At 33.6% G+C, this 60,948-nt stretch overlaps 1 protein-coding gene across 1 annotated transcript; it reads right to left on the bottom strand.

Annotated features, from left to right (window-relative positions):
* Positions 1-1,271: 1,271 nt before the first annotated feature.
* LOC128998971 (homeobox protein Hox-B3-like) lies at positions 1,272-44,284 on the bottom strand. The gene is made up of 6 exons (XM_054425328.1): positions 43,912-44,284; positions 42,723-43,118; positions 24,066-24,203; positions 22,022-22,248; positions 6,291-6,529; positions 1,272-1,329 (listed from the first exon to the last, which is right to left on the bottom strand). The coding sequence occupies exons 1-5, from the start codon at positions 44,282-44,284 to the stop codon at positions 6,317-6,319; spliced, it is 1,347 nt and encodes a 448-aa protein (XP_054281303.1). The 3' UTR covers positions 1,272-1,329; positions 6,291-6,316.
* Positions 44,285-60,948: the final 16,664 nt, after the last annotated feature.

Genomic DNA, 60,948 nt, shown 5'->3' with positions numbered 1-60,948 from the left:
AAAAAGGAAACCTACTACCCCATTTCATGCAAGGTAGACCCTGCTTTTGATATAGTTGCTACTAGGTTAAAAAAAAAGTTGCAAAATAAGTTTTTAGCTAGTTAAAAATATAATACATAGAAGTAAAATGTTAATCCATTTTTTATCGAATCTTTTTTTGTTTTCTGAAACAGTTGAGTAAAGATAAATTTTAAAACTACTTGCTGGCATGGTTGGGTTACATGATTAAGTACATTGTTATACGACTTCATGCAAGATTCTGCATTGATGAGTTTTAACATGAAATTGTTAAAGATATTATGACACAATAGGACCATTCCCAGTTAAGTTATATACCATAAGTACAAATGAGACACAAACTAATAATTATTTAGATTTAATTTTGAAATGAGTTTTATCTAAAAATACGTCTTGAGACCCATTAAAAAATGGCTTAATCATACTTCTGTAGTTAATCTATGTTTTGTTGAGGTTTGACTTTATGACTTAAGTTTGGGTTTCATAATTAAACAACTAAACAATGATATTACCAGTTGTATTAAGATTATCCTTTTAATATCCAGAAGTTACTTACTTTAATTATTTAAAAACATACAGTATAATATAAGTATAAGTAAGTTATGTGTAAATTGAGTTAAACATTCAAAATCTTAGACCATAAACCTAATTTGAAAAAGTCTTAAGATTTTGCAATCAAATTTAGAAGCGCCTGGACAGAATACAAGCTTTTCTAGAAGAAACTTTATCTAACTCTTTACAGCCTAACATGTTACCCAAACTTCAAACTTTCTTGGATGGCTGTAGAAAACACAAAAAACTATAACAGCCGTTATTAAACAACTTGGTAATATGCTAATTGTACTTTTGGCACTTCAATACCTCATACAACATGTATAGGTGATTGAGAAGGTCATCATCAAATTCACTCTGTGGAAAACTAGATGTGGCATTGCTGTATGGTCGAGTCAAAATGGTTAGATTTTAAATAAATTACATTTCTTACTTTGTTATACAGAATGTATGTCGGTTGGTAGGCTGGCAATATTACTGTCTTACACAAGAATCTGAATGATACAAAGCAAACACCATAGGAGTATATAAAATACTAATGTTTCCGACTGTCTTTTTGACAGTCTCTGACTTTTCAGACCTTTTAAATATTGCGATTTTTTTTCTATTTATCTTTGTATTAAACTTCAAACTACAATTTTTGTTGGTTTGATAACATGTGTTTATACTTTCATCAAATTACATGAAGAAACTTGTTAGGACCACTTCATCGCATCTGCTGGGATGGAGATTCAATCCAAAGAAAAGCTGATTTTAAATCTGAAACACAGGATTTTGTTAAACAATACAGTAATAAGCATAAATCACTATAATTTGATGGATGTCTTTCAGCCAGTAAACAAATGTAGGTACTAAATTGTCATGTCTATACAAAAACCAATAAATAGCCAATAAATCTCTTTTAGTTTATTATTTGTTGACTGCTGTGTAATAATACTATTGAATTGGATTTATGAATATGGATTTGTTCAACAGAGTTCAGTATGCTTGGTTAATGTTCTTCATATCTATCAAAGGATTTGTCCTAAAGAAAAAAAAGAAAAAAAAATGTTTAGTGTGCTTACAAATTGACAATGAGTTGAGCAAACTATGTTTCATACATACTTATCCTACGTAAGTTATTTAAATAATGTATATAATTAATTCATTAATTCATAATACACATTGTAATTTTAACACAGGAATAAATATTAACAGCTTAAACAAATAATTGTTCATTATTTTAAGTTTGGGAAAAAGTAAAATTTATGAGAACGTACGATGTTTTGTAACTTAAACTATAATATTTCGCTTACAAAGTAATTTGATGTCTGCCATTTGAAGCTTGTTTATTGGTTTGTCGTTCAACCAGACGATTTTCCGTCATTAATTTAAAGCGTAATGCACATAGTGTATAATTTAACAAACTGTTAATTATATATAAATATAAACATCACATATACAATATTTGATGTTGAGACATACTAATAGACATAGGGTAAGATTATATTTAAAAAATAAATATTTTTGAGGTATTGGCATTTTAATCTAATACTGGGATTGGTAGAATAGTTTAAAAGTATATTGCTACTTTACTGTTGCATCTCAACGCATTTATAATATAAAGCCACCCATAGAGCGATCAAGCGTGAAGAGAAATGGTTTTATTTTGCGAAGTAAAGCAAGAAAATTGAGCCCGCCAGATGGTTTTCTCATTAAATGAAGAATTAAACGCACAGCTCCCTTGTCTTCATAGCGGAGCAATAAAAGTGTCAAGCAAATCTACAGCATTTCTCGGCTGTGCGCGTCTGTCGTGGTGTCAGCAACCATGAGTACTCTTATTTACATAGTTTAACATAAGAGATGCTATTTTGATTTGATTTGATTATTTACACAGCTCCATAACAATAGATTTATAAAGAAATGGCTTCATCAAACTAACGATTAAGTCTTACCATTTGCATTAGCATAAAGAAGTTAGCATTAACCAGGTTAGCTGTATTCAGTTTTTGTAAAAAAAAAACATAGTTGTATAACCATTCACAGAGTAAATGATACTACCTAAAACTGTTTTTCTTCCTAGTTTTTGTTACTGTGATCGTTGATGTACTTTGTCCTTTTAGTTTAGTTTAATTTAAGACTAAGTATCGGCAGAAATCAGTAATGCATATCAGCAGCTCAATTCATCTAATTCATTCTTCTTTAAAACTGGCTATAACTTTAACGTGGAAATGGAATGTCTAGTTAAAGATAACGCTAAAACAAAATAAACATAAACACTGCATTGGTTGCCTTTAAGATTTGAGACATTTTCTGCAATTCTGGCGTATTTGCATATCGCATTTACAAGTCTTGTTTACAACCCCTTTAGTTATAGCTGAAAGCATATTGTTATGTTCAGCTACTTTCAAAACATGGACTTTTACGAATACAATTTTGTATTTTACCAAAATAGTTTTTTGTGAATTGATATTATTAGGAAGAATAGCAATTTAACAAATTTAATATAACACTGTTGATGATACCTTGAGGGGGCTATCATATTTACGAAGGAAATGGTATACAAACAAGTTCCTATCTTCACTACATTTTTTACGATGTAAACACGATACTGATACTGATACTGATGTTGATGATCGTTGGTTGACTTAGCAGTCTATGTTGACAAAATGTAGTTAATATTTTTGGCCATATCATCCTGGACCTGCCATATTAGAATGACATTATGTTCTAATGCTATGGGAGGGATGAGGCATTTAACTTCTTAAGGTTCCTCTCAAAAAATGCGATGCTGCTATCCGGTTTAGTTACCTTTCGTCGTAATGGAAATATCACATCCACATTACATGGATCCATTGTCTTAAAGTTCACGGGGAAAACTTTAGACTCATCTTCTTAAAAAGAGTTATGTTAAAACCGTAATTTATGGCCTCTTTATTCATATGCTGTAGTAGTAGTTTACGCAACGATCGCGTAAAGATAACTTATAAGGGAGGATATGTTTTCGTTTATAACCTTAACGCGACTGACAGCGATGCAACTAATCATTGTACCAAACACTAATCGCACCACTCATCAACAATTAAATTGGTATAAACAGAAGCTGATTAGTTGACTATCAGCTACACACTGATTGGTTGACAATTCTAAGAACTGCAACGGCTACTTTAAAAAAAATGGTCGTAGGTAAAATACTAAACTTAATGTAGTACAAACATGCTTTAAAACGATTTCGTTGTGCTACATTTTTGACAGGAAATAAGTTGAAAGCTAAAGCAAGTTTGCTAGTTTAGGTGTTTCCCATAATTACTTGTTCCCTCTATGTTGACATTTTGTATTTGGAATGATTTTAATAAACATCTGTTCTATTCATTGTTTTTCTAAATATACACAATTTTACAGTACACTCTTTACTTATTTTTTTTAGAAGTAATATTCTATTACAACGCAACGCAGTTATCTAACAGAATTGTTAATGGAACTTTTAAAATTAGCGTTGGAATGAAATGAAAATGCTTCTTTATTGAGGCGAACTTAGTACAGCATGTTCCATTTTTACAGTTAACCACTATTTGATTTTCAATTAAATCTTTTTAAATAACATAACGTTTAACAAGTACCTAGGTTTGCGGTTACGGGGAGGGTATTAAAGTGTTTTTTGGTAAAATATTAGTAGCTCAGTGTAAAATAAATAAATTTGACAAGTTTGGTCAAAATTCATCCATAAACAAGCAAACTATAACAGTTTACTTATTCTCCATAAGAATAACATAGGAATTTTAAATTTACAATTTATTGCATTTTATCCGTGACCAATAATGGTAAAATAACACTTCATTATACTAATTTTTTTGTTTTCCAAGCTCTTTGAAAATATTAAAACATTAATTGGAAAATTTTATGTTTTGAGGGTCAAACATGAGAAAAATCAATTTTACCTCATAAAACCCCCGGTAACACCCTGTTCCCATAGTCCATGCTGGTTCGCAAACTCATTCAGTTTATCCCATTCAACACCTCAAAGCAAAATTTCATCAAAATCGAAAAAAAATACTCAAGTTATCGCGTTCACGGGCGTATATATTTATATATAAATCATTGCTTGAAAACGTTTGTATTAAACGAAAATTTGCAATGTTTCATGTTTCATTCATCATAAACTCTATCAAGATCTCCTCAAGAATATATATAAATCTATATATACACTAGCAGAGCACCCGTCCTTCATATATGATATATACATATATAACAATTTGAACGAATAGTGTTTTTGGCCTCTAGGGACATCAAAATGAAAAAGTATATTGGTCCCGGGTCTAGGTTTTACCGTGCCACCTACGTTAATAACTACTTCCCTATAGGGAAATTCGCTATGAATAATAATACAACATGTAACGAACAAAAGTAAATTAGAAATTTCTTATCATAGGAAAAAAAGTTAATAAGAGGCTAATGTTGATCATTAAACGTATTTGACATTTTATTTTAATTAGGAATGTATATGAAGTTAAAGTATATCCAAATCCTGTTTACTCACGCCCATTGACTCGGTCTCTCCATCGCGATGCGTTTAACAGTGGCTAATCAACTCGTGATGGATCACATAAGCGAAGGGGAGTACATTCCAAAATCTCATGAATAAACATGCCATCGACTTAGATATCATGGAGTTACAGTCCAGTCTGGTTGGCATATTTATTCAGATTTGCTATTTTTAATCTTGTTTTCTCGAGTGTTAACTCACTGCACTATAACTGAATACTTAGAAATTCTAACAGGATACTTTCATGAGAATCGTTGATAGTTGCATTTCTTACAGGATGAAGCACTTGAGGATTTTAGTTGGAATATTACCAACAAATCACCAAATATATTAACAAAATGAAAGTATTTTAAATTTTGATTAATAACATATTTTCCTACAAACATTCCTATATTCGTTAAAAGTGCGCTCAATTCGACACTTTCTGAAAACTGAGGGAAAGTCCACCGATATGAAAATGTGGAGGATGAAATTACTTTCAAATAATGTCATGAATTTCCATATTGAGTCAGAGTTAATTAATATATAGACTCCTCTGTTCACGAATACAGCGTTATGTCTACTCACTCTCGCTCTTCTGCGCTTGTCCCAAGCATAGATAATTTTGTACATGAAAAGTATGTTAAACAATTTAGTGAGAGTATTTTAGGTGCTGAGTATACCTTAATTAATGTTAGTTGAAAAATAACCAACCAAAAGGTCCTAAAAGACTGCAAAAGGGCTTGAGGATTATCCAATTGATTTGATTTCTGTCGAATGTGTCAACTTTTAACAAAGTTAAACTGATAGGAAGACTTATTGTAAATTGTGGCGTCTTGCATATCACATCAACTATCGCCGTTACAAAACTAAGGGAGAAAATATAATTTTAGATAGAAGCTTACTTGTTGGTGGTTCATTCAACTATATTCCCCTTAAAAAGGAAAAGGCATATTTTCTCTTTATGAGGCAGCATTTTCTTTACACCGTAGTGATTCGAACCCTTTCGTGGTAAGCCATATCGGGATAGAGTCAGGAATACAGCTCATATTATTAGACTTCAAGGCCCCCTATAAGATGCCTATATTATTGGTATGGTATGCAGGGTTACACTAGATTGAGTAATCCATTTGAATTTAATTATTCAGTTAAGTGTAAGAAAGTGCTATACGTGTAAACAAATCATTTATAATTTTATTTAATTGTACTAGTAACCGACCTTTCTCTGAGGTGTGCCTACAGTCGTCACGTGACACTGATCTCTTCGTCGTCATCATTGTTGTCGTCATCAGCCCCTGGACGCCGGTGGACCCCTGGTTCGTTGCTGGCGTCGCTGAGGTCGGGATGGGGGTTGTTTCTGTTGGGAAGTGTCTGCTCCCTGCTGCCACCCGCCGCTAAAAGTTCCCGCTCCTTGCAATTGCGCCATTTCATTCGTCGGTTTTGGAACCAGATTTTAACCTGCATCAAATTGATAATGAGCATTGTTGAAGTTTGTGTCTCCGGGATGGATTTCAAAAACACAACAGAAAATTATTTGTTTACCTCCCATCACCACAACAATGACAAATTAACAGTAAAAATGAAAAGTTTTAGCTGGTCATATGGAGTAACAACACATACAAATCTAACAACACGTGCAAATCCAACATATTATAAACAATTAAAATGTTTGGAATTTAAAAGGTACTTTTGTAATTTTTTACACTCTATTATTATTTGCCTATTTAATAGCCATACACCTTAAATTTACGATCATCCAAAAGACGATCAATTTTTAAGTTAAACTTTGCCAAAGTAGCAGTTAATGTATTCCTTACCAACGATCTTAGTATGGAGTGCAAGAATTAAGTAGGGTAAACAATGCCATGTTGAATCACCATCGCTATAAAATCTATAACTAAATAAAATTTATTGTTTCAGTATATTGTTAGATTTCACTAAATGAAAAAAGTAAGACACTTCAGATTGGACGAGTCGGATAGTGGGAAGAGACTATATTAATTAACATTGTGAATATTCTATTGTACAGACGGATGCAAAATGAAATAGTAATTCGTAAAATATGTTTTAATGTTATAACAACTAAGAATCTACGGAAAAATATGATAAGTCATTATCTTTGCTTAGTACCTGACAGTTGCGAAGATAAATTTCTATTACCTACCAAACACTAGTCCTCTAAATAAATAAAAAATTCGGAGTTTGAGAAAAGATATTGCAGTTTCAGCTCTAACGTAGAATCGACCAAGGTATATATGTAGTTGACTAGTTGTAGAAACGGAAACATCTTCTACCCTCTAATCTAGTAGGCTCATAAGATAGGTAAAACTTATGCAATCCACGAATAACTCCACTCTTACCAATCAGACCAGTAAACTTCACTAGTTGTACACGTGCTAATAAACAGCTAACTAAAAATATTGAACACCATAAATCAGCAAATGGTGTTTCGATGCAACATATTCTATTCAAAAAGGCTCAAACGGCTGAAATGGGAGTGTAATTGAAGCTAATGGATGGTATAAAGGCGATAATGGTTTAATTACTTGGGTATTTAATCAGGGAGGGATAAGGTGGCTATGTTTACTATAGGTTAACAAGTGCGTCCGGTCAAATCGTTCAGTAATTCATGTATTCATGTCAGCCAGTGGTTCCCACAGACCGAGTAAACACTAGCTTTGCTCCCCTCGATCACTTAATGGACAGTCTGTACACACAAAAATATACCCTTACACGATCATGTTTTGATTTCCGGACCGGCGGGCATGTCGGACGGCGCTCACTGGCGAGTGTCGTTTGCATAAGCTCACTGCTCAGTCCGCATCTGCAAATCCAATCCTTCCACGCGTAGAGGATGTTCAGATCCACAAAACTGCTTTCTTTAGAATAAGTCTTTTATATTGCTTTTGATGTAACCTTCGGAAATCCTAGGAGATTGGAGATTCAAATCTGGTACTTATTTTATAAATTGCATTACTAAACAAACACCTAACAAATTATTAACCATACTATAGAGTTTATTTATTTATTTTGTAAATTATTATAATGCTGAAAGATATGGTAGACACACAAAATTAACATTTAATATAATTCGAAATGTTATATAACATGCATTCTAAATAATATAATAAAATTCATCATTCTGATGTAATAACCTAGTATTTTAACTCAAGACATTACAATAAATAATACTCCCAGCACAGAAAAACCTGCAGACTAAGCGAATTTCAATTTGTCTGATTGGATTTCAACTAACTATTTCCACAATCAAATCATATTTATTAGCTTATCGATAACACTAAAAAGTACTAAAGTTTGCTGCTACGGGGAAGGGAAGAGTGTTGTCGATAAAACGTTAATAGTATAGGATAAAATAAATAATCTTTTAAATTTTATAAAAATATATCTATAAACAAGCATACTACAGCCGATTTGTCAATAAGAATGATATTATAGGAATTTTAAATTTACAGTTTCGCTTTTATTTTCTCCGTAACATGTAATTGTTGGACAATGCTTCAAAGTACAAAATTGTTTGTGTTTTAAGCTCTACACGATGGTTGTAATAAAGACTGGACATTTCTATATTTTAAGGGAAATCTTTGAAAAACTTAAACCCCATTACACCCTGTTACCATCACCCGATCTTGCTGGTTCGCAAATTTGATGTGAGATTAGAAAGGTTCTTTTAGCGAATTTCCCTATAGGGAAGTAGCTATTACTGAAGGTGGCACGGTAAGACCTAGGCCCGGGACCGGTTTACTTTTTTCATTTTTAAGTCCCCAGAGGCCAAAAACACCATTCGTTCAAATTTATATATATATTGATAGTTAAATATGTGTCCATGAACGCGATAACTCGAGTAATTTTTGTCCAATTTTGATGAAATTTAGTTTAAAGGTGTACTGTAAGGCGGAATAAACTTGAATGAGCGAACCAATATGATTGGACCATGGGTACATGGTGTTACGGGGGGTTTTATGGGTAAAAATTGGGTTTTCTCATTTTTGACCCTTAAAACACAAAATTTCCCAATTTCTCTCTAGACAAAAAAACAAAATAAAAAACAAATAATTTAGTACCTATATCAAAGTGTTTTGGTACGGTAACGCAGAAAATTTAAATAAATTTCATGTTATTCTTATGGAGAATATTGTAAAGTGTCGTGGTATGCTTGTTTATGGGTATATTTTGGTCAAACTTGGCAAATTTATTGAGTTTATACTAAGCTAATGATACTAAAAACCACACTTTATTAGTTTTCTTTAGCATCAAACCTAGGTACTCGTTAAACCTAATGTTATTTAAATATATTTAATTTAAAATCTATTCAGACAAATAAAAATTTGCTTAGTCAGCAGGTTTGCAGCGACGGGGGTATTTAGTTTTAATTGTTCTCCAAGGGAGTCCATGGAAGCTAACAGCCATCTTGGATTTGCCCGCCACAAGAGCAATGTTAATTTCGTTAATTTAAAACAGTCACTGAAGAGTTATTTACCATCTCAAAATATTTTTTCAAACACCAGAGTAATTTAAATAATAATTGTAATTTAAATATCTAGTAAACTGTGGGATAAGAAAATTTCTTTGTAGTTGTTTAATTGCTTTAGCAGTTAAAACGTTTAGGCTCCAAGGACTCTTATGACTACGACCTAAATGTTCAAACTAGTTGTTGGTGAATAAAATTAATTTAAAAGGGTAGGCGTATTAAATCTTTTATTATGTGTTTACCTATTTTTACATATATAACATTTTGAACGAATAGTGTTTTTGGCCTCTGGGGGACGTCAAAATGAAAAAGTAAATCAGTCACGGGTCTAGGTATTTCTGAGCTGTCTACGGCAATAGCTTCTTCCCTATAGGGAAATTCGCTAAAAATAAACGACAAACAAAAAAGAAACATAGGTAGTGATTTATTTTACTTTACTCGGGTACTACTAGTTGAGCGCCTGCAGAATATGAATGCAATATAGGTGCTGCGTATATTTTGCCTATACACCAATGCGAGGCGGGCCCAAGTGAGATGGAAAATGTTTAAATAACAAATCTAACAAAATGTAAACATTAGCAATGATTTAAAGACATTTAACGACAATAACATATTAAATAACTACAACAAAACAAATAAATGTGGACAAAGCAATGTACTTATAATTATTATTGAGGCAGATTTAAATATCTCAAAACCAATATGTGGAACCAATTATGTGAGCTAAAAAATACATTTCCATGCCATCTCTAAAGCCTAATCATTGTGTTAAGCAGTTAACATATCCCTAGAGTTGGTATTTAAATCGTAAACGAACCTTAAATTCAAAAACTAAATCTAACGCTGTTATAGTGTTAATTAAATCAATCAATGTCCAAACAGGAATAAACTTCATGTTAAGGAGAAAATATGATAGTTCGCTGAGAGAGAACTATGTTAAATAATTTCATTTTCATTGATGATTTTGAGATTCTATTTATATGTTGTTGTAAAATATCTTGACTTAGAATTTTTCGACGGATGAACACATTAGCATCCCTTCCTTAAAAATATTACACCAAATTATTATTTATTATGTAACGCGTTACCCAACAATTAAAAAGTATTAGTAATCCTAATTAGTTTAATGAAAACTGCTATCGCGATATCTGGTGAAGATGAGGGTTAAAACTATGTTAAGGGATTTTTCGAATTTAATGATTTAGATTTTAGTTTTTAATATTTCTGGAGGACTATAATAGTTATTTGTGCAACTAGTGAGAAAAGTGAGCAATTGTACTTTGAACTCGAGTTGCACATTATACTTTTCCTACAGTTTAACAGTTACCATAAATAAATAAATTTGTGAAGAAACCTAACCTATTTTTACACAGAAGTGAACTTTTAATATAACATTTAATGTGAAGTGACAAATACAACAGTACAACAGCTGACCAGCTGATTTACAGCCAGTGCTGCCAACGTATTTCGCGCGCATACGACGTTGCCTGCATGTTACGCGCTCACTATTTCGTGCCTTCACGTTGCAAATCTGGAGTGAGACAAAGTAATTAGAGTGAGCTAATTAGACTGATGAACGAATTGGCCAATTTGCTTTCTCAAATCAGTGAGAGAACATGTACATTGTTAGGTAACTGTAGGAAAATTATAGTATATATGTAGGAAAAGTATAGCGAACCACAAACAGGTTAAATGAAAGTGCACACATTTTACCCACAAACATGCAAAAAATGAGTACGGCATTATTAACAATTAATCACTATCGTCCTAGTGTATTGGTCATAAACTGTTTTTAAGTACCGCCAAGAATTTAATAGGATATTATAAAGACAAATACATGTATGGTAGGTTTTAGTAAAACCTAAAATTGCCCAAACGACATTAAATGTCATTAAAAATAAGCATAGTATGAAATTTTCCTAGGGACAGAAGCTATTGTTGTAAATGGCACGGCAAGGCCTAGATCCGGGACAGATTACTTTTTCATTTTGATATTCCTGCAGGTCAAAAACACTATTCGTAAAAATGTATATATTATGAAAAATGTTTGAACACTATAATTCGAGTAATTTTGGTCAGATTTTTATGAATTTGGCATTAACTTGTAGGCTGGTTACACCAGAATGAATTCGCGAACCAGCAAGATCGAGTCATGGGAACAAAGTGTCGTGAGGGTTTTTAAATTTTGAAATATTCTTTTTTTTCAAATTTTACTTTAAAATATATAAATGCCCAATCTTCATTAAAACATCGTGCAGAACTGAAATAGTTATTTGTGCAACTAGTGAGAAAAGTGAGCAATTGACTCACTCGAGAGAAATCCTTACTCAGAATGGTTTCTCGAGTGAGGCAATTGTATTTTGAACTCGAGTTGCACATTATACTTTTCCTACAGTTACCATAAAAGTCATAAAACAAATAAATTGGTGAAGAAACATAACCTATTTTTACAAAGAAGTGAACTTTTAATATAACATTTAATGTGAAGTTACAAATACAACAGTACAACAGCTGACCAGCTGATTTACAGCCAGTGCTGCCAACGTATTTCGCGCGCATACGACGTTGCCTGCATGTTACGCGCTCACTATTTCGTGCCTTCACGTTGCAAATCTGGAGTGAGACAAAGTAATTAGAGTGAGACAATGTTAACATTGTCTCACTGATGAACGAATTGGCCAATTTGCTTTCTCAAATCAGTGAGAGAACATGTACATTGTTAGGTAACTGTAGGAAAAGTATAGTTGTTATATGTTTATTCTAAATAAGATAAATATTACTTTTTATCTGTCTGAAAATAACGGTTTTATTTTTTCCATACTTAATAATCAGTGAATATCCTAAATCTACAACAGCATTTATTTGAATTTCAATTCAAACTGTACTCCAATGTATTTAATTACAACAGCATGAGTACTTACAAAAGAGCAGACCAGGATGTTATAAAAAAACCAACAACAAAATATTTTTCAGATACCGCAAAAGTAATATATTTAGCTCTGTAACAAATATATTTTGTATCTTTAGCCACGAATGTACATATGGATTACAAATAAAACAATTGAAGATCTTACAAGACGGACACATAAGCGTGGTCTTTATGCTCTCATCTTATATCTATACATTATGCTAGTAAATATATTGGTTAAGTTTAATTAGACAATTTTAGTTTATATCCATGTTTAAAATATTTTGTTTCCAGCTCTTATATGAATTTATTTGTTATATTTTGACAATTCAATCACCAATTCCAAATTGGGTTATAATATGCTGCAATAAAAAGTAAAATTGTCTCTTAGGAATTTACCTTAAAAGTTTTGATCAAATCTATCAAAACGCATGCATATTTTAAACCACCAAAAACTTTTTTTTTTATGTGCATTTAAAGCCGATAAGCTTTTGGATCCAAAAAAGTAAATTTCAGCAACAGCACGACAGTCAAACTCTACCTTGCCATTACTTTTATAGGTATCAGCCTGCTACGTGTAGGCTACATAAGTCATGCGTTTATTTACTAATATACAAATGTTCATCTGTATTAACGCTTTCCTAAATTTTGCTTGATATTCTTTTATCTGAAATGGCAACCATACAAAAATGTTCGTATTTTAAGCCACGTATGGATAGTGATGAGTGGAGGATGAGTGGCTAAAGCTAAGTCTTGTTAGTGACTAAGGCCGACTAAGGCCTTAGACACAGCTGTTAGTTAATAGCCCATACAGCCAATGGCAACTAAGGGACCTACTGTTTATAGTGTTATCCGAACCACATTTTTGTATTGTAATTGGTCTAATTGTTAGAGCAGTTCATTTCAATTGAATATTTAACAATAAATTATACATATCAAAGTTAAAATCATAGAGTCAAAAACAAACAACTTTCATTAAGGGGAGACTGAACCTTTTATGTCTTAAACAATTAAATTTTTGTTTTTCATCTAAATTAATCTACCTTTCTTCCTGATTAAGAAAATATATAATACTTAGAATATTAGAAAACTTCTTATGATAAAAATAAATAAACAAAGCCAACTCTACCGAGGTTTCGGCCACACTATTCTTATGGCTTTAAGTGTGTGCTGCAAAGCTTTAAGTGTTCTTTTCCGAATGTTTTTTTGTCTTTAGGTACACATAGTTCAAAAACTGTAATACATAGAGACTTAAAATGTTGCACGCATTAGTCTGGGTACTTGGTGAGTACATTAAACCAATCATATATTGATTAGTAATAAATTTTCATTTAAAAATGAATTTATTTTTTATTTTTAGAATATCGCATAAAAAATTTGTATTTTTTAAATGGTTGAAAATAATTTTCATGTTGATATATTTCTTCAAAAAGTGGTTTAACCAAAAGACATGGATGTGATAATTAAGTGTGCAAAAAATCAGTATGATAGGTTTAATGGTTTTCGTGCGATATGTACTTGAACTTGTCGAGAATCTTCATTTAAAAAGCATTGAACCAGAAAAGGTACAGTCTCCCCCTAGCTTTGTCACTACCTTTGTAACTTAATTTTACAAATACACGTTCATGGTTAGATGTTACTTGAGTATAAAAATATTATAGTTTACAGCTTAGTTTAAAACATCATCACGTTTATTTTTTATTATATCTTCGCTGTAGCACTAATTTGTCTTGACTGTTTGAAGATTGCATTAAGAATTTACTGTGCAATGTACTACTGCGAAACTAGCATGAAATATTTGTAATTGAACTTTTATGCCAGTAATATAAACAGTACATATAATAAAAATTTGAAATATAACTTTTGTAATCAAATGTATTAGTTTCAAACTACCGTGCCAAGTTTATCTGAAGGTTCTAAAGAATGTTAATTGATTTTGTCCGTTATATACGACACTTTCATGATGAATCTTTGTCATGTGTCTTGAAAACTGAAGTCTCGTAATCCCTGTATTCTGGCGGTGCGACAAAGAAATATTTAAAATGGTTGCTTATTTTCTGTAGTGTTGATGCAGTTGATAGCTAGTATTTAGAAGATATGTGGCAGATCTTTTCGAAGGAACATTTTCTTTATATAGTACACAATTTGATTTATTTTAGTGTCTTTGATAATAAGCATTTATAAGACGATCTTTGACTTACAAAGAAATGTTTAAAAAGTGTCAACAAAAAACCATATCCACTTTACAATATGATCACTTATACAATAACTTTTAGCAAGCGGTACAAGACGGTAGTTTCATTTCCATACAGCGTTTATACTTGAAGATAAGAAGGGCTTGATTCTTTAACTTTTCCACACTTCCTACGTCAGTGTAAAAGAGAAGGTTGAGAACGGGAGAAATCAATTGGGTCCAGTTTAACAATCATCGGATCCGTTTTCAAGTTATTGGCGAAACAAGGAAAGAAAGAATGGTGCGCGGCGGGAACGAATTCACGCGTAGCCCCACAATAAAACGCAAGCCTATATAATAGATTGAGGGGGACGTCTGTTACACGCATGTTCTCCCCCCTTTCGCTCACTCTCTCTCTCACTCTCTCTCTCTCTCTCCGTGTGATTGATCCCCTAAGACGAACTAATCTATCGTCGACATATGCTTCCACGACAGATGCAGTCCTCCGACCCACTGAATCTCAAATCCTATTAATTTATAGCTCCCACTTCATTCTCTCTCATTCCAATTTCGACTTCCTACTTTCGAAAAGTTACCAAAAAGTATATGGTCAAAAATTTCAGGGCTCAGACAGTAAATTTCACAATTTGTAAAAGTCTAAAGAATCTAAAAAATCTAGTTGTACTGTAGTGTGAATAAGGAAATTCTCATAATTTTACACGATTGTAAGTTTGGTTTTATATACTAAATTTTACATGTGATTTTTTTATGTGTGTAAGATGCATGAAATGTGTGTGTTTTTTACTTGTGTTTAAATTTCCTCCATTATTACATACACGCATCAGAATAAACGTATATTTCTTGTCATTAATGTGGTTGCTGGGACTTGGCTACAATAATCATTCACATTATTTATGGTGCAACAGTTTTCTTTGAACTCTGCTAGTCACAGTATCTAATAACAGAATTTTGTTTAAATAACAACCTCAAACAGTATAATTACTAAGGTCATTCTTAATAGATTAATGAGACTAGGAAGTCCAGTGAGAGGCTTATTTGATTTCTTCCACCATATTGTATTGTTGAATCTACTTTCATTGGTGATAATCTGTTGAGATTACCTTTCCATCTCTGATCAAAAATATCGTAATATGGGTGGAATTTTATACGTGCTGGTTCTATTGCTAGTAATGCTAGTAGAGGGAAACTTGAACGGGAACGATTTAGTTTGGTGTTTGGAACTATCTTTGAAAGGGGGTTTAGTGTAAATTTGACACACTTTGAAACCGTCTGCAGTCAATATTTGCTTTAAGAAAATGCTGCTAACTAGTTTCGTTGCACATTAAACACGAACTTCAGACAGTACGGACATAGATTATTTATAATAGCGCTATTTTAGTTTGTTACGAGATGCGTTTGTGTCTTGTATTTTTTGGATGGTTTAACGTGTTGTAAGCTTCGAAAATACCAAATGTAAATATAGTTTGCAAAGGATCAAGTCAGCTCAGATGTATAGTTCTTTACGTGGAGGTAAAGAGTCCAATTCTTTTTTATTTAATGGCCTTTAGGTATATAAAATGAAAACACTTTGGTAGCCAAGCAATGATTCTGAGGTTTAGGAGCAAGTAGTGCTATTGTCCGTTGTCTGTGTGAACCAACAGCTGTCAGAGAGTGGAGCTAAGGTCCCACCTCCTGTATCAGGTTCCTTCGGCGCCGACTTCCACCATCCTCCGCCCTCCCAAACCCAACATACTTAGACGTATACTCACAGAAATTTACGACCCATGGTTATTTTTGCCAACTAATTAAAGTTTATAATGGTAGTAGATTTTAAACATCTGAATTCAATATAGAAGCAGTATTCATTTTGCCGTTCGAAGAACGTAAGGCGAGTCCAGGTGGAATAGAAATGTTTATTTTTCATTGAATTTAGGTCTTTTAAATTATCTGATCAAAGTGTTATTCAATGTATGAATTGACGAAACTCCTAAAGTGTAATTTGTAGAGTACAATATAAACTTGTGGTTATAGTGGTGATGTTTTTGGTTCTGTACTTACCTTTAATATCTAATGATTGAGTAAAATCGAACATTTTCAAAGTATAGCTATGAAAATGTAGAAGTACTATGGCAATAAATTGAGTTTGATGTAAAAAATGTATGTTTAGTGGGTCTACTTGTTCCACGGATTCATACATACAAACTTATAAGCTCTTATATGGTGTAAAAATACTAAAATACTATTTATAAATTATGAAAACTTCCATCAATCAATTCAAAATCAACCTTTACTTATGATGTTTTCGATTTCTTTTTTTAATTCCATAATAAAATTCATTTTACAAATGAAATCAGCTATATTCCATAGAAATAACTTTTTAACATATCAGCTATAATCACACTAGTGAAGCCAATCTAGGCTCTTTTCTAGAAAAAACGGTTGCTTTAACACAAAAAACACTTTTTTGTTGATCTGTTTGGATTATTTAGAAATTCAGGTTTTAATATCGATTTATTTCTTTAATTAATACAGTAACTACATAAATATTTTATTTACCTGTATGAGTAAGAAACAAACATCTTAGAAATAAGTAATTTGGTTGATTTTGAACGATCTTAATACGTTTTTTTTGTTTCAGTTGCGCAATTATTTACGATAGATTATGTAAATGAAAATTAAATATAAACCCCCTCAAAATATTTATATGCATTGTTACATAAATAGATTATCAATAGTGTTAAAAAAAGATCCAGTTAAATCAGATTTCAGCCCGAATTTTCTATATGACTATGACTGAGTTTAATAAGGTTCGACCATGCACGAGTATCAATATTGGCAGATTTAAATAAACTAAGATGATAACTATCTGAATAATTTGAAGGACATTAGTAAAGTGTATTTTGTTCAAACAAGATTGTTATTAAATTGTATGAACAAATACCACACTGTTTCTATCCAACAAAAATAAACCCATAAAACAATCTTGCCTTGGACCGTTTTGAAAACTCGCTAATTCAACAAAGCAAGAAGAAATAAATCGCGTTAAAGGTTCGATATTGTTAATTGTAAACAGAGTTAGAGACTTGTTGTTAAGACATTGACGTCGTGGGCGGCATCTGGGGGAGCCCCCGGGGGAACAGGGGTGTTGGACCAAAAGGTACAATTAATCAGACCCGCCGATGATGCAAAGTGAGGCTGGCAACTGACAGCAGTCTCGGCAGTCTCGGAAATCGCATAAAGCCCTCATATCAAAGGTCGACTCCTCGATTACACCGATAAAATCAAGCAAATAAATTGATAGGTAGGGCGCTCAGTGCTGGGGGAATGGGAGGGGGCTGCGCTGCGAATGGTTGTGAAGGCTTTTGATTTGAGACCGTCTGGTCGGCGGCAGAGGCCCAGAGACTCCACACACACACCTTATTGACCAAACAACTTGATCTACCCTCAAATGAGACAGCAATTCAGCTTGAGTGGTCGTTACTAAAACTGTAAAGGTTTACTTATTTTTTTGTTAACAAATTTGGAAATTTGTAAGATCAATGTTTACTATATTTAGAGTCGCATAGACACATGCGTTATTTAGAATTGTACTAGCATGCTTTAGAGTAGTGCCATGCTACTTATTAAGATGTCTATATAGTTAAACAATTATAATTTTTGAGCTGTGTAACTATATTTTGTGATCGTCAATAGTGTTAGAACACGGTCACTAGGACAACAGGTAGACTCCCAGCACTACCTGGTGTGTTATTGTTTACGTTACAATCCTTGACCCCTGACCTCCAGCTATCAGCCGATATCGCTAATCAAACGTTCAACCCCAATTGACCCAAAATAAAAAGTAATTAGATAAAAGATATCGCATTCTCGAGCTCCGACGCTATCTTTATCGGGGGTTTTCCGACCTGCGGGTCACCGCGTCTGTTTTTACCCCCCGCTTATCATCCGCCATTATTGTTTACACTTCTTTATCTCCTTTTCGCGTTCTTTTGGGTCCGTCGATTTTGTTTCCTAGTATGTAAACGACTTGTTGTACTATGTGAGTAGCTCTTCTGATACTCACATGAATTTTCTTTCAAAATTATTTAGCTTGGTTTTTTTAGATTTTTTAACTGATGACTCTCAATCATGGTTCTTACTAATCTCCACTATCCTAATACTTTAGTTTTTAAGTAATTTGACATTTTGTGGACTTTTGTGAAAAATTATTGTACAGTGGAATGCAAACCTAAGTACCACGTGCATCCTTTGCAACATGCTTGTGATAACCACTAATTTGCATCCATCGAATACGTGATAAATTCAGTATAGATACAGCTGGATGTTTCTGTTCAATCAAGTTGTGGTTTCGAGTCACCTTCAGTGAACACCTTCTTTTACAAACTAGGGTAAGCAAAAAAACAACTATACTGTAAGTCTTAGAATTATTTTTTTAAACTTTAACTTTTTTTGCATTTTTGAAACTTTATTTTTTTATTAAACTTAATATCAGAACATAGACTAATTTTAGATGCTAGAAACCATACAGTGTTTACTAAAGGCTCTCCCTAACTCTTTCTTCAATTCTAGAAATGTTTATCACTTGTATCTCAGAAACGGTAAGAGATGGATAAAAATAACAACATTTTGTAAGAGAAAAGTACATTTAAGGTTTCTATATATAGTCCATATGATGATAAAACTTTCATTTCTCTGGGATGCGTTTTGAACTATACTCAACTATCGACCTTTGCCCGATGCTTTATATCTCCTTTATTATTTGAACTATTCAGTTGAAATTTAGCATGTAGGATGGTGGTAGTCTCTAGTTTGTGTTAATGTAAAAAACTGGATTGGTAAATAGACCTGCGCGTCGCATGGGATTGTGTGAATTTTTTAAAGTGACCTCACGTTTGGTTATTTACCAACTAATTCGTATCTCATTTGGCATATATGTCAAAGACCCTAAAAGTAGTGTGTGCGTATTTTTGAAAGAATCATAAATGTAAGTCTTAGATTTTTCCATTAATTAGCGAAAAAATGCGAGTTTTGCTTGATATTTTATTTTGTCCCCCAAAAAGTTTAAAAGTGGTGTTTGTTGAGGTCATATGGTGGTCACGTGTCATCACCAATAACCGTTTATTGACCCAATACTAATTACTGCGGTAATATAGTCACTTACAACCCAAAACAATAATTTGACATATTTTATCTTTTGTCTTAGTTAATATTTGCAAGTTTCTTAATTTTAAAAGTTTGTTATTGCGTTTTAGGTTTTACCTTAAGCCCCTGTCACACGGAGCTGCTTTAGTTGCTAGTTCTCCAGCGCGCTAGAAGTCCTGTCAGACGAAGCTGGAGAACTAGCGCTACAGATTACAAGTCTGGGGATGCAATTGGTTGCAACTACACACTCCGTAGGTAACAAAAATAATGTTGGTATTAGAAGTGATGTTTTGTCAATGATCAGCCATCATAGAAGTAAAAAGTGCCACGAAAAAATAAAATATTAATATATAAAAACACTATTATATTGTATCTACTACGGGCATGTAAATTAATTAAAATCGAATAAGTTGTGGTAGGCGTATAACAAAAGGACTTTATCTTTCATCAACACAAAAAATCACATTCATTTAATTAATGTATGTGAGATGTAGCAATCGTAACAACGAGAAAATTATGACAATGCATGACAAGATTTCTAAACAAGAAAGTTTAAATTTATTCTTGATTAGTTTAAATGTGTTCAATTAATTTAAATTCATTTTTATTAATGCGAGAACTAAGACGATATTGTCAGACAGAGCTGGAATGGTGCTAGAGACTACAGCTGGGTGGTCACATGCCCTGCTAGTGACTCTTCAAGCGCTTGTAATATTAAACTGTTTAAAACCAACATGCAACCAACATGCAAGTGTTTCTAGCAGCTGGAGAATCAGTCACACGATGCTGGTTTTCTGCTGGTTCTAGCTGCCAGTTACTATCGGCGAGAAAACCAGCTCCGTGTGACAGGGGCTTTAAATTGGTCCACCACACACTCATCTCTATCCTCTATCATTTTAGTACGCCGAAGGATACACTACATTCGTCTCTGTCTCCTGTCATTGAATTAGTACACAGGATTCAACGCATTAAGGTGAGATGTGTAATGGTTATAGTATTTCAGATTTTAACCTATTGTATCACCACACAGTTGTTAGGTTGATAGTTTTAGTGTCCGTTTTCTGCTGAATTTTCAAAATGTGATGATATTACATTAATGAGTTATTAACTTATAATTTAATTTTTATTGTTCGAATTTATAAATAAACTGTAATAGCAATCTGACACATACTTTCCCCCATTAGCTTGTCAACAACCTTTATCATGCACATGGGTAAGCGGTGGGATTAACTATGATATTTTGTAAGGAAAATCACAAAAGTTGCATTAACCTTTGAACCGTAATTGGTACAGAAATGGGGGGTTGCACTATTTTGTTTAGAATTATAAGAACCCGGAGTTTTCATAAAATCTGACTTTTGTTATTTTTATGGGTTTTTATGGGAAATAACATGTTACAATAACTTGAATTCTTCTGTTATGGTCTTTATAATTCTAAACAAAATCGTGTAACCCCCCTTTTCTGTAACAATTACGGTTCAAAGGTTAATGCAACTTCTGTGATTTTACCATAGTAAATATCATAGTTAGTTACTCTAATCGCTTACCAATGATAAAAAGGAAAACACTAATGTTAACAATACTGTTATAACTAACATAACATCATACACCCAAAATTACATATCGTGGGTTTTCCATCACTCAGCTTGTTTTGACTGTCCAAGAGTGTAGTTTTGATACTGGTAGAGTTGTGTAAATATATTTGAGTAAAATCTCATTAACTAGTAATGTTTAAATATTTCATTACAGGATTGGCGTGGTTTCAATTTAAATATAATTCTTAATGCAGACATTATTAATTTAAATATTTGTTTTGTTTTGGATGAAGTTAAACCCCATATAGGTATTGCTTATCTAATGTTGTAAATAATTAACAAATTATATACAGTAAGTAATACGTCTTCACTACAGAACATAGACAAACTTCTTAGTATAAAAATAATGCGGGAAAGTTTCTTACATAAGTAAAAAATTTAAATGCTTTTTCCATCTTTACCAGAGGAATGAAACTGTAATCAATGACAAGTTCTACCATGCGATGATAACGGGTTTCCTGCTTTATGGACCATACCTGTTGGACAGTAGGGTGTGATATCGCTTACAAAACCGAAGGGTCGGAAGCAGTAATGGCTCCGCATACTGCTAAACTGTAGGCTACATGTAGTGTCGTCTAATAGTATTTAGGGGAGAAAGTAAAAGATGGTGTATTAATTAGTAAACTTAAAAATTAAAATATACCTGCGAGTCTTTTAGTCCAAGCTTTTCGGCGAGCTTCTTCCTATCTGGTTTAGAGATGTACTTCTGCAGTTGGAATCGTTTCTCCAAGCCTTTCCGCTGCAGGTCGCTGAATACGGCACGCCGCATCATACCTCTTCGCGGCTTGCCCCTCGAGCTGTGAGCCCAGGGAAACGCCCCTGGTAGGGGAAACACTGTGGCCGTCCCCTGCACACCCAGACTGTTGTGCCCTGCCACTAACAGACATTGGGGCTTTTAATTTCTCGGCTCATTAATTATAAAAGGAAATAAGATACGTCCCGGGTTACAGAAACACATAGAAACATACAAATGAGTTAAAGTTACCATGCGATATGAAAACTACATCATCAGGGGTAGCTGAGCCATTATAAGTCTCGCCAAGTAGTGATAAGGTTACCAGTTAGATCCTGAAACTTAGTATCTAACCTTGATTGGGCTATCCAATCCCTAAAGATAAAGAAACAGCTGGTCTTAGTCAGTTACAAAGCTACCAAGGCATCACATTCCATTATATACACTAATCCTCCTTTAATTCAATGTAGAGAATTTGCCCCAGAACTGCAATAACAACTAATATAAATTTAAAGTACCTGTCAGCAAAAATAGTAAAAATTTTAAATCCGTGATGGTAGCTTTCAAACTAAAACCACAAACGAAGTAACTTTGTCTTTTAAAAGCATTGAAACCCCATTTTCTTCTTCTTCTTTCACATTCAGGTTAACTTATTTAGCAGTGTGTTTTGTCTCGACGTACCAATAGTGGAACGTCGTGGAAACTATAGAGGAAAACTAAATATTTACACTGTAATGGTGTAAGATTGTCATTTAATTTTTTGTTCCTTTTTCAAGTTATTGTCACTTACATAGAAACAAAAGTAAATATGATAAAACCTAATTTGGTTAACTTCAGCTAAATATAAAATTTTATAAATCGGCGGTGAAAGTAATCAAACAGAGGTTTCATATTGAATTGTTAGTGAAAGTTACCTATCGGAGGACAAGTTTAATTTGAAATTAAACAAACAAAGTAACTTAATAAACAGAAAATAGTCAGCGATCGATCATAATATTAAGTAAAACGTTATTCAAAGTTTAATAACGGTCTTACAGGGGGAACCACAGCCGGCGCAGCCACTAAAGCTACTTAAATCTCCCCTCTCCCTCACACTTAAGCGATATTTTTAACGTTTATGAATTATTACTAACTTGCCTCTATGAAACAAAAGCTAATAGAGGATCTCCCCTAACTCGATGGAACTGAAATTAAACAAGGATATACAATTTCAGATCGGATGATGGTCGCTACAAGTACGAATTATGGATAACATTTTCAAACAATAAACAAACTTGCAAAAAGTTGAAACATAGTGGAACAATTCAGCATTTTACAATGTGAAATGTTTAAATTATTCAGGGAGGAATATTGTGACAGTGGGGATTTCACTATAGGCTATAGGCTACTGACAGTAGAGGGGGGATATAAGTTAATACAAATATACTGACAGTAGTGCGGGGGTATAATCTATAATTACTTTAGAAGACGTTTCCACTTAAATATGTAGAGGATGTAACACGTAACAAATTATGACATTGCCCAGATGTATGCTGAATATAATCGTAATAATGCCCTAAGAGTATTCCATCTTGCTTACAAAAACCATAGCAATTGATTTAAAAGTTATTTCTAAACTAACGAGATAAAAGGCAACATAAAATACACCGATGATAGTATAGAACATAAAACGTGAAACATATTAACCAACTAAGTCATTATATTTACATATGCAGTGAGTAATCTTTATTTACATCCAATCGCAGCATTGGACCCTTGGTGCTTGAAACAGAAGTTTGCTATTGAATAAAGTTCAAAGCTTAGTCTACATGAAACATTCCATTATTATGCGAAGGAACCCTGTAAACACAGTTTAGTCATTGATCGTTAGGAGCTACGTAGATAATTAACAGCTATTTTTTACTAGTGGGGGAGTGGGGTAAAACTTTGAACATTTGATTAATCGGCATCTCACCTGCAAGGTAGGGTTGACGACAGTGCAGCAAGGGATGTTGTAGTCCGGTGAACCCAGCACTAGGGCGAGGGATCGGCTTGGCTATCCGGGACTCCAGGTTGTATTGGGTGGTAAACTGGGAAGTCTGGAAGAAAGGGTCTGAAACAAAACCAACTCCACATCAGTTGCAACTTCACCATTTTCTGCAATCGACTGAGTATGATTATTGGTCCTTGACTCAGTAGATTTGATTTTCTTCGATTCCACTTAATTTGTACTCTATATAGTTCATACAGTCTTTCTTGGATTTTCAAAGGTAGTGTTACTGTAATGTTATTGACGATTATTCAACTACTTTATTAGCTTGAAAATGAACCTTTTAGTTCAGAACCTATGTCGCCATACAACACGCATATTATTGACCGTATAGCAGGCATCCCACCTTTTTACCTTTTTATTTGTAAAGAACGTGGTCAAAAGGATAAACAATTTTTAACTGCAGTATATGAAACAAACCTTGACCCAGAATTGAAGCAATTGACTTTTCCCAATAGTTTTTGAACCAGGAAGAGTAGGTGCACTTATTACAACATAAACACTGGGACAGCCATATGATCGGTCCTGCGAGTGTGGAGCCGAGCTTCAAACCATGAAGCATATAGTAAATTATATCACATAGTAGTGATTTTCTCTGGAAATACATTGATGCTATTTAATTATGATTTTACAACTACTGTACCATTGGTTTTCAGTTGTTTTTACGAAGGCAGCTGACTCAATAAGCCATCTTACATAGGTTTAAATTCTCTAAATTTTCTAAAAGATTAACTATTCAATAAATTAAGCACTAAAACACAACCTTCTTGATACACTTTGAAATGTATGCAAGTACATATAGAACAAGTATTTCTATTCTTTCCGTCAAATAAAAACGCGTGTAACAATAATATTAACTTATTCACAGTATTAACAATATTTCAGTTGATCAAGAACCATATTTCCAACAACCACATCACATTGTTTAGTAGGGAATATAATCTCGTAGCGATGTCATAAAATAATATCCTTTGAGGGAGGGTTTAAGCGGAACCTTAGGTACGAGGATAATTACTTTGACTCCCAAAAGCGCGAGACGAGGCAAAATGCTCTTGATATTAAAATAAACGTATTATACCCTACAAGGAAGACGGAGGGGGAAGTTGGGAATAAAGGGTGAGAGGCGTTAGGCGTAAGGATTGCAATTATATATTGTTGCCACCTTATGTCCTTTCAGGGCGGCACCTTCAAACCAACATTTCCTTTGTTTAAGACAACCTAGCCCTTATATCACACACCATCGCAATGCTTGTTTCCCGTCAGCCCTTCAGCGTACAAATAACACTTGATTACTAAAGTAGATTATGGTTTGTTTACTTTTATTACGTTTTTATGTTTTACATAACGTGTATTGATTCAATTTCTTTAAATATATAAACTCGTAGGTTATACAGTACTACTTTACTTCATTACTTCATACTTTACTTCATTACTTCATACTTTACTTAATTACTTAATACTTTACTTCATTACTTCATACTTTACTTCATCACTTCATTAGCTCGGCGTCTCTAAGGAGTTCAGGCAAATTGAAGAATATAGTTCTGTTATAAAATAAATAGTATTAACCTGTGTTTTGGTAGCTGAACGTTGTTCCTCTGTTTTAAAGTATATTGCATTGATGATGGTGTGGTTGTAAAAGATAAATATCTCTATTTAAAACCCACAAACAACTTAAAATGTATTTAAATAGTCATATTTCAGTTAGTAAAAAATCTGAATTTCCATATGTAGAAAGATAATTATTCACATATCTACCAAAACATATTTACTAGAAGTGAAGTCTCTACATTGAAACATCCTCTATGAAGAATCAAATATAAACTCCTATGTCGTGAAACGAAGAAGATGTAATATTATACGTAAAAGATTAAACTATCCGAAGCATTTGCTGATACTGTTTCAACAAAGCTTTTCTACAACAAAAACTGCGGGTACGAGGTAAAGAATACTTTCCCAAACATTTAAGTCTCGCGAAAGAAAGATTCGATACCGTAGTCCTAATCCACTACAATAACATCGTTTGCTTTTTTAGATGCAACGGCTAAAGACGATTCAATAGGCCGTATTTCCCCCCGTTTCAGCCATTCCTTTTCTATTGAAAGTGTTTCCTTTGCTGCCTTTACTAGTCAACTCAAATATGTCTCCCTAAATAATCGCTAGAAAAGGACCTATACGGTCTAGCCACTTCAGTGTATGATCTATGTACTATCATCTATGATCTGGTGCTCGAATCTATAATATCGGTCAATACTTCAAAAATTAATGCTAACATTGCATTAAAAATAAAATTAAAATAAAACACTGGATAGATAAAATATACATAATAGAGGACTAGAGTTAAAAATATTCATAAGTTGTATGCTTATGGAAAAGCACATTATAAAAGTAGAAAACACAACCAATAGTTAAAAACTGTTGAACACTACATCTTGTACCTTTAACCAATTATATTCTTGAGTGTGACAGATAGCGTGAAAATATAATAATATATTTCGTTCTTACCGTCTACGCAATCAGGGGCTATACTGCACTACGGCCGTTTCGGAGATAACTCCATCTTCAGGTGAGTAGTGGTACACTAAACTATGGTCTCGTTACACTCAACGCGATAGTTAACTAATCATAGAAGTGAGTTTCAATAAGAATTACAAGTGTAAAACAATCAACGTAAATGCCAATTTACAATGTGAATAATTAGGCAACTTGGAACCTTTAGTTTAGCCAATATTTTAACTCACATCTCTATAACATTTGCTTCGTATCTTAAAATCTAAAAATCACCATAATTTATTGCAGTCAATACCTACCGTCTATTTTCCAAGAATATTATTTTCTGTCTCTGGTTTTGACTACCATGACCCTATATAGTCCAAATATGTGTTTCTTTTTAATTTCCAACTGTGGCTGTGTTTTTTGTACCGATCTTGTATAGATCAAGTTACTTTATCATCTGTTGACAGGATCAGATTCCAGATCCTGAAACGTCGAGAATAGTTATACATTATATTTTTCTTACAGTTACTATAAAGCATAAATAATGGGTAATTGTAGGTCAACTTTTACTATGTAGTTTCATAAATAAACAATGCAAACCTTAATAAAATTGTCTCACGAACAAATCAAAACCTAAATGAAATTATTATTTCACAAATAAATTAGCAAATAAAAATCTGAATGAAATTTCACAAACATAATGAATCAAAATCTGACTTTAATTGTTGGTTTGTAATGTTTATGTTGACACGCAACAACAGGTTTATGGGTTAAGTTAAGTCGTATCAATGGTCCAATGGAATTACAGATAAACACTGCACCAGCTGATCGATTTAGCAGTGTTGCCGACTTATTTTCAAGCATAGGCCCTACACGTATTACGTGCCTACTTTGTGTGTTGGTTGAAATTCTGGAGTGCGGCAAAGTAAACGGGTTACCTCCCGCTATCTCCGCGTCCCGCCACCTCCGTGTACCGCAACCTCCGAATTTCAGAGTGACCCCTATAATCCTCGGTTACTTCCTGCGTTAAGACTTTCCGTCCAAACCTAACCTAACTTAACTTAACCTAACCTAACCTAACCTAACCTAACCTAACCTAACCTGACCTAACCTAACCTAACCCACGGGTTAAATTTTCATTAAATCTTCCATCCACGGGGCTTCGCAGCCGTGGATGTAATGACAGCTAACCGTGTGCTCCCACTATCTCCGCGTTCCGCCATCTCCGAACCCAAATCTGTCCCGCCATCTCCGAATTCTTGAGTGACCCTTGTAATCCCGTCACTGCCTGCGTTGTTAGCTGTCATTGCATCCACGGCTGCGAAGCCCCGTGGATGGAAGATTTAATGAAAATTTAACCCGTGGGTTAGGTTAGGTTAGGTCAGGTTAGGTTAGGTTAGGTTAGGTTAGGCTAGGTTAGATTAGGTTAGGTTAGGTTAGGTTAGGTTCAGTTAGGTTAGGTTTGGACGGAAAGTCTTAACGCAGGAAGTAACCGAGGATTATAGGGGTCACTCTGAAATTCGGAGGTAGCGGTACACGGAGGTGGCGGGACGCGGAGATAGCGGGAGGTAACCCAGCTAACAACGCAGGCAGTGACGGGATTATAAGGGTCACTCAAGAATTCGGAGGTGGCGGGACAGATTTGGGTTCGGAGATGGCGGAACGCGGAGATAGTGGGAGCTCACGAAGTAAACGTGCGACAAAGTAAAATGAGTGCGGCTAAGTAAGTAAATGCAGGAATTAGCTACTTTGCGTCCTATTATCAGTGCAAGGAAGCTCGCTTGTCGGGTAACTGTATGAAAAAAATGTTTACTATTCATGATGGAAATGTCTGCAAAACTTCTTCAAAACGATTTCAGAGTTACCAATTAGACGGTTGAGTTATGAGAGTCCCTGGCCAACAGTGACTGTCACTTGGGCTTATATTGCTTTGTGTTCCCATCAGGGTCTACAGCCGCCTCGTGACAGGTGTGTTTTAGCCTGCAACACCCTCTCCACACTCCACGGCCCGGGAAAATCTTTATTTCTAAATCGCACGAAACGCTTCCACGAAATGCTTCCATTTATTCACAAATGCCTACATGGAAATACAATTATTGTATCCCAATCTAGTTCGAAAACATTACCTAGTGATTTTAAGTCCATACATATTAAGTATGGACCATGGCGGATTTAACTGATAAAAAAATAGCTTTAGGCATTTTTATTCATTTTTGTTAATCTATATGTTAACTATCTGAATTTATCTTAGTATGATACGTTAAGATATCTTTCACTTTGCTCTAAAAAATAAGAGCATTTTGTTTTATTTTTATTTCATTTTTCATATCCCCTTGCTGTGTTTTACAAAAATCTATGTATTTTTAAGGAACGAACGGCTTTTGACACCTTGTGGCCTGAAAACGGTAGCCTAGATAGGGCTACAAGAATCGCTCCTTGAACTATTATTGAATACATCTTACTTAATGTATGAGGTATTTGAACAACATGTATTACTTTTTCAATTAAAGTTGATAATTATCGTGTACTTAAGCATACCTTATAATATATAGTTTAGTATTTCAATGTTTTATTTTTTTAAGTTAAAAACCATTGAAGCAAGGTTGCGAACGGGAGTATAAATCAATTTACGATATTTTTCATAGAATATGCTTATATCCATATCTGACGGTAGTTTTGTTCAATTCAATTCATTGGGTTCGTAGTACATGTAAGAATATTGCTAAATTGAATTTAGGCATACATTGGGTGAATATAAGCCACAAGATATGGTTGTGACAATCAGGTAATACCTTTATATAAGTAATCATGAAGACCAGTTTTATATCGGCTATCCTTTGTTCTAATTTAAAGGATTTACTATATTTGCATTTACTCAGTGTTTTTTATGTGGCTCAATATAAATTAAAACCCTAGGATTGGAGCATGTGCATACTATTAAATGACCCAAGAATAGCGACTTCGCAATCACCTACTTCCTTTTAACTACTCCTTGTTCACGTTCACATACTAACTTCTTAATCAAGAACATTCTAATCAGTATGTTTACATACTGGTGCTATAATAGGGATTTACATTCAAACTGTATATATTTGACGGTAAATATGTTTATATAAAATATATTAAACTGGCTTTTGGTTTCGAAAGCCGCTGTAACATCTTATATTTATGTCACCTCTACTTTATTATAGTGACGAAATCTACTTGAAGAATCTACCCAAGAATACTTACTTGGGTGCTTTAGCTCTAGTGACGACAAATTTGCAGCAGCATCCCAAAGTAACGTTTAAATGATAGTTGCCAGTTTACCACTAAAGCTTTTATTGGGGTGCGAGTGTTTAACTGATAGTTTAACAGCTTGGGGCCATTTCCGACGAGTCAAACGGCAGGTCCGCCCTTCTGAAATAATGATTTAACGGCCGCCGCTTGGCACGAAGGCAGAGGCGTTTTTGATGACAGCGTTAACTGGCGGACAGTGTTATGAGTTTATTGATTGTGCTGAGGTGTGTGTCCAGTAAGGGGGTTGAGGAGGGGGGTGCCAAGTGCAAGCGCTAAGTGGGCTGCCAGCTGACGCTTGGGGGACTCTTGAGAGGGGGGGCCTGACTTATCCTGCAAAACATACAGAGCTATACGAAACTGCAAACAAACGTAACGTGGGGGTGTTGACTATTTCCTCAGGCGGTTACCACCACTTATGTGACAAATGTAAACCTTTAGAAGGAGGTTGGTGGTTAATAATATAAAGCTAAGAGCTTAGACATCAGAAATGTCAAGTAGTAGTTGTTGAAGTTTCAAACCAGTAACAGAATGTTGCTGATGATTCTAAAACATAAATTAGTAAATAATTTGAGAAAAATACAATAAGGTCAACTACCTTTTTGTCTTCAGTCGTTTAAGGACCAACTGATTGCTGGTTTTGGGTAAAATTGACTCATCAAATCTTACATAAATCAATTATATAGTCTTTAGGTCCAACGCTTTCATTTTTACAAATAAATCGACACAATTGTTAAAACAAAAGTATTAAGACTAGGTAAATTTGTAACTCTAGGTCCGATAATATAATACACATATTTATATGACAATTTTAAAACACAATGAAAATGCTACAAAACACCAGGAAAACAATACATCGGGAGGATTAAAAGACAAAACTAATAATCCATAGACTCATCCAAAAAATAAAACGGAAAATGTACGTTGGCCTTTTTTTATATTACAATTTCTTAGTCTTGGTCGCAAGAACAATTTAAATGTAAAAGTTTTATTATTTTTAATAAATTTACATTGTATGCACTTTATTTTATAAATCATGTATGTATAGTGCCGAAAATAAGCAAGAAAGGTATTATAATTTTTGCTCGCTGAGTTTTTAAAACTGCTCATACAACTATGGTATACAATCGTTTAGTACATATAAGCTTAGAACTAGGAGCAAGAGCTTATAATAAACTCTATTAGCTTATAATAAAAACTAAATTATTTTTAAATCGAATAGTCACATTTTAACAAAACAGAAAACTTCCTAGGCCTTCAGTTTCCTTCTCAAATGTTTGATATCTCTGACAACTTGACATTTTGTCAATAGCTTTTGAGTTGTTCTTTTGTAAGTTTTGGAATTATTTGTTATTGTTTCTATCGTGAATTCAATAGTTTTGCATCTTCGAATCTTTTCTATAATAATAAACTTATAAGCACGTGGTGTTTTTCCTGTAAATTTACCGTCCAAAGCTCGAGTATTCTACTAATACTAAAAAAAGTTAGTAAAGACCGTTGTAAATATAAACTATTGCATGAAAATGTCAGTCCTCTGAGGATTTTTTGTCCTAGGATGCTAGGCACGAGCCTGGGATTGTTTTTCACATTACTTCAGGCGAGAACTAGGGGTTGCGGCATTATAACTTAGATAAAATCCATTGGTGATTTGGCGGCATAACACAAACAAAACTTTAACAACCATACGAATTATATAAAACGAACAAACCTGTCACATATATCTTTTACGATATATGTAATTTTTACATTAAAAAAACAACACTACTTCAGTCGAAATCCTAAAGTGCCTATTGTTAAGTTGAAAAGCCTTTTGAGTTATTGACGAGGGTAAATCAAAATTACATTTTTAGTTAAGGATGTACAACGCATGTATTTTAATTATCAGTTGCTTTTTCAAACAATGGTTATACGACGAACAAAGAGCTAAAGAATAAAATTTGATTTCTTGATAATATCATCAATGTAGATTCCGAAAATTTGAATACAACCCATACCTCTCTGGAAAATACAAACCCTTTTAAAGAGATATGATAAAGGTAAAATACCCCCACCGCAGCAAACCTTCAGACTAAGCGATTTTCCATTTGCCTAAATGGATTTACACTAAAATGTCTCCTTAAAAATATCACATTTCTTCCCTATTTCAATACAATTAGTTGAACGAGTACTTAGGTTTGCTACAACAGTTAGGGTAAAAGTGTTTTTTTGTTGTAAAATGTTAATAGTTTAGTAAAAAATTAATGTAGTTTCCAAATTTGATCAAAATATGTTCATAAACAAGCAAACTACAACAATTGGCTTATTCGCCTTAACAATAAATAACATGGGAATTTTAAATTTACAATTTTTTGGAATTTTCTCCGTAACCATTAGGCGTATAATAACGCTTCAATATACTTAGTTATTTAAATTTGTAAGCTCTACAAAATGGTTTGGAAAGAAATTGTGAAATTTCGTGTTTTCTGGGTCAAGGATGGGAAAAAACCTATTTTTACCCCATAAACCCCCATCCCATAGATCATGCTGGTTCGCGAACTCGTTCGAATAAATGTAGGTTTACACGATTGTTCCATATTTCATCAAAATCGAATGATTTTTTAGTTATCGTGCTAACGGACATATATATATATATATATATATATATATATTATAATTATATAATTATATATATTATAATTTGAACGGATGTTGTTTTTGGCCTCTAGGGACCTCAAAACGAAGAAATAAATTGGTCCTGGGTCCAGGTCTTACCATGATTACTACGGTAATAGCTTATTCCCTATATGGGAAATTTGCTGAAAGCGTTTTACACTAAACTGATTTTCCGTTATTTATGCTATCTTTAAGAACTTTTGTAAAATGATTTTTTTAGCTCGATAGCTATGTTTTACTTTTGAAAAATCCGTATTTAAGTACAAAATTTTAAAGACCTGCCAATTGCTGTTACTCCATTAATAAAGATCTCCGTGGAGCTTAAGCAAGCAAGTTCACACTTGAGACTAAAGTTGTGTTCCTTATTTCATCCACTAAATTTTAGCCGGTTAGTATTTGAAAAAGTAGTGAAAGAAAATTTACCCTTACGCCCAGCAAAGATTGCGTAGTTAGATTAGATCGCTGTGGTTTTAGTCGTCATCTACAATTGTGGCCCATCGCTAGTTTACAGACGTGAACAAATTAATGTGTTTGGACGTAGGAAATGTGTGCAAGGGGTAAAGGGAGTTTGGAGGTGGTCTTTAACATGCACGGTGTTTATTATGGTGCAGGAACACTTTTGCCAGTCTCGGGATTTAAGTTAAGGGCATTTTAAATGATTACATAATATGAATAATAAGGAAAAGGCAAATTGCCACACTTAATGCCTACCCTCTGACATAGTCTAAATGTCACCACAGGTATCAAGGATTATAAAGGTAATTTTAGTATCAAATAGTGAATTATAACCCGCGGCTTGGCCAGGTTGACGGGGAGAAACGGGAAACTCTAACTTCCCATTTATTTAAAAGAAATTGACATATCCCAGTATCTTAACATTTCCTTCTAATTGATATAACGCTACAGAAAATATTATTTTTTATTTGCACTTCGGTGTTAGTGCTTTAGAAGTTATTTTAATGTAATTTATTTTAAGTTATTTTAAAGTTAATTTTAAGTTACTATTAAGTTATTTTAAGTTATTATTAAGTTATTTTAAGGTGACTTGGGTGTCAAAAAGATTAAACTGCACATTACTTATACTTTTAATTGAACAATAACAGTTTAAGGTACTCTGTCATCAAGGTACAATATTCTCCTCTAGCCTATTATAACAGGGAATTAAAACAGGCGGGGACATAATTTACCTAGTGATTCCTTGGGTCAAAATAATAAAAAAAGATTATATAAAGAAATATTTCCTATCTAGTTTCGTTTAATGTCTGTTTGTCTGTGTGTATTTCTTATAAAAACATTGATAACACCTTGAGCTGTAGCTATAGCTGTAGCGTTGAAATTCAGCAAAAATGATCAGTTTAATGACCACTATCGTTCAAATCAAATGATCAAATGAGAATGTTAATGTTAATTTTAATGATCACTTATCTTTATGTATTAATCGCTACATAGCTACTATAACAATTGGTACGTGATATAAATTGTTAGTATAACCCCTAAAATAGCGAAGCATTTTACTAAGTCATGAACAATTATGTGTTTCAAAATTGTAATATCATATAAATATTGTCATATGTTTATAAATGGTAAGGAGAATGAGGGATTTTCCATTCCCGTTTCTCCCTGAACGTTTCCAAACTGAATTCCAATACCTGAGGAATCCGATGTGGCTATTTAATTTTTTGTCTCCCAATTAATTGGAAAACAAAAATTAAAACAAAAATTAACAAATTTGTAATTTTTTAATACACTTATCTTGATACACACTTGTGTTTATGTCTCATGTGTGGATTTTAAAAGCTTATAAATAATTTTATTCAAACTGGTTTTACGGAGGAAGAGGTTTCGGTTCGATGACTGGGCAGCGTTTAGTCACCCTATACCCGGCCATTCATTATATGTTAAGTGGCCGATGAAATTTCAACTAAAAAGATATTTGTCAAAAAAGACAATCAAGCGGGACCGCGTAGCAAAACATCGGGGAAGGGGTCCTAACGATGCGCAGACGCACCTGGTCCTTTGTGCGAACACGGGTTACAACAACATAGCCCCCTAAACTAGATTAATATTTATTGGTGGCTGAACATCGTTTGAAAATAGTGCTATTAGGCGATGGAGGGCACAATAGTGAGGAGTGCACGCTCGATTTCTTCGTGTGGGGTTTGGGGAGAGCCTACGAAGCCTTTAGCCCACAATCGGAGCCAAAAACTCACAAGTCGGCTCACTTTAGTTCATTTAAAATGTGGGTTACGGTGCTTGAGCGCCCTTCAAGGAATTCATCTGCATTCGAGGTGTCTTGAGTAGCAACAGGATGGACCTGGTTTGCAACACACGGCAGGACCTCACAACATCGTAATTACTTGAACACGTCACGTCCTTTTTAATCGTTATTTCTTTGCGTTGTTGAATATAACCATCCTATTTTGGCCAAACTTATCTAGTTAAAACAGTCACTCATGTTGTACCAGCGTGTCAAGTTTAATTTAAGTACCTCGGACAATATCATGAGCTTTATTGATATAATATAGCATATTTCACATTTTCTTATCATAAATTAGTAATTCTTACAATTAGATTTCCTAGTGTTTAGAGTAGGTAAAAGGTTAGATTTCTGATTGCCTTTAGGTATGTGTAAAATCTAAATGTTTATTTTTTAATACTCAATATATTATGATGCAGTATATTTTACAGCATATTTTACTCAATTTGTTTTATTAAACTTTAAAAATTGGGATTTGTGCACATTAAAATCTGTCTTCACCATTTAATCTACATGGGAAACACAATCATTTAGATTATGCGTAATAAGCCTTTGCATTAGGTTCGTGTGAAACATAATGTGTGATATAAAGTTATAAGCAATGAGGCTTGCTTTTTGTGAGTTCTATGCATTGGCGGCCACGGGAGCAGACCATAGACTCATACGGTGGTGCGGTGTCTAATCTAATGAAACATATCCTAATTTAGCCAGTAGTTGTTGGGAATTCTGAAACGCAGCTGAATCAATATTGAAAAATATTTACAAGATCAATAATAATTGATAGTTTCTTAAACATGTAAAAAACGTGGCATAATAGGAATATGCCACTTAAAAATATGAACTTTTGAACTTTTGAAATATGACTTTTGAATATGGGACTTTGTAAACCATGAAAGTGGATTGTGCAAGTAGTGGGCGAAAAAGACAAAAATCATATTGTTTCTGTAAGAGTGATTTTAAATCCCCATCCTGTGTTTCCTTGTCCTTATAAATTTAATTTAAAAAGATGTGCTGTGCGAAATACGAAATTCACAAACTCATTTTCACTTAACGACTCGCAATCGAATAAAAAATACACTTAATCATATTTTCATAAACATTATTATGTCACATATATGGAGTAAATCATTGTTTTTGAGTACACCTAATTTGACATACAAAAATTGCCCAATTCATCAATAAATCCTTTTACATGTAATTCCTACACAGAAACAGGTACTTTTCCATCTGTATTGATAGGCTGGAAAGTCGCCCTTTACCGTGCCTAAACACGTGCACTGCACGGTAAAAACTTTGTACCGTTCACTTAGTCAGCTAATTAAATAAACAGCTAACTGCAACGGCCTATTTTATTTTCTGGAATATAGAAATGATTTAATTTATGTTATGTCCTAAATAAATTGTGTTGTGCGTTTAAAATGTGCTAATTATTCTGTGTATTTACGACACACTACACTGTTTTAAGGAACAATTCCCACGCAAGGATTTATTTCAAAAAACAGCTGTTTGCCTCCAGCTTAATCAAATGGGAATTAATTACGTGTTCTGTACTGTAATGAGTTTTTACCGGATACCAACCAGCTGATTTTATGTTACAATGAGTGATTATAAACAAAAACATAATCTCTCTTTGAGGTTATAAGTAGTAATTGTTGGTCCTGTAGTCGGTGGGAATATATAAGGATCCGTACAGATTTTTTATGGTTAAGTTAGCTTACAGTAGTATAGCATAAAATGTCGTATGTCACTCGTCCAAAATGTGTTTACCGGACTCGTATGGTGATCCGGCACTCGACTTCGTCTCGCACGGAAACGACCACACTCATCCGGTAAGCACCTATTTTCAGGACCAGTGACGTAATATACTATTTCATCACACCACGCCGAAACTAACTATTTTCGATAACAGCTTATATCAAAGAAAGTAGTTATTTCCTGAGGTTTAATTAAGAGCGAGGGAAAACCGATCAGCTGATTTTCCCTCACTCTAAATTTACTTTTCCTCGCTCTCGATTAGTTCTCCATTTTATCCACTACGCGCGCTATTGTTTTGTTACGGTTTGTTTTAATGATTTAAATCAGCTGTTTTCATTGTTGCCCAAACCAAATGTATACAGAAACAGGCTTTATTTTGTTTGGTCAAAATCCGTTACGTGTCCACAACTCTATTTTTTCCAATTACACCTCTATAACTTATTAAAACCACAAATAATGGTTTAAATACCTTATACTGTCAAAAGTGATCCTTTGTAGTCTATGTAGGCTACTGCAGTTTCATTCCCGGGGGAACTTCATCAGGCTTGTAATGACATCTAAATTTCATTCCATAGGAAGTCGTCATGGTAAAAATCCATCAAGGTCATATATACATAAAACACGGACGAACACACGAACATAACACATAAACATTACGAAACACGGTACCGGAAAGCACGTTACGCACGGAGGGCAGGTCTAGACCGTGTTTCGTAATGTTTATGTGTTATGTTCGTGTGTTCGTCCGTGTTTTATGTATATATGACCTTGATGGATTTTTACTATGACGACTTCCTATGGAATGAAATTTTGATGTCATTACAAGCCTGATTAAGTTCCCCCGGGAATGAAACTGCAGTAGCCTACATAGACTACAAAGGATCACTTTTGACAGTATAAGGTATTTAAACCATTATTTATTACTTTACCAGTGATCCGGAGACTAACAACATGAAGTTATTAAAACCTATTATAGGCAATAAATATTGAAAAATACAATATTTAGAAACTGCAAATTTTAATCTGTTCGAGAAGTTTGGTTGGTTAGGTTAGATGACACTGTTCTCACTTAACCTAACCCAACCAAACTTCTCAAATAGCTTAAAATTCTGTTTTTGCCTATGTGTATTAGCATGCGTGTTTTAAATTGCTCAAAGAATGTCTAACATTTCTGATAATTTGTTGAAATTAACTTCAGAGGTAACTAATTACCTTCCACCAGAGAAATCTCAAGAAAGGTATGAAGAGGAATACAGAAAGTTTCGAAAGTAAAATGTTAGGCCTGAGTCAATTAAAGTAAGTGACGAAGTAATTATTAATAAAAAAATCTATGATCATGAAACCATATATGCACGATGTGAAGTGTATTTTCAATGATAAAGTGTTGTCAAAAATTATTTTACTACTACTGAGGTATGTTATTCTATATGTGTCTATTTTTCTTCGTGATGAAAAGTCTAGTTCATCATAGCTCGTACTGAAAGCGATTTTCCTGCTCCTGCACTATTATTACCGTCCTCGGCTTCGCCTCGTACGTGAAAATAACGCTCACATGCTCGGCTTCGCCTCATGACACTTCAGCGCGCCCCGGAAAATGTCACTTTCGGTCCTAGCACGATTTCTAGAAATATACCCGGTATGGATCATAAACATAAACAAAATGACGTTGTTGGCCCGAATCCTATACTAATAGCATTGAACATGTTTTAGCAGTTCCATTTAACCAATGTTAAATAATGTTTATTTTCGGGCCAAAAACGTCATTTGTTGATGTTTATGATCCATACCGGTATTTTTCTAGTAATCGTGGGTCCTAGTAGTGAAATATACTATTTCGTCAATCAATTTCTTACATCGGTAAAATTTAGAGTTACTGTAAAACCCTAAATTATTAATAAATTTATGATAAAAAAAAAACTAGTAATTACATGCATGTCATCTAAAAAATAATTATATTCTCACAAATCAGTAAAGTACGCGCTTTTTCAAGAATATTTCTCGAAGTACACAGCTGGTGCAGTGTTTTTCATTTCGTTCAACGGTTGGATTTGACCTAACCTAAAACGTAGTTGTAGTGTTTGAAAGACTAATTATTTCTATGCTTCCTAGTAACTGTAAGGAAAACATAATGTGCAACGCGAGCGCTAAGTTTCACTTCGCACACTAGTTACACAAATAACTTAAACCTCCCCACAAATAACTTAGTTTAAACATCGAAAAACACAATTTCAACGTTTAAACACAAATACCATGCATTACTACTACAAACAATAAAACTCGCGCTTCTACGATGTTTCGTAAGGTAAAAGCTTATTATTGCACGCAACATCGAAATAAAAGCGTAGACTTTTCGGTGACGGTGATGGACATTTCGCATTACGATTATTAAAATCAACAACGTTTTTGTGTTGTTTTGGGATCTGGAATCTTTTTTTTCAAATTTTCCCTCATACTCTACAAAGTACACATACATAACAGAGTCAAGGCTGGAAATCCATAGACAAATCCTACACAGGGAATGTGTGAATCTGGGATTATCCAGCTTTGATTCCACATGCAAACTGAATCTGATTCCAAATGCCTAAACGTCGTGAAAACGTTGTTGGTTTTTAATAATCATAATGGGAAATGTCCACACACATATATACAGGGTTAGTAAAAAGTCTGGAGACCCCCTGTTAATTTTTTAACGGCCCATACTAGAATAACTTAACTTGGCACACCTTTATGGCATGTTATGAAGTACTTTTTTTATGTATATACTACTTTTATATATACTTTTTACTTTGTATATACTATGTACTTTTTATATATATGTTTGTACAAATGTACCGACCTAAAACATTCTTAGATATGCTACACACCTTTTTGATTAATTTAAATGTTATTAATAGCGTTTTCCCATATAGCGAATAATCTATTACCGTACTTAGATCCGGAACCGATTTAATTATTCGTTTTTAAGTCCAGAGAGGCATAAAACATCATTCATTCAAATTCATGTATTTATGTGTGTACGTTAACACGACAATTTGAGCAAAAATGATAGTATTTCAATGAAATTTTGTGCAAACGTGTAAACGTACATTTCTTCGAACATATTCGCCAACCAGCATGATTGGTCAATGGTAACGGGGTTTTATAGGGTAAAAGTTAGTTTCCTCCTTTTTGATTTCAACCTTTTTGACCCTCAAAGTGGAATTTGGCAAATTTTTTCCAAACCAATTTGTAGAGTTTACAAACAAATAATGATATATATGGCACCGTAATTGTACGTCCAATGGTCACGGAAAATTATGAGAAAATTAAATGTACGATTGTCATGTAATTATTATGGAGAATAAGAAACCTGGTGTGATTTGCTTGTTTAAGGATTATATTTTGATCCATTTTTTGACAAATTAGTTTATTTAATATTAAGCTTTTACATTTCATCAAATTGCTTATTATTATTACCTTCCCTGCAGCAGAAAATCTAAGCACTCATTAAACTTAATTTGATTTTATCAATTTTACCTCTGATTGATTTATTATACATTATTTAAATCGTACAATTTTACATTAGTAAAAATCTAATCAGGCAAATTGAAATCTGCTGGTTTTCAGGTTTGCTACCGCGGAGTCAAATTCTTTGATTTGATCAAATTGATTCGTAGACAAACTGTGAACTCTGACCTTACTATTTAATGTACTTCGCTTGTTATGTAGCCCCATGACGTAGGGTTCGTTGGAGGTAAAATTCGCCCAGGGCTATTACACCACTTTGATGATATAGGGAAAAGAGGTTGAAAGTTACGCTCTTTCACTGTATGAAGAGTGTTGGAATGTCGTTTGACAACACAGCAACACACCACCGAGAGCAGATACGTGTTTGCGACATTTGTAACACGTACTCGACACGACACGTCCACGCAGATGTGTGTGTGTTTGTGTGCGTACAGCCTAAATGATGTGTCACCACAATACACGACCCCCGTCCCGCCCCTCGGTATCACATCAACCCCTCTACACAATTTCCACTTCCGTTTGCACGTGTATATGTCTGTCCGACTCTTCTGTTCCATAATTATTCGTTTTACGAAAGAATTTGTTTACAGTGAAATACTGTATCCGGGGCTCATGAGGTGTTGGATAGGTAATCCAATTCAATTGGTTGATTTCGAAGTGTTAGTGGGAAAATAATAAATGACAAACCCCCCCCCCCCCGCTCATTATTCCGTTTGTGATAGCGCTCCCTCTGAGATTACATAGAAGCTCTATTTGATGGGTATCTTAAATTTTTCCCACCCTAAAGCTCTAACTACAACTATCTGCCCCGGGAGATTAGTCGAAAACAACTACTGTTTATTAAATATTTATAACTAACTTTCCGCCGTGTTCTTTTTTTATTATATATGGGGCCCTAGATAAGACTGGAAGAAAAAACTCTTGCTAAAGGCAAAGGTGGACAGCAGTGGACACTGGACAGGTAATAACGGTCCAATGCAGATGCGGAGGAAACTATATTCAATTATTGTTGTAGTAGTTTTCTCAGGAGGATTGACTGGGCTGCTCAACCCAGGCAAGGCAGGATACGTTCTTACACTTTTAATAACCTAGCTGGTTGTATTTTGCTCAGAGAAAGATTTTTACAATTATAATTTCTTTCTTTATTGTTTTTTAGATCATTGATTAACTAACTTTTCTTAAGCAATTAATTATCTGTAGAATCGTGGGTGGTCCACCATGTCAGTTGGAATTACTACGTTAGCCGACGGAGAAAGCTACAAGAAATATTTTAAGTTGTAGTGGCAGAAGAGTTTAATTGACAATTTTTGTTCTTAATCTCAGATCTCAGATATCAGCCATTAGAATAACCCAATGACAATAATAGTTAAACGTAGACCATACTTTAATAACAATTTAATGATTAATTTAATAATTTAATTAATGATAATTTAAAGAGAAATTCTATTATTGAAATGGCTTCTATAATTAAAAGTCGTGATTCATATCGGTAGATGAAATTTTTATTCAATACTGACCGTGTATAAGTTGAATGAATTGAATGTTTCTATTAGTGCCTTGTTTCCGATCTGCCACTGTTGGGCTCCAAATGGTCTATAACCGCTTTCATCAAGCAAACCTGATCTGATAGCTTAAGTCTTATCTTTTAGCTATTTTCTTATCATTTTAATTGACTAATCAAGATTGTGAATTGCTTAAATCTGTTTGCAATGAGCCAATCGATGTGATTTGTAGTGCCCACAGGAATAGATCAATCAATTAATTGATAGTTCGATGAATTAAAATATATTTTGTACCATTCCATTTTACTACATTTGGATGGATTTAAAATTAGCCAAAGATACAGTATAAAATGTAGAAATGTTGGGTATAGTAGTGTAATAATATAGGCAACTTAATCAGTTATTTGACATAAATTATTTACACATGCTGATTAAAACCCATATTACCAAACCAGAAACTTAAAATTTCACCCTAGCTGTTAAACTGCATGGATAAAAAGTCCGTATACAATTACAGCAGTTTGTAACACTGAAGTTAGAGAGTGTAAACTCCTAATGGTGGTGTAGCTAACGTGGTTTTTCACGTTATTGTGTCATTTTTAACCAATCTAAATTTAAAAGTATAATTCACAATACAAATACCTAAAACAATATAGCTGTTGTAGCGTCTCGGGTGACTTTGACTGTAACATGGCTTCACAGTTTTCAGGACTGTCTATAGGAATCTAAGGTTCCTATATAAAATACTATTGACGTGTAAATTAAAGAACAGGCGGAAATAAAAGCCTGATTCTCTATACCCGTTCACAAGGTGTGAAAGTATAAAGTTGATATATTGATTTTAGTTTTTGTATCGTTTTATTCAACTAAAAGATTTCTATAGCTTGTTAAAACGGCTGGCTATTTACACGTTGATAACGGCAATACAACGATTATGATACTAGCATAGATAAAGCATATTCCAAATATTACTCTAGCAAAATAATAGCGCATCAAACGATTCCGTCCTATGAGACAGTCCAATACAAATATAAAATTTAATTGCCATTCTTTGTGCTAATTTTTTTCTACAATTTAGGAACTCAACTGATAACTTATTGATACATTCTGTTAGCATCTAAAGTAGTTGGTACTCACTGGTAACTGGTGGTGTCTTGCCTGGCTCTGGTCCAAGGATCGCGTTCACACTAAACTTTAGCACTGGAGCACTCGGTTCTTTCTCAGTCTGACAGTCCTGAGCTCGCCTACTGTTCGGCTTCAGCACTACTACGTTTTGTTTGTAATCGCTGTACAGTTCACTAAACCTACTAGAAGTCCGCTGGTCGTATTCGTGTCTGAACACTCCCTCCGCATAGCTCTTGAACACGTCCGAGTGGTAGAAATGACGGAACGTGTCCGAGGGGTAGTTGGGTGCAGGAGTTACCACCGGAGACTTGGCTGACTCCATCGTACCTGGGTCTTCGCCCCGTACCTGGACTGCCTCCGCTGATTCCTCTAAGAAACGGTGACTAGGTGGTGAACTGTTTTCAAAATCTGGAATAAAAAAGGTTATAAAAGTATTTTACAAATGTGATTCTATTTAATTGAAAATTAAATATTTGTTCTACACAATTAAACAGTCATTTTATAGCATGTAGGTGTATAAACAACGATGAGCGACCAACGTTTTGAATGAATCTACGGAACACCCAAGCGTAGGATTTCGTGTCGTACTTTTGATTATAAAAACTATTGAGAGAACATTCTAGAGCTTAAGTAATTCTATAAGCTCTAGAATGTTCTCCAATAGTATTTTGACTTTGTAACCAGGGATAGAATGATTTGAAAAAGAGGTGGAATATCCGGCCCGTTCAGATAATATTCATGTTGCATGGACTTTTCAAATTTAAGGTAATTAAACATATGCAGGGTTTGGTAGTAGTTTTTGTTAGTTTTTTATCCTTGTGTTTACCTAAGTCAGTGGCATTTTTTAGTCAATCTAATCGCTTTTCAAGGGAAAACCGTCCAAACCCATTAGATTTTTGTGGATATACCGGGAATCAAACCAGTCCATCCCGTACCTAAGTCCGAGAACCACTAGGCTATCAACACACCCAAATCAGAATTGGACTCTGATGACGATGCAAATACTGGCTGGCACAATTTGACTTTGATGATGGTAGATGATGCAATTTGACCTTATTAACTCACAAACTAAACAACAAAGAAAAAATAAAATAATAGAGGAAACTGAATATTCTTATAATATTATTTTACTTTAATCTATTTTGTGACACCAATTACAATCAGCAAAGGGTTGATTACCGTCACTATTTTTAATAATTACCCCTCTTGGGAGACCATCTGTCATTGGGTTCATGACAGTTGTCTGTCCTTGATTCGGTGTCATGGGCGACTTCCAGACGCGCTTTCAAACGACCCGAGTCTCCAGAATGGTCTTGATCGGAGGAGTCTCCGAGTCCAGGAGACAATCCTTCCGACTTGTGGACGCGGTAGTCCGTGGGACAAGGGGATCCGGAGCTCTCGTAGTCCGGACTGGGGCTAGCCGGGCCCGGCGGGGAGTTCGGGGTTCTCCTCTCGTTCAGTAGGTTGTCCATGAGGAATGCCGAGGATGCTGTGAACAACGGAGAACCCTTGGCCGCAAACAGCTGCCTGGAGTATCCGTGTAGCGGCGATGGTACCAGTACGTTGGGGAACATGTCGTCTGTCGTTCAAGTCATCCCCCTGAAACATTGCAACAACGTTACGCAACGTATAGAAAACATATATCCATACACCGATTTTTTATGTCGGAGATGATAATCATCTCGAAATCTATGTAAAGATGTTAAGGTACTTTTATGACGGAATGATACGTTTTATCTTTCAAGCTACTATTTAACTTCTTATAAACCATTCTGCTATATAAAAAGCTGTGATCTTGTGGATCGGGCGTTTCCAAGGAACGAAACGAACAAGTTTAGCTTATCGTTGTAAATCCGGTGCTAGGGTGAGCAAATCGAGTGACCGCTTATATGGCGCAGATTCTTTGCGTTAATTAAACTATTATTGATACGGCCACAATGATAAACTATACAATATTGAATAATAAAATGGAAAAATAATACCGTAGCAAAACTAAGTTGATAAATTAAATCTGCGATAAATGGAATGTTTACAATGGTAAAGCGCAACTTTTACCTCCCCAGGTACTGAGGGGCGCCTTTTGAAATTATTGATGAGCTAGTATACTTTTTAGTCGGCTATTTACTATGTCTCTTTTACTGAGCAGGCCTAAAAAGATACCCAAGAGAAAATGTTGCTGGATACCCGATTAAAGTTCGTTACAACATGCGCTGTTTAACTGACTTGGTTAAGCCAACATTAGCCTCATGTATTACATGAGAAATTATACAGATATTTGATTGTAGGCTAATCAGCTGCAACTAGGAAAACCCTTTTTTAATAGTTTCCGGGCTTAATCAACAAACTTATCTATGCATCAGGGTAGTTTTTTGGCGATCAACTACTATTTTGGAAAATGCAGGTTACAGTATACAAATAATAATACCATTTGTGTAATTATTATTGCATACTACCAAAACTGTAATTTTGGTTGTTGGCTCTAGGACAACTTTCGTTGAAGAAAGCCAGGTATGTAGCCCGGCTACCTAAGGATAGAGCATAATTCAAGTGAACAATCAACTAAGGCTTAAACTACATCTGCAATGTAAGCCGAACAATAAAAACACTCGAATTAACTACAAAAAACAATTTTACTTTATTCAAATCTGATTGTAAGACATTAATTCACGTTGCCAAAAGGGCATTTTCTTAATTCTTACACATTTAAGAGATCTTTGAAATAAAAACCATCAAAGAAAAACAGTATTTTCAATTATAATGAGTGTTTAAAATCTATTACAAGTATTATAATCCAAGGGATTGTTCTAATAATTAGTAAAAGATCTACGCTTATAAAATAAAATCTGTTCTGCCTATTAGTTTGAAATTATTTAATATACGATTACGTTATTCTTGGATCCCACCCGACGTGGATTATATTTGGCTTTAGGGATGGTCAGTTGTATAGGTTATGATAAAACACTAAACAGTTTTATGTTTTCAGTGCCGAATAATAGACGTCGAAGGTTGCATATATTTCAAGCATGTCTATTCATTTTCACAATGTAACATAAATAACATCTCTTTAAGAGAAATGGACGAGTTGGTGCGTTATTGTAAGAATATAATAAATACGCCTTACAACACTATTCCATATATCTACACTTGCTCTGCAAACATTTACAATACGGTTAATATAAGATGTTACAATGGTGCTCGATTTCGAACAGTCACACCGGTCATCAGGCCTGATCAGAGTCTACATCTTTTACATATATTTACCGTCTTGTAATTGTTTGCAGTATAAGTGTACACATATCGGATTGTGTTAGAGACGTATTTTATTTATGATTTTAATAATATAGATATTCTTATGAAGTAACATAATAATTACTTTGGTTTTGCACCGACGTTTGTTGTTCTGTTGAGAGTCGTTTTTCTATTTCACTCGCCTGAACAACGATTACAGTATTATAATATAGGAACTATTTAGTATGGCATAAGTGTATTGTACAAGAGCAGTAAACAGATTCGGTGGTTTAAATGGAGTCGATTATGTGTAAATGCTAATGATTGGCTCAGAGGGATAGGGACGATAGTGTGAAACAGCTTGATGTTGCACGATTTTAAACATATCTCACATATTTTAAGTTTAATATTCATTGTTCTTAGTAAATTATTTCATGCCATTGCCAAATTTAGCTTCGAACTAATGTCTTTAAATTACATCAATAATTTATCATGGTTCTAATTTTAGTGATTTTATTATTTGTATTTATAATTAATAACTAATCATGTAACAAATGTTGGAAAATCCCAACTGTTCCATTGACTAGAGATAATTATTTGGTAACATTTATAACGCTAATGTAAATATTCAAAAGAATTACACATACTCACCCATTCTCCAAGTAAAACCATGTACTGTATCTCTAATAGTCTTTCAATAGCTCACTAATCCAAATGATGTGATATTTTGTACTATATTTGCTATGTGCTGGTACAGATGGCATGTTTATTAACATATGTTAAATTCTGTTTTTTCATCAGCTTTGTTATTTTACGACCAACGTGGTGACCCTCAATTTATATTTCAGAAAAATATATGTATGTCAGCTATATTACATCATTAGCAACATTTGTTAGTGTTAAGAACTTACTTTTGCAGATCATAGCTGTACCCTACGTATGGAGAGAAACAAGTAGGCCTACGTAAACTTAATCATATTATAAAAATGGTACGATAGTATATTATTTAATTTGTTTGAAATGTTATACAATGATTCATAATAGTAAAATCCGTATGGTTGAAATAGTAACAATGAAAAAAATACTGAGGTACTATTACTATACTTGGTTATTAAAGCGTAGAAAATATTTTTACTCGATACAGTTTGTAAGATTAACTTAAAATGTAAACAAATGTGCCAGTTATCGTTCCCAATTTGTCGTTTTTGTCTAGATGCAATGAAGACAACTGCAAAAATGTTCATTCATATAAACTAAAATGATATTCTATACTGTATAAGTCTTATCGTAATGCTAACTTTACTCGATACACACTATAGTATGCAACTTTCAATAACATGATTGCACTTAATCTATGTATACAACAGGAACAAATATCCGATTTTATATTTATCTCTTGCCTTAATACAGTTTTCACGATTTACATTGAATAACTTGATGTTATTTAAGATTTACTTGAATGGGTTTTTGTTCTTGTTTTTTTCATGCATTAGGCTATCACTACCTTTATCACTGACTTCATTTCAAGCATTTAAATATTGGTTACTAAATTAGAGTTGTTATTTTTAAGATAATAACTATACACGATTAAAAACACATTGAAAAATACCAAAAACATGAACTGAATTTTAGCTTTAACTTTAAAACGGAACTGTCTTTAATTTTAATTTAATTGTTTCCTTTTCGTGTAGAAAATTTCAAAATTTTCACATTAATTAATGGCTGAATTGTAATATTAATATTGGCTATTCTGGGGTTTTCATTGGTATTTGGTAATATTTTTGTCAATTTTGTTGCGGGGTTTGTTTTAGTTTGATGGTGTTTTTACATTTTGGTTTTTGATTTTGTTTTTGTAGTGTCCTGTTAATAGATGGGATTTAGTAGGATTCTAAGGCCTTGATGGGAATGTTGTGAGAAGGGTTGGGTTGGGGTCTTCCCGCTTGAGGGCTGTCAAGCATTTCCATCCCGAAAAGGAGACCCGTGGATGAAGAAACCAAGGATCGAAATGAATTTTTGTGAGTGTTTGGTTATTGTTTTGGTTGTATTATTTTCTCTTTATGTATATGAAGAAATCTATGAGTTCTCGATATATTTTGATGTCATCAGTTTTCAGAATTTCTTGTAAATAGTCGGAGCTGTTACATTTCTGTATTATCTTCTGCGTTAGTTTGAAACGCCTTTCCTGGCGGATTCATGTGCCGGGCATTCAATAATTAAGTGTTCTACTGATTCCTTTCAGCCCATTGTGCAGCTAAGGCAGAGTGTCGTAAAATATGGCTTAATAGAGATTTGTTAACATTAGCATGTCCTAAACGTAGTCGACACATCGTAATAAATAAAATTTCTTTTTGATTTTAAATTACGGAACCATGTTATTTGGGTACTGTATCATTCCCTTACACCAGTTACCCTTTTTGGAGTCTATAAATAATTTGTTATGCTGGCTTTGGTAGAATTTATTTATGTGGCTTTTAAAATCATCAATGGGTACAAGTAAATTGGTAGTGGCTTCCTTTGCTAATTTGTCAGCGGGTTCATTTCCCATAATGCCACGGTGGCCAGGATACTAGTGTATAAAGATATTCTTTCCTGAATTGGATAGCTCATAAACTATGCTCTAAATGCCCTCTACATCACAGTTTTAATTAATTTTGTCAATGGCTGATAGGGCTGATTGTGGGTCTGAAATTATTAAAGAATTACTATCGTGGAGCTCGTAGTAGCTATTGTGTCTATATGCGTCTTCTAGCGAAGGGATTACCTTGTAGATTGTGTCAAATGGTTGACAGAGGTTTTAGTTTTTTGGTCAAAAAGGCATTTCTCTACATATAATTTCTAGCCTCATTAAATCTTATTAATATAAATTAAATGAAAAGCTTCATGGACTTTAGCGCTAATAACCTTGCATGTTGTTAACCTATCCGTAAGAATCGTTCTTCTTATGTTAAGTGGTTAAGCTGCCTCTTCCAGTAAGGCGTTTATTGGTGTGGTTTTAAAAGCACCAATAGCTATTCTTATAGCCTGATTTTGTATAACTTCCAATACATTGATTAACTTGGAGGCATATCCAAATAAAAAACAGCCGTAGTCTAGTTTAGGTCTGATGAGTCCTTTGTAAACATCAAGAGCAAAGTCTGGGTAAGTGCCTTTATATCCACGTACTATCGCTTTAATTACATTTTTACGTCAGTTTGACATTGTCTTTGTACATTCTTGATATATTAAACTTCAGTTTGTCGTCTATTACAATCCCATAGTATTCGACAGATCTCACCTTGACACACTCCAATTGTCATAAAACCCAATATAGGCATTCAATTAGAAGGAGAGACACGACTAAATGGACAATCAAAATAGATACCTGCCTAACATTTTTTGCATTTAAAATTGTAAAAAAGTAAATTATAAGCGTACATATATGATTATTATATGTTGAATTTACAATCCCAAATTTCAGTGAAACTAATTATCCTTATATATAATCCGTGAAGGCGATTTATACGAAACACTACTTCGCCGTTAATAATGGACGGATTTTTACAAACAATGTGTCAAAATTAAGTATTTTTTGTTAAGACGCCCCCTTTCACCAAATTCTGCAATAAAAGTCCTCGAGCTTAGCCCCACAGGCCATAAAAATCCCAAAATATTTCTAATGAAAAAAGATTATGTTTACTTAAACAGGCGAATAATTTGTAATAATTACAGCTGTTCGTAATAAACACATGATACACATAAGAGCGTTCGTTTTCAGTTTGGATAACTGGAGTGGAGTGAGCGTTCGTTTTCAGAGTGAGATCAGTTCGTTTGTTTATAGTTTCGATAACTGGTGTGGAGTGATTGATTATTTATCTTTGAGTTGACTCTTTAGTCATAGAAAATTATGACTGTTATTCGTTTTGAAATAACGCCTGCAACATTTTGCAATTGCTCGAATTCGAGTAACAGGTGCACTAGTTCTAATAGAATATTTGTTCATCAAAACTTTATTCCATATCAATAAAAAAATGCTAAGCTACGCATTATAAAATGTATGCATAAGATTTCCCAGTAAACCATTTTTTATAAATATTGTATATTAAATCAATAAATATGTACTATTATAGATAATCTACCGTTTTATTTAATAGTTTGAAAATAATACTATCTACACTATCGTTACCGGCTCATGCTCAACGTTTTGGAAAATTTAAAGCTTTAGAAAAAAATATAGTTCGAATGGAATCTTTTTGAAAAAAATTATTATTATAATTCCTTGCTCATAGTTTTATATTGGTTTAAAAATAGTATACTTATATTAACATCGGTTATGTAGAGGAACAACAGTATTTATTTTGAAAAGTTTCGAAGTAAACAATCGGAGGGAACAAATTTAAAATCACGTAGTATTTCATTTAGATTATTGGTGGAATAACCTATTTTCTTTTAACACTATCATAGTTAAACTTGTTGCCATTTAGTGTAATCTGCACGACAAAGCAGCCGTTTTCAACCAGTTGTGAATAGCTCGAATATTGAATCAGTACATTTAGCGAACCACAAACAGGTTAAATGAAAGCGCACACATTTTACCCACAAACATGCAAAAAATGAGTACGGCATTATTAACAATTAAGCACCATTGTCCTAGTGTATTGGTTATAAACTGTTTTTAAGTACCGCCAAGAATTTAATAGGCTATTATAAAGACAAATACATGTATGGTAGGTTTTAGTAAAACCTAAAATTGCCCAAACGACGGTAAATGTCATTAAAAATAAGCATAGTAGGAAATTTTCCTAGGGACAGAAGCTATTGTTGTAAATGGCACGGCAAGGCCTAGATCCGGGACAGATTACTTTTTCATTTTGATATTCCTGCAGGTCAAAAACACTATTCGTAAAAATGTGTATATTATGAAAAATGTTTGAACACGATAACTCGAGTAATTTTGGCCAGATTTTTATGAATTTGGCATTAACGTGTAGGCTGGTTACACCAGAATGAGTTCGCGAACCAGCAAGATCGAGTCATGAGAACAAAGTGTTGTGAGGGTTTTTAAATTTTGAAATATTCTTTTTTTTCAAATTTTACTTTAAAATATATAAATGCCCAATCTTCATTAAAACATCGTACAGAACTTAAAACATACTTTTGTATATTGAATTGTAATTGTAGGGTAAAGGTTACGGATAAAATTACAAACACTTTACATTTAAAATTCATATGTTATTTTTAGGGAGAAGAAGTAAACGGATGTAGTTTACTTGTTTATGGATAGATGTTGATAAAATTTGGCAAATAGTTTTGTTCACACTAGAGGCGTGCTATTAACATTTTACAAAAAAAACTTTTATTTCCCTTTAGCAACACAACTTCATACACTAGTTCTTTGTTTTAGTAGTTTTTTTTTTTTATATAAATGTCTAAGGAAAAGATTAATGAAATATTTTAGTAAAGATCTAATCAGACAAATGTAGGCTACATTTTGTTAGTTATTTTGTTAGTCTGCAAAAAGAGGACCACCTTGACATTTGAGCCCCAAAATACTCCCAATGACAGTTTTTGGCCAATAACGAGGCAATATTTAATCATCAAAGCTAATAGCAATAAACTTTCCTTTTATCTAGATTTTTATCAAACTTTAAAGTTCACAATACAACCATGATATAATCCTCTAGGGCCTGGTTCATTACACAAAAATGGCTAAACTTTTACTTTCTCCCCCTATAAATAGTATAGGGAGATAATAAAGTGTTCGAAAAATTGTCGAGTTTAAGTTTTGAGTGGAAATGTCCGTTTTAGGTCCTCCGGAACCCTAAAAAGTGGGGTTCGAAGTGATATCTGTTTGTGGATGAGGACAGAGCCACAAACTACACCTGTGGTCCAATTTTGATCAAATTTGGTATGAGGGTACTAATCTATGGTATCTTCAGGCACACCGTTGTCCCACCGCTTGTTCATGATAAGGGTTGTTGGCAAGCTTATGGGAGAAAGTATGTGTAAAATTGCTGATACCGCTTATTTGTTTATATGATGCCTCAAACAGATAGTTCGGAGCCTAATTGATCTGTTCGTCCATCTGTCTAAAAAACGAAACTTATTTGATCTCTAGTGTGAGGACCGCAAATATCTTAGCTGTGGAGAACACTTCCCAATAGATACCATTCTATAGCTTAAATTAATAACTAAACTTTTCAGAAATATAATTTCAAGTAAAAAGGAAACTTTTCTCGAAATATAGTAAGTTTTATCAAAATTCTATTCCGATATTTATTGAAGCTACAGTTATACTTTGCTATGCGCAGAAATTTCAAAACATGTGAAATGTGTATCAATATTCATAGTGAGAATATAAGTAATGGTTGGCCGATAATTTAGTTTCTGTTTAACTATCATAAGGTTTGAATTGGGGTATTACTACAATATTTGATTTAATTCATCAAGTGTTATAACATTTGTTTAACAAGCGGATTCCAATTTACAACCGTAATATGTCATGTGTTTCCAGGGATTTTAAAATGATGGAATAAATTAAATTAACGTAGCAATACAGTTTTGGCTATAATAAACTAATTGTTTTCACCAGTCAATATTTAGTAAATCAGTTCAAATTAAAAATTAATTGTACTTACGTAATTTTAATAACGGGTTGTTTTATATCTAGCTTATTAGCTAGATATAAAACAACCCGTTCAACTACATTTTGAAACAACCTATTAAAACAACCTATTATTAAAACTTAAGACTTATTAAGACTTATTAGTCTATGATGTTAATAATCATATAACGTGGTACGTTAAATCGGTTGCGTTAAATAACTCGTTATCTTTAAAAGTTAAAATTAACATAAGTTTTAGTTAAGTCCAGTTTCGATTATATCCAAACAGTACAACTGGCATATGACAATATTTATCTCATTATAATCACTAAAAAACACTAAAACTGTAATGCTAAATATAAATTCACTTACCTCAAATTTAATTTCCAGGGTATCGCAAGTCAAATCACTGGCCCCACATAAGCGTTTTCCAGTCAATTAGTGTTTTTGATCCCCACTACAAACCAAAATACTAATAGTTTCATTTGCTCTTTGTGCTGTTTTGTTTGCCAGCTACGGTATCAATTTACAAACAAGAAATATTTAGGGATATTGAGCATTATGTTAAGTAAATTACACAGTTAAAAATGCATCATGATGGGCTAGAAACCATATATTCTCCATCACTTAGGTATATTATTTGAAATATTTGTATTTACTCAGTAAGTCACCGCATATCGTGAGTAGACCCTACCTATGTGAGTACAAAGAGTAACAGTAGAGGCACTTAAACCTAACACATCACTATCACAGCGCACCACGATCTAATCACAGTACTAATATAATCATAGATTCCGGACTCAGGGGGCCGGCCCTTAGAGGGAGGATTTTTAAGCTCCTCCCTCCACCCCTCCTTCACCCGACTTCGTCCCTCCCTTCTCCCTTCTTGATTTATTCTCTTTTAAGTATAGGAATAATCATTTTATTATTATACCCCCGACGTAATGTTAAACTTCCTATTACAGTTTGCAGGCCTTTCATGCACCGTGTATATTTAATTTGATTCAGTAACGCGTTGATCGCTGAAATGATGAATAAATATGCTTTGAATGTCAACACACGCACGTCCGAACCCTTACATACAAATAATCTGACAACCGATTTGTGTTCGCAATTCTGTATGTTGATGTCGACTGCCCTGATTCGCATTCTTGTCCTGTCGTCTCCCGTGGACAAATATAACATGAATCTGTCGACGATCGTACAGATCTTTACGGTTCAATGATTTTTGTATGGGAAGGTTTATTTTAGGGAGTTTTTGTATTGATTTTAATTATTTTATTGATTAAGAAACAAATGTATTTCCTAAAATACTGTATAGTGACGTTGATATGTTATCCGAACTTGCTCAAGTATTATTAAAAATATAGTAGAACAACTACAAAACATTGTGACAATAACTCAAGACCTGGTCGTTAGAACTTAAAGTTTTTATACACAAACTTAAAGAATCTAATAGAAATATTTTGTTACCTTACAATTTCCTTGATTGTCTAATGAACTACATGTTTCATGGAGACAGCCGCCTCCTCAGGTTCATCCTCTTCTAAGGTTCGTCAAACATTTAAAATTGGGAACACAAAACACGTTGACATAACATATTTAAGCTTTCATTTTAATGAGTGCACGCATTTGGTCGGGCCGCGACGTTTACTCTAATTAATGTACAGTTTTTGTTAAATGTGTTACTGTATGTTAACGTGTTTTGTGTTCCCAATTTAAAATGGTTGACGAATTTTAGAAGAGGATGTAGCTGTCGCCATGAAACATGTAGTTCATTAGACAAACAAGGAAATTGTTAGGTAACAAAATATTTCTATTAATTTAAATCAATATCCAGAAGCAGGACAATGAATTCTGATTAAAGAATCGTTTCTCTTGAACTCGTAACAAGTTTTTCCTCAAACTCCTCATGATTTTATCTTGATTATGTTATAGAAATATACACAACAGTTTTGTCAAGATACTAAAAGTCAGTTAAACTTTGTAGTGATAATTATTTAAATAGGACCATTCACTGGCTATTTATGGACATGCCAAGCAATAGTTTGAACTGCTATTACATTGCAACTACTTAGAACTAGTGAACATCTGGAACAGAATAACTAAATCTCTTATCACCGCAGATAGTTAGGTTAAATATGTCGTATTGAGTTAAACATTGTGATGCTTTGCTATGTCTTAACCATGCGATTTTCACAATTATTTCTTAAGGCTACCAACATAAAAAAAATTAAAATCATTGAAAAAATCGTTTGTTTTTAAATTGTTGACTTGTTGTTTCAAATTAAAGCTGAACTCACGAGGATTAAGAATGTTCAAACAGAACGAAAATAAGTTTAGTGGTTTTCAAAATACAGGGTATTCTGTAAATATCAATATTTTCCACAAAAATTGCCGCAATTTTGAAACGGACAAAGATAAAGGAGTTCTGTTTTCACTAAATTGTTCGTCTAGTCTAGAGCTTTCAAATGATGCATAACTTGGCATACGTTTACTTTTGAAATCTCTGAGATTCGAACCCATGACCCCCAGTTTCTCGAACAGCCTGTATTTTAAAAATGGTAAAAATATTTTTACGTTGTTCCTTGGGTAGGAATTAGTGGCGAAAAGTTTTGTTTCATCTCTGTATGTCAAGCCTTTCGTCTGTAATCTCTTTAGGACAGCTTAGAAGACTCACCCTGTATACATTGGTTAAGAATGTGTAAATGAGTAACAATGTTTAACTAATATATCCACATCTGCCTTTAAAAAATACGCATAGCAATAACCAAAGTGTTTCCCTATTTGTGGTGGCATGGTTAGCAAACTTTGAAATTTCTCATATAATTTTATATAAACACGAATTGAAATGACGATATGCAATGATAAACCATTAAAATAACCGGATTAAAAAATGAATATTAGACTAAAGAACGCAAAACTCTGTGTTGTTATAAACTGCATTTGAGTTTTAAGTTTTTTTTTTATAAATGCCTTACCCCTGAGAATAACTTAAAGAAGCTTAAAAATATTTTTTTTAAACTTCAAATGACCATGAATAACATTTATTGTACTATATTTTTTCACGTTTACCATCGGGGAATATTGAAGGGAATCGCCAGCATAATGAAACTGCACATTATATAAAAAAAAACATTAACCACAAAAACTTAGATGGTTAAAATAAGCAGAAAAATAGTAACTGCGAAAAGGTATATTTAAACATGTGTTTGACTACCTTGTAAGATGATAAGGCTCCTTAGAACCTAATAAGTTATATTGTACTGTACATTTTACTTTACATTGCTGCTAAGAAAGCGTTCTCATTTTAAAATGTAGAATTTCAATGTAGTACTACGGGGCATAACAAAATTATAAAACAAAGGTTTACATTGTTAATAGAACCCTTTAGATTGACGTAACGCCAATGTTAGAATGCCATTCTTTAAAACTAAAGGAGCAAAATCACTTGGCTAGTGAACGAAGGTAAAGTCAGTTTCAGGACAAAATTGCTCTGTCAGTGGAGTTTGATTGTCTCACAAAACCCCTTTACGGTTCCGTCAGGGAGAAGCATGGAGCATTTAACACCAACAAACTTTATAACTAACTTAAAATCCACCTTATCTGAACTGCAATAGAGCTTAAGAAATATTTTTGAAACAAAAACCTAAACTGAAGTGACTGAATAGGTATGCAATACATGTGGTAGACAATGAAAAAATACATTATGCATGGCAGTGTTTGAAATTATTGATCAGCACTTTATTAAAATATGCATCCTAGACCAAAAGTAAACCAATGAACAATCACACTTTTGTATGTATATGATTTGAGATATTGATATTCTTATTTCAGATACAAAATCTACCTACGCCTGAAACTAAATAATAAAATACTACTCAATATTTTGTACACATCCAAAACTTGGTAAGAATAGAAGAAAAACAATTTTAAGTTCATGATGATTACAGTATTTTAGTATCACTATTTAATTACGATTTTGACTTTGTATTTTGTCTTTTAAAAAATGTTAAAAAAATTATTTGACACCAAACTCGACTTATGCTGCTATTAATAATCATGTCTGACTTCTCGTGGGCATTGTATGTGTATCATTTTGTATATGCATATTAATGAAAAGATATTTTTAAAACATAATTGGATACACAACATAACGAATGATAAAACACTAATACTGAAAATTGAAAGCAAATATATTAAAACGATAAGCGGAAAACAATAGCTTGGTATACATTATATAATATATTCCACTATTATACTTTAAATTCGTATAACTTACTGCATGCCAAAACAAAGTTAATGCAACACTCTTTCAATTCAAATCAAAACATTTATGTTGTATTTTAAATTTAAATGAACACAAAACATTAGATGCAGGGTATTCTAAACCTATCATATAAATTTTAACGGTATTTATAATTAATTTTTGTTAGGGTAACCAAAACATTTTAATTTTGTTTACGTAATAGAATTTCCATATCATAAACGTATTTGTTCCCAACGGAAATTGAAATAGTAAGTACTATTTTCAATATTCTATGGCTAGCGTTAATAAAAAAAACTATAAAACTATCTTACTTGCTGTAGAATTTTGAAAAATTTATCATCAATCAACATACTAATATAAAATATAACTCACTTAGTATTAAATAAATAAAAAATACGATGATTAGTACTGTATTTTACAAATTGTAATCGTAAATATGAGGGTCAACACGATCGTTTTCCACGCCGATGTAGCCTGTTTGTAAAGTTTAAGGGGTTTTAAATATATGTAAGTTTATTTACACCTAAGTTTATGTTTACTGTAAGTTTATGTTGGACATATGCCACGAGGGATCCGAAGTGACCACCGCGCGGAGTTGGGATTAGCTCTGCCGTTCTGATGTCGACCTACTTTATAATACCAAGTGGTTTTATGATATTTTATGAGGATTGTTTTAAACAGCTTGCTCAAAAACAGTAAGTAAATTAAATATTCTGTTTTAAATAGTTTTGTCATCACATTTATTTGCAATAATTTAGATGACGTCATTAGTGTTATTCTACAAGACAGCTGATGGAAAACAAGAATCGAGAATAATATCAATAAATAAGTGTAAAAATTGAGACTATGGTCGATGAAGGTGCTGCAACGTTTTCAACAGTAGCATTAAATAAGTATAGCTAATTTCCATTTTATTGTGAAAGACAAGGTTGTGAACCCGTTGCGATGAAGCACGTGTAAAAACGATATTCATTATTGCACTAGCAACTCATTCTTACTTCAATGTCCAAAAAGACCCCCTTTATACCTTGATGTTTCTAATGATTCCATAAACATAAATCCTTTCTCATTCAAAGGTCCATCTATAGTTATTTGTGTAACTAGTGGGCGAAGTGGCAGTTGACACACGAGACAAATTTTTACTCGAGAAAGTTTCTCGAATGCAGCAAAGGCAATTTGCACTCGCGTTACTCATGATATTTTTCCTACAGTTACTATGAAGCATTTAAATAATTAGTCTTTCAAACACTGTACAACACGTTTTTAGGTTAGGTTAAATTCAAACATTGAACGAAATTAGAAACGCCTCACTAGCTGATCGTAGTCGTCCAACTTATTTTCAAGCGTACACGTATTACGTGCCTAATAAAAGCACGCTGTTTTGTATTGTTTGACTGAAATACTGGTGTGCGGCAAAAAAAAAAAAAAAAAAAAAAAAAAAAAAAAAAAAAAAAAAAAAACTGTGCGCCAAAATTAAGTAGATGCAGCAATTAGCAACTTTCTGTGCTATAATCAATGCATGGAAGACCACTTTGTCAGGTGACAGTTGGAAAATGAAGTTTGTTCGTGTATTTTAACCGATTGTGCCCTTGAGCTTTTTAAGTAATGTATTTATTTTAGCTCTACTGTTTTTTAGTAATTATTAATATAAATACAATTTATGAGGGATTTTTCAGAGACGAACTCTGGCTCTAGCATTACCTTTTTTCAATATGTACGAGTAAATAATTTGTATGGTTTAAGATAAAACATTTAAAAATGCACACACCAATGCGGAAAAGTGCTTTTGGTTAGTCATATCTTTGATTGTCAATGCAATCATGTGGTAGGAACCAGTGCATTACCCTTATTTCAATCAAATTGAGAGTTATATCCTTACAATTTACTTTAGGACTTACTAGATAACCATAAATTATTATTTGTACATGGTTTATGATGAACAAATTCAAATTAATCAATCTCAAATACAGGGTGTTGAAAATGTCTGGAACCAACATTATATCTCGTGAGTGGTTAAAGAAAAACAAATGATATTTTGTGTACGGATATACTATGGTTTTACCTATCTTATAGTGCCTTATGAAAATTTTTACCACTTATAGGGAACGTCCTGTGGAGGATGCAGTAAAAGGTTTTAATGGAAGCCTATGGTAAATGATACATCATTTTAAAGGCCATTTTTTTCTGAGTAAGAAGCCACAAGTTTCATCTCAAAAGGACCACCCTAGCAAAAATGGCGACTGTTTGAAATTTAAAAAACCACTTATAGGGAACGGAATTTTTAAATTTCAAACAGTCGCCATTTTCGCTAGGGTGGTCCTTTTGAGATGAAAATTGTGGCTCCTTACTCAGAAAAATATGGCCTTTAAAATGATGTATCATTTACCATAGGCTTCAATGAAAACTTTTTACTGCATCCTCCACAGAACGTTCCCTATAAGTGGTTATTTAAATTTCAAACAGTCGTCATTTTTGCTAGGGTGGTCCTTTTGAGATGAAACTTGTGGTTCCTTACTCAGAAAAAAATGGCCTTTAAAATGATGTATCATTTACCATAGGCTTCCATTTAAACTTATTACTGCATCCTCCACAGGACGTTCCCTATAAGTGGTAAAAATTTTCATAAGGCACCAAAAGATAGGTAAAACCATAGTATATCCGTACACAAAATATCATTTGTTTTTCTTTAACCACTCACCAGATATAATGTTGGTTCCAGACATTTTCAACACCCTGATATAAATCGAATAACTTTTTCACATGAAATTACATAAACATTTATAAAATTGAGTTTGAGTTATGTTTTTTAATCATATCTTGTTAGGGATCTAAAGCTAGTGTTTTTGTTGATTGAAAACGTTTATAAAATTGTTCCAACCACAACCCAATACCACATTCAAACTCTTCCAATTTTTCATGACTGTATATTGAAATTTTTTACGTAACCGTTGCAGGTAAATGTGTTGTGAGTAGGCCCTACTTCTTGATAACAACATGTTTATATATTCCCAATGAGCACACGTTTTGTAAATAAAATGCTGTTCACCAATACAGGTTATAGTACGAGAAAGTATCCAATACAAGTAAAGCAGAGGAACAATCGGATAATGGCAGTTTCCCCTTCAGGTAACTGAATCACACAATCAATTTAGGTTCATTAGCTCTGAAAACATTTCAAACGCTATTATCGCGGTTTTAGAGTTATGGAGGTAGCAACACGATAACATAATCGGGGCTTTATACATTATTGTGTGCGGGGTTGAAGTAAGTCGGACGGAACGCTAGAGCACTAAGGTGGTAGAAGATCGATTTGAGTAACTCGGTTTTAAAGAGGGAGGAGCTTGCGGGGGTGGCAGCCAATAGCGGGAGGGCTGCTTTCTTCTGATTGGCCCTTCCCACCACCTATATAAAACAGAGAGATGTTATAATTTGAAAAAGACATGAATTGAGTGAGGAATAAAGCGATCGTGGTGTGGAGAGGCGAGGAGGGAGTGTTAAACTATTGTAGGCTCAATTGAATAATTGTTCTCGCCCTCCCTTTAGAGCTCGGCGTCGGGTGTGCAGACTTCTTGCCCACTGTTGGGTTATTATTGTACCAACCATCTACTGATATAGCGGCCAGAGGGTCGTGGGTCGCGACCTGTCACTTCTAAATAAGATTGTGGTTGAAATAATTATATTGCCAAACACTATTTGATTGATCATAATTTTGACATGCTATTGTTGTCGACATTCCTTTTTAATTTGTATCAATTAACATAATGTAGTTGGTTTTTTTACAAAATTACACCTTGAACGCTCGCGGGTTGGTTGTGCACTTTAGAGAACAAAATATTAACACTTCACTTATATAATAAAAGACGTGTAAGGTGATAAACTATTGTAACAACGTAGCTTATAACAACTTACTTTCACAATATAACACTCTAAGGGTTGAGCGTTGAAGGTGATGCAAGATCGTGTATCAAGTTACTGCCAAAATAAAGGACACAATTCATAAAACTAAAAAAAAATCTGCAAAACTATAATTATTTAACGACTAATTATTCCCTTAACTGATGTTTAAATTTGTAAGGATTAAAATTATAGCATTACCTTAGAAAATGAATTTACGTTGAATGAATAGTTGCTATGTCAAAATAATTATTACGTAATACACA

This window comes from Macrosteles quadrilineatus, unplaced genomic scaffold (assembly GCF_028750875.1).
Source record: "Macrosteles quadrilineatus isolate MER2022 unplaced genomic scaffold, UCM_ALF_1.0 Scaffold_7__1_contigs__length_78375512, whole genome shotgun sequence".
Classification (NCBI taxonomy): domain Eukaryota; kingdom Metazoa; phylum Arthropoda; class Insecta; order Hemiptera; family Cicadellidae; genus Macrosteles; species Macrosteles quadrilineatus.
This window is presented reverse-complemented; position numbering and strand designations above follow the sequence as displayed.

Excerpts from the sequence above, each read along its gene's own strand:
- LOC128998971 (XM_054425328.1), bottom strand. The coding sequence starts at position 44,284 with ATGTTCCCCAACGTACTGGTACCATCGCCGCTACACGGATACTCCAGG. Across the intron at positions 43,119-43,911 it reads CAGATGGTCTCCCAAGAGGG|ATTTTGAAAACAGTTCACCA; the intron begins GTAATTATTAAA and ends TTTTTATTCCAG. Across the intron at positions 6,530-22,021 it reads TTGGACTAAAAGACTCGCAG|GTTAAAATCTGGTTCCAAAA; the intron begins GTATATTTTAAT and ends AATTTGATGCAG.